Genomic DNA, 71,941 nt, shown 5'->3' on the forward strand with positions numbered 1-71,941 from the left:
AGAGGACAGAGATAGAGTGGATGTGGAGAGGATGTTTCCTGTAGTGGGGGAGTCTCGGACCAGAGGACACAGATAGAGTGGATGTGGAGAGGATGTTTCCTGTAGTGGGGGAGTCTCGGACCAGAGGACACAGATAGAGTGGATGTGGAGAGGATGTTTCCTGTAGTGGGGAAGTCTCGGACCAGAGGACAGAGATAGAGTGGATGTAGAGAGGATGTTTCCTGTAGTGGGGGAGTCTCGGACCAGAGGACACAGATAGAGTGGATGTGGAGAGGATGTTTCCTGTAGTGGGGGAGTCTAGGACCAGAGGACAGAGATAGAGTGGATGTGGAGAGGATGTTTCCTGTAATGGGGGAGTCTAGGACCAGAGGACACAGATAGAGTGGATGAGGAGAGGATGTTTCCTGTAGTGGGGGAGTCTAGGACCAGAGGACACAGCCTCAGAATAGAGTGGGATCGGTTTGGAACGGAGAAGAGCAGGAATGCCTTTAAAGGAGATAAATCACTTGGAGCTGAGCCTCTGTCCTTGGAACCAGAAGAGTTGACGCTTTGGGATAGATTATTCCTGGAGCCCGATCGCTCCCTCACCGACCGCCCCCTGACTCCCCCCGTCAGGGGACCTCCTGCCCGAACCCTAAGCCCCTGTGTCTGTCGCAGCCCCCCTGCCCCTGCCCGGGCATCCTCTGTCGAGGAAGTTGGCCCCCTTGCTGAGAACTGCACCCGGAGTTGCCAAACTCTTGGAGTGCATTGAGCGGAGGGGTGCCTGTGGACCCCACGTTGGGAACCCCTGTGGTGTGAGACTGGTGTAGAGAGATACCGGCCGTCCGCCTCATGTAAACCTCGATCCACTCTTCCCTCAGCCCTCGCCCCTCCAAATTAAACAACCCAGCTTCATCCAGCCTCTTCTTTTAAAGTTTACACCCTCTAATCCTGGTGTAATCGTTTTGAACCCCCTTTGCAACCTCTCCTGAGCCCTTAAACTACTGTTCTCTGCTAGTGGTTGTCCCTTCTGCCCTTCCATCCGGGCCTAGCCCCCTTCCTCGGGGGCGTCATTTCCGTCGGGTGAGGGCCAGGGCCAGGGCCAGGTGAGGTCGTTTTTGCTCGTCACATCCGCCCCTCTCCCAGCGGCTCCTTTCGTCACATCCGCCCCGCTGCCGACCTCCCCGGATGTCACCCAACCGCGCCCCGAGTCTCCCCGCCTCCCTCACCCTCGCAACCGGCGCGGAGAAGGTCCCCCCCCCACAGTGTGTCCAGACGTCACTTCCCGTTGTTTCCCGTCGGCTTTTACGTCGGCGCTGCCGCGCTCAGCCCTCCCGTCTCCTCGGTGACAGGGCGGGCGGGGGTTTGGTTCGCTGTCGCCGAGATGGCGTGTGGGTAGGAGAAGGTCACATCGCGGCAGCGACCTGTCCCCACATCCGGCCGCGGCAGGGCGGAAGGGGAAGGGGGCGGGGCCGGCTGCTGGGGACCGGAAGCGGAAGTGGCCCCGCCAGCCGTTTGCGCTCCCTCCCTCCCGCGCGCACCGACTCGGGGCGATTTTGTTTTTTTTCCCTCTCTGTGTCCTCGCGCGGATCCGGCGGCGGCGAAGACGAGGCGGCGGGGAGGCAAGAGCGGCGTCGGAGGACCGGGTGGGGGGGACCAGGGGCTGGGAGGACCAGGCCGGGAGGACCGGAGGGAGGGGGGGCCTGGAGGACCTGGTGTGGGATCGGAGAGGGGGAGGGGCGATGGTAATCTATCGCCGAGGGGGAGGGGCGATGGTAATCGATTAATGAGGGGGAGGGGCGATGGTAATCGATCAATGAGGGGGAGGGGTGATGGTAATCGATCAGAGGGGGGGAGGGATGATCGTTATCGATCAGAGAGGGATATGGGCGATGGTAATCGATCAGAGAGGGGGAGGGGCGATGACAATCGATCAGACGGGGGGAGGGATGATATCGATCAGAGAGGGGGAGGGGCGATGGTAATCGATCAGAGAGGGGGAGGGGCGATGACAATCGATCAGAGGGGGGGAGGGATGATCGTTATTGATCAGAGAGGGGGAGGGGCGATGGTAATCGATCAGAGAGGGGGAGGGGCGATGACAATCGATCAGGGAGGGGGAGGGATGATCGTTATCGGTCAGAGAGGGGGAGGGGCGATGCTAATCGATCAGAGAGGGGGAGGGGCGATGGCAATCGATCAGAGGGGGGGAGGGATGACCGTTATCGATCAGAGAGGGGGAGGGGCGATGGTAATCGATCAGAGACGGGGAGAGGTGATGGTAATCGATCAATGAGGTGGAGGGCCGATGTTAATCGATCAGAGAGGGGGAGGTGCAGTGGAGATCGATCACAGAGGAGGGAGGGGTCATTGTAATTGATCACTGAGGGGGAGGGGGATGTGATTGATCATTTAGTGGGGGAGGGGTCATTGTAATCGATCAGAGTTGGGGAGCGGTGATGATAGTTGATCAGCAGAGGTGTCTATAATCAATCAGTATTGCAGGGGAGGCGGCTGGCTGAGTATTATCTGGTCACTGAGGGGGTGTTGCTGTGTCTGATTACCGCGAGAGGGGCACTGGAGTTCGGTCAGAATCAAAATCAGAATCTCTGAAACATAGGATGGTAGACACAGTCCAGGCCCCTGGGCCCGCGGTGTCATTCTAGCCCTTAAAACCGCTCCCAGATCCGTACAACCCTTCCGTCGCACATAACCCTCCATTTTCCATCGTCCACGTCTCTACCTCTCGGAGTTTCTCAAACGTCCCGAGTGTGTCTGCCTCTGACACCAGCCCTGGCAGGGCGTCCCACGCACCCACCGCTCTCTGTGTTAAAAAATACCTCTGACATTCCCACCCCCACCCCCCCCCCACCGAATGTTCCTCCAATGACCGAGAAATTATGCCCCTTACCGCTGGCCAGCCCCATCCTGGGTAAAAGTCTCTTGCCGTAGCTCGATCTGTGCCTCTGATCATCTTGTACACCTCTGTCAAGTCTCCTCTCGTCTTCCTGCCCTCTGAAGAGAAAAGCTCGCTCTGCCTCTCCTCATAAAGCACCCTCTATAATCCAGGCAGCATCCTGGCGAATCTCCTCTGCCTGGATTAGAGAGGGTGCAGAGGAGATTCACCAGGACGCTGCCCGGATTAGAGAGGGTGCAGAGGAGATTCACCAGGATGCTGCCTGGATTAGAGAGGGTGCAGAGGAGATTACCCAGGATGCTGCCTGGATTAGAGAGGGGGCAGAGGAGATTCACCAGGACGCTGCCCGGATTAGAGAGGGTGCAGAGGAGATTCATCAGGATGCTGCCTGGATTAGAGAGGGTGCAGAGGAGATTCACCAGGATGCTGCCTGGATTAGAGAGGGTGCAGAGGAGATTCACCAGGATGCTGCCTGGATTAGAGAGCATGCGGAGGAGATTCACCAGGATGCTGCCTGGATTAGAGAGGGTGCAGAGGAGATTCACCAGGACGCTGCCCGGATTAGAGAGGGTGCAGAGGAGATTCACCGGGATGCTGCCTGGATTAGAGAGGGTGCAGAGGAGATTCACCGGGACGCTGCCTGGATTAGAGAGGGGGCAGAGGAGATTCACCAGGACGCTGCCCGGATTAGAGAGGGTGCAGAGGAGATTCACCAGGATACTGCCTGGATTAGAGAGGGTGCAGAGGAGATTCACCAGGATGCTGCCTGGATTAGACAGGGTGCAGAGGAGATTCACCAGGATGCTGCCTGGATTAGAGAGGGTGCAGAGGAGATTCACCAGCATGCTGCCTGGATTAGAGAGGGTGCAGAGGAGATTCACCAGGATGCAGCCTGGATTAGAGAGGGTGCAGAGGAGATTCACCAGGATGCTGCCTGGATTAGAGAGGGTGCAGAGGAGATTCACCGGGCTGCTGCCTGGATTAGAGAGGGTGCAGAGGAGATTCACCAGGATGCAGCCTGGATTAGAGAGGGTGCAGAGGAGATTCACCAGGATGCTGCCTGGATTAGAGAGGGTGCAGAGGAGATTCACCAAGATGCTGCCTGGATTAGAGAGGGTGCAGAGGAGATTCACCAGGATGCTGCCTGGATTAGAGAGGGTGCAGAGGAGATTCACAGGGCTGCTGCCTGGATTAGAGAGGGTGCAGAGGAGATTCACCAGGATGCTGTCTGGATTAGAGGGGGTGCAGAGGAGATTCACCAGGATGCTGCCTGGATTAGAGAGGGTGCAGAGGAGATTCACCAGGATGCTGCCTGGATTAGAGAGGGTGCAGAGGAGATTCGCCAGGATGCTGCCTGGATTAGAGAGGGTGCAGAGGAGATTCACCAGGATGCTGTCTGGATTAGAGGGGGTGCAGAGGAGATTCACCAGGATGCTGCCTGGATTAGAGAGGGTGCAGAGGAGATTCGCCAGGATGCTGCCTGGATTAGAGAGGGTGCAGAGGAGATTCACCAGGATGATGCCTGGATTAGAGAGGGTGCAGAGGAGATTCACCGGGCTGCTGCCTGGATAAGAGAGGGTGCAGACGAGATTCACCAGGAAGCTGCCTGGATTAGAGGGGGTGCAGAGGAGATTCACCAGGATGGTGCCTGGATTAGAGAGGGTGCAGAGGAGATTCATCGGGATGCTGCCCGGATTAGAGAGGGTGCAGAGGAGATTCATCGGGATGCTGCCCGGATTAGAGAGGGTGCAGAGGAGATTCACCGGGACGCTGCCTGGATTAGAGAGGGTGCAGAGGAGATTCACCGGGATGCTGCCCGGATTAGAGAGGGTGCAGAGGAGATTCACCGGGATGCTGCCCGGATTAGAGAGGGTGCAGAGGAGATTCATCGGGATGCTGCCTGGATTAGAGAGGGTGCAGAGGAGATTCACCAAGATGCTGCCTGGATTAGAGAGGGTGCAGAGGAGATTCACCAGGACGCTGCCTGGATTAGAGAGGGTGCAGACGAGATTCACCAGGATGCTGCCTGGATTAGAGAGGGTGCAGAGGAGATTCACCAGGACGCTGCCTGGATTAGAGAGGGTGCAGAGGAGATTCACCAGGATGCTGCCTGGATTAGAGAGGGTGCAGAGGAGATTCACCAGGATGCTGCCTGGATTAGAGAGGGTGCAGAAGAGATTCACCAGGATGCTGCCTGGATTAGAGAGGGTGCAGAGGAGATTCACCAGGATGCTGCCTGGATTAGAGAGGGTGCAGAGGAGATTCACCAGGATGCTGCCCGGATTAGAGAGGGTGCAGAGGAGATTCACCAGGATGCTGCCTGGATTAGAGAGGGTGCAGAGGAGATTCACCAGGATGCTGCCTGGATTAGAGAGGGTGCAGAGGAGATTCACCAGGATGCTGCCTGGATTAGACAGGGTGCAGAGGAGATTCGCCAGGATGCTGCCTGGATTAGAGAGGGTGCAGAGGAGATTCACCGGGATGCTGCCCGGATTAGAGAGGGTGCAGAGGAGATTCACCGGGATGCTGCCTGGATTAGAGAGGGTGCAGAGGAGATTCACCGGGATGCTGCCCGGATTAGAGAGGGTGCAGAGGAGATTCACCAGGATGCTGCCCGGATTAGAGAGCGTGTTTGATGAGGAAAGGTTGAGAGAGTTTGGGCTTTTCTCTTTGCAAGACGACAAGAGGCACAGATCGAGCAGACAGCCAGAGACTCTTCCCCAGAACAGCAACCTCTAACATGAAGGGGCATAATTTTTCAGTGATCGCAGGAACGTTCTGTGGGGGTGGGAGATGCTTTTTGCGGTGGGTGCGTGGGACGCCCTGTCAGGGCTGGTGTCAGAGGCAGACACACTCTGAGAAACTCCGAGACAGACACGTGGACGATGGAAACTGGAGAGTTAGGTGGGAGGGAAGGGGTGGAACCGATGTCGGAGCAGGTGAAAGGGCTAGCACGACATCGTGGGCCGAAGGGCCTGCACTGTTCTGTGATTGTTGATGGTTAAAACTGGGTTTTGAAGGGAGAGTGTCGGATGGTTATGGGGGGGGTGACAGATTGGAAATTATTATTTGCAGGAGGAAACGATTCCCTTCAAACCCACCGGGACCCCGTCTCCCGCACCCATCAGACCCACCGGGACCCCGTCACCCGCTCCCTTCAGACCCACCGGGACCCCGTCTCCCGCTCCCTCAAACCCACCGGGACCCCGTCTCCCACTCCCCTCAGACCCACCGGGACCCCGTCTCCCGCTCCCGTCAGACCCACCGGGACCCCGTCTCCCGCTCCCTCAGACCCACCGGGACCCCGTCTCCCACTCCCCTCAGACCCACCGGGACCCCGTCTCCCGCTCCCGTCAGACCCACCGGGACCCCGTCTCCCGCTCCCTTCAGACCCACCGGGACCCCGTCTCCCGCACCCATCAGACCCACCGGGACCCCGTCTCCCGCTCCCTTCAGACCCACCGGGACCCCGTCTCCCGCTCCGTTCAAACCCACCGGGACCCCGTCTCCCGCTCCCTTCAGACCCACCGGGACCCCGTCTCCCTCTCCTGTGAAACCCACCGGGACCCCGTCTCCCGCTCCTGTGAAACCCACCGGGACCCCGTCTCCCGCTCCCTTCAAACCCACCGGGACCCCGTCTCCCGCTCCCGTCAGACCCACCGGGACCCCGTTTCCCGCTCCCGTCAGACCCACAGGGACCCCGTCTCCCGCTCCCGTCAAACCCACCGGGACCCCGTCTCCCGCTCCCGTCAGACCCACCGGGACCCCGTCTCCCGCTCCTGTCAAACCCACCGGGACCCCGTCCGCCGCTCCCTTCAAACCCACCGGGACCCCGTCTCCCGCTCCCGTCAGACCCACCGGGACCCTGTCTCCCGCTCCTGTCAAACCCACCGGGACCGTCTCCCGCTCCCTTCAAACCCACCGGGACCCCGTCTCCCGCACCCATCAGACCCACCGAGACCCCGTCTCCCTCTCCCGTCAGACCCACCGGCACCCCGTCTCCCGCTCCCGTCAGACCCACCGGGACCCCGCCTCCCGCTCCCGTCAGACCCACCGAGACCCCGTCTCCCTCTCCCGTCAGACCCACCGGCACCCCGTCTCCCGCTCCCGTCAGACCCACCGGGACCCCGCCTCCCGCTCCCGTCAGACCCACCGGGACCCCGTCTCCCGCTCCGGTCATACCCACCGGGACCCCGCCTCCCGCTCCCGTTAAACCCACCGGGACCCCATCTCCCGCTCCCGTCAGACCCACCGGGACCCCGTCTCCCTCTCCTGTCAGACGCACCGGGACCCCGTCTCCCGCTCCGGTCAAACCCACCGGGACCCCGCCTCCCGCTCCCGTCAGACCCACCGGGACCCCGTCTCCCGCTCCCGTCAGACCCACCGGGACCCCGTCTCCCGCTCCCTTCAGACCCACCGGGACCCCGTCTCCCGCTCCCGTCAGACCCACCGGGACCCCCTCTCCCGCTCCCTTCAGACCCACCGGGACCCCGTCTCCCGCTCCCTCAAACCCACCGGGGCCCCGTCTCCCGCTCCCGTCAGACCCACCGGGACCCCGTCTCCCGCTCCCGTCAGACCCACCGGGACCCCGTCTCCCGCACCCATCAGACCCACCGGGACCCCGTCTCCCGCTCCCTTCAGACCCACCGGCACCCCGTCTCCCGCTCCCTCAAACCCACCGGGGCCCCGTCTCCCGCACCCGTCAGACCCACCGAGACCCCGTCTCCCTCTCCCGTCAGACCCACCGGCACCCCGTCTCCCGCTCCCGTCAGACCCACCGGGACCCCGCCTCCCGCTCCCGTCAGACCCACCGGGACCCCGTCTCCCGCTCCGGTCAAACCCACCGGGACCCCGCCTCCCGCTCCCGTTAAACCCACCGGGACCCCATCTCCCGCTCCCGTCAGACCCACCGGGACCCCGTCTCCCTCTCCTGTCAGACGCACCGGGACCCCGTCTCCCGCTCCGGTCAAACCCACCGGGACCCCGCCTCCCGCTCCCGTCAGACCCACCGGGACCCCGTCTCCCGCTCCCGTCAGACCCACCGGGACCCCGTCTCCCGCTCCCTTCAGACCCACCGGGACCCCGTCTCCCGCTCCCGTCAGACCCACCGGGACCCCGTCTCCCGCTCCCTTCAGACCCACCGGGACCCCGTCTCCCGCTCCCTCAAACCCACCGGGGCCCCGTCTCCCGCTCCCGTCAGACCCACCGGGACCCCGTCTCCCGCTCCCGTCAGACCCACCGGGACCCCGTCTCCCGCACCCATCAGACCCACCGGGACCCCGTCTCCCGCTCCCTTCAGACCCACCGGCACCCCGTCTCCCGCTCCCTCAAACCCACCGGGGCCCCGTCTCCCGCACCCGTCAGACCCACCGGGACCCCGTCTCCCGCTCCCGTCAGACCCACCGGGACCCCGTCTCCCGCACCCATCAGACCCACCGGGACCCCGTCTCCCGCTCCCTTCAGACCCACCGGGACCCCGTCTCCCGCTCCCTCAAACCCACCGGGGCCCCGTCTCCCGCTCCTGTCAGACCCACCGGGACCCCGTCTCCCGCTCCCTCAAACCCACCGGGACCCCGTCTCCCGCTCCCGTCAGACCCACCGGGACCCCGTCTCCCGTTCCCGTCAGACCCACCGGGACCCCGTCTCCCGCTCCCGTCAGACCCACCGGGACGCCGTCTCCCGCTCCCGTCAGACCCACCGGGACCCCGTCTCCCGCTCCCGTCAGACCCACCGGGACCCCGTCCCCCCGTCCCCCGTTCCTGTTCGCCTCAGCAATGTCTGTGAGAAGTTGTGGAGAGTTCTGCCTTTGATAAGAGAGTACTTTTGGTAATCGGGATAATGTGCTGACTAGTCTGCCGTGCGTGGGGTTGAACGCGCTGACTTCTCGCTGAGATGTGTGTGGGACGGTGGTGTGGGAGGGGTGGGTTGCTGGTGAGAGGGGATCTCTCCTCTCGATGGCTGTCACTCACACTGCCTGTCGAATCTTTCCTGCTCTCGTTCCTGTCTCCCTCCCTCCCTCTCTCTGCTCCCCCAGTTCCGTCGTCTCCCCCCCACTCCTTCCGTCTATCGCATTCTGTCCGTTTGTCTGTCTGTCTCTCTCTCTCTCTCTCTGTCACACACACACTCACTCTCTCATCTCTCTCTCTTTCTCGGACAGGGAGTGATGGAAGACTCACACTACAACAACAGCTACTTCTGGACCCCGATACCAGCCGTAGCAGGACAGGTACGGAAAGTTCCCTGATCTGTGCACTCTCCCTCTCCTCCCCTTTCTCCGCTGTGTATCTCTCTCTCTCTCTCTCTCTTTATTTCTTTCTTTCTCTCCCGCTTTCTCTGTCTCTCTAACTTTGTCTCTTTAACTCTCTCATTCTCTCATCCCCTCCGCCTCTTTGTCTTTCTCTCTTTCTCTCTCTCTCCCTCCCTCCCTCTCCATTTACCTGTCTTTCTGCTCTTTTCCCCACCTCTCTTCCTCCTCGCCCCTGGAAATTGCAGGCCAGCGAGCGTGACTTCAATGGTGGGCAGGTTTCTGGAGGAAACCCTGAGAGGCAGGGCTTATGAGCAATCTGGAGAGACATAATCTGATTCGGGACGGTCAGCATGGTTTTTTATCAAGGGCAGGTCGTGCCTTACGAGCCTGATTGAATTTCTCGAGGATGTGACTAAACACGTTGATGAAGGTAGAGCAGTAGATGTAGTGTATATGGCTTTCAGCAAGGCATTTGATAAGGTACCCCGTGCCAGGCTTATTGAGAAAGTAAGGGGGCATGGGATCCAAAGGGACATTGCTTTGTGGATCCAGAACTGGCTTGCCCACAGAAGACAAAGAGTGGTTGTAGACAGGTCATATTCTGCGTGGAGATCGTTGACCAGTGGTGTGCCTCAGGGATCTGTTCTGGGACCCCGACTCTTCGGGATTTTTATAAATGACATGGATGAGGAAGTGGAGGGATGGGTTAGTAAATTTGCCGATGACACAAAGGTTGGGGGTGTTGTGGATAGTGTGGAGGGCTGTCAGAGGTTACAGCGGGACATTGATAGGATGCAAAACTGGGCTGAGAAGTGGCAGATGGAGTTCAACCCAGATAAGTGTGAAGTGGTTCATTTTGGTGGGTCAAATATGATGGCAGAATATAGTATTAATGGTAAGACTCTTGGCAGTGTGGAGGATCAGAGGGATCTGGGGGTCCGAGTCCATAGGACGCTCAAAGCAGCTGCGCAGGTTGACTCTGTGGTTAAGAAGGCATACGGTGCGTTGGCCTTCATCAATCGTGGAATTGAGTTTAGGAGCCGAGAGGTAATGTTGCAGCTATATAGGACCCTGGTCAGACCCCACTTGGAGTACTGTGCTCAGTTCTGGTCGCCTCACTACAGGAAGGACGTGGAAACCATAGAAAGGGTGCAGAGGAGATTTACAAGGATGTTGCCTGGATTGGGGAGCATGCCTTATGAGAATAGGTTGAGTGAACTCGGCCTTTTCTCCTTGGAGCGACGGAGGATGAGAGGTGACCTGATAGAGGTGTATAAGATGATGAGAGGCATTGATCGTGTGGATAGTCAGAGGCTGTTTCCCAGGGCTGAAACGGCTAACACAAGAGGGCACAGGTTTAAGGTGCTGGGAAGCAGATAGAGAGGAGATGTCAGGGGTAAGTTTTTCACACAGAGAGTGGTGAGTGTGTGGAATGGGCTGCCGGCCACGGTGGTGGAGGCGGATACGACAGGGTCTTTTAAAAGACTCCTGGACAGGTACAAGGAGCTCAGAAAAGTAGAGGGCTATGGGTAACCCTGGGTAATTTCTAAGGTAAGGACATGGAGCTCAGAAAGATAGAGGGCTGTGTACCAGGGGAAATTCTAGACAGTCCCTAGAGTAGCTGACAGGGTCAGCACAACATTGTGGGCCGAAGGGCCTGTAATGTGCTGTAGATTTCCACGTTCTGTCTTTTTTCCCCTCTTATCTCTCTCTCCCCGCCTTGCTCCCTCTCTCGCTGGCTGTCTGCTTATCCCCCTCTCCCTCCCCATCTATCAATATCTCACATCTCTCTACAGCTCTCTCCCCCTTCTGCCTCTTTTTTCCATCTCTCTCTCTCTCTCTCTCTCTCTCTCTCTCCCCCTCCCTCTCTCTCTCTCTGTCTCTCTGTCTCTCTCTGTCTCTCTCTCTCTCTCTCTCTCCTCTTCCCTCCCTCCCTGCCTCCTGGGTGATTCTCTATGGTTGGGGGTGCTGGGGGCTGTTTGCCTCATTGTTTGTGATAACCGCGATTCTCAATCTCTCTCTCTCCCATCTGCCATTCCTCCATCTCCCCCTTTCCCTCTGCTCTTTTCCCCACGCCCCCCCTCCCCATCTCCCCCTTCTGCATCCCTCCCCCCTCCGTCTCCCCGCGTGACCCTCCTTTCTTCCCCCCCCCACTCCCTCTCGTCTCCCTTCCCTTTGTCGGTCTGCTCTCCCCTCCCTCCTTCCCCGGCTCCCTTCCTCCTCGTGTCCCCCTCTGTCTCTGTCTCCTCTCCCCCCTCTCTTTCCCTCTTCCTCCTTCCACCTTCTGTCTCTCACCCTTTCCACCCTCCTCCACCCCTCCCTTCTTCCCACCTGTCCCTCTATCCCCCCTCCCCACCTCCCCTCTCTCCCCGTCTCCCCCTCTCTCTCCCACCTTCTCTCCCCCTCCGCCCTCTCCCCACCTCTCTCCCCTCCCCCTCCCCCCTCTCCCCCTCTGCCCTCTCCCCCCTCTCCCCTCCCCCTCTGCCCTCTCCCCCTCCCCCTCTCTCTCCCCCTCTGCCCTCTCTCCCCCTCTCCCCCTCTCCCCTCTCCCCTCTCCCCTCTCTCCCCCTCTCCCCTCTCCCCTCTCCCCTCTCCCCCTCTCTCCCCCTCTCCCCTCTCCCCTCTCCCCTCTCTCCCCCTCTACCCTCTCCCCCTTCCCTCTCCCCTCTCCCCTCTCCCCTCTCCCCCTCTCCCCTCTTCCCTCTCCCCTCTCCCCTCTCCCCTCTCTCCCCCTCTCCCCTCTCCCCTCTCCCCCTCTCCCCCTCTCCCCTCTCCCCTCTCTCCCTCTCTCCCCTCTCCCCTCTCCCCCTCTCCCCTCTCTCCCCTCTCCCCTCTCCCCCTCTCCCCTCCCCCTCTCTCCCCCTCTCCCCTCCCCCTCTCTCCCCTCTCCCCTCTCCCCCCTCTCTCCCTCTCCCCCTCTCCCCTCTCCCCTCTCCCCTCTCCCCTCTCTCCCCTCTCCCCTCTCCCCCTCTCCCCTCTCCCCCTCTCCCCTCTCCCCCCTCTCTCCCTCTCCCCCTCTCCCCTCTCCCCTCTCTCCCCTCTCCCCCCCCCCCCTCCCCTCTCCCCTCTCCCCTCTCCCCTCTCCCCCCTCTCCCCTCTCCCCCTCTCCCCTCTCCCCTCTCTCCCCCCTCTCTCCCCTCTCTCCCCTCTCCCCTCTCCCCTCTCCCCTCCCCTCTCCCCCTCCCCCCCTCTCCCCTCTCCCCTCTCCCCTCTCTCCCCTCTCCCCCTCTCCCCCTCTCCCCCCCTCCCCTCTCCCCTCTCCCCTCTCCCCCCTCCCCCCTCTCCCCTCTCCCCTCTCTCCCCCTCTCCCCTCTCCCCCTCTCCCCCTCTCCCCTCTCCCCTCTCTCCCCCTCTCCCCTCTCCCCTCTCTCCCCTCTCCCCTCTCTCCCCTCTCCCCTCTCCCCTCTCCCCTCTCCCCTCTCTCCCCCTCTCCCCTCTCCCTTCTCCCCCTCTCTCCCCTCTCCCCCTCTCCCCTCTCCCTCTCCCCCTCTCTCCCCTCTCCCCTCTCCCCTCTCTCCCCCTCTCCCCCTCTCCCCTCTCCCCTCTCCCCCTCTCTCCCCCTCTCCCCTCTCCCCCTCCCTCCCCTCTCCCCTCTCCCCCTCTCCCCTCTCCCCCTCCTCTCCCCCCTCTCCCCCTCTCCCTCCTCTCCCCCCTCTCCCCCTCTCCCCTCTCCCCTCTCCCCTCTCTCCCCCTCTCCCCTCTCGCCCTCCCCCCTCTCCCCCTCCTCTCCCTCCTCTCCCCTCTCTCCCCCTCTCCCCTCTCCCCTCTCCCCCTCTCCCCTCTCCCCTCTCTCCCCCTCCCCTCTCTCCCCTCTCTCCCCTCTCCCCCTCCCCTCTCTCCCCTCTCCCCTCCCCTCTCTCCCCTCTCTCCCCTCTCCCCCCTCCCCCTCTCCCCTCTCCCCCCTCCCCTCTCTCCCCTCTCCCCCCTCCCCCCTCTCTCCCTCTCCCCTCTCCCCTCTCCCCCTTTCTCCCCCTCTCCCCCTCCTCTCCCCCCCTCTCCCCTCTCCCCCTCCTCTCCCCCTCTCCCCTCTCCCCTCTCTCCCCCTCTCCCCCTCTCCCCTCTCCCCCTCTCCCCTCTCCCCTCTCTCCCCTCTCCCCTCTCCCCTCTCCCCCTCCTCTCCCCCCCTCTCCCCTCTCCCCTCTCCCCCTCCTCTCCCCCTCTCCCCTCTCCCCTCTCTCCCCCTCTCCCCTCTCCCCCTCTCCCCCTCCCCTCTCTCCCCTCTCCCCTCTCCCCTCTCCCCTCTCCCCTCTCCCCCCTCTCTCCCCTCTCCCCCCTCTCCTCTCTCCCCCACTCCCCCCTCTCCCCTCTCCCCCTCTCTCCCCTCTCCCCCCTCTCCTCTCTCCCCCACTCCCCCCTCTCCCCTCTCCCCCTCTCCCCTCTCCCCTCTCCCCTCTCTCCCCCTCTACCCTCTCCCCTCTCCCCCTCTCTCCCCCTCTCCCCTCTCCCCTCTCCCCTCTCCCCCTCTCTCCCCCTCTCCCCTCTCCCCTCTCCCCTCTCCCCCTCTCTCCCCCTCTCCCCTCTCCCCTCTCCCCTCTCCCCCTCTCCCCTCTCCCCTCTCCCCTCTCCCCTCTCTCCCCCTCTCCCCTCTCCCCTCTCCCCTCTCCCCCTCTCCCCCTCTCCCCTCTCCCCTCTCTCCCCTCTCCCCTCTCCCCTCTCCCCTCTCCCCCTCTCTCCCCCTATCCCCTCTCCCCCTCTCCCCTCTCCCCTCTCCCCTCTCCCCCTCTCCCCTCTCTCCCCCTCTCCCCTCCCTCTCCCCTCTCCCCTCTCCCCCTCTCCCCTCTCCCCCTCTCCCCTCTCCCCCCCCTCTCCCCTCTCCCCCTCTCCCCTCTCCCCTCCCCTCTCTCCCCTCTCCCCCTCTCCCCCTCTCCCTCCCCTCCCCTCTCCCCTCTCCCCCTCTCCCCTCTCCCCTCTCCCCCTCTCCCCTCCCCCTCTCCCCTCTCCCCCTCTCCCCTCTCCCCTCTCCCCTCTCCCCTCTCCCCTCTCCCCTCTCCCCTCTCCCTCTCCCCTCTCCCCCTCTCCCCCTCTCCCCCCTCTCCCCTCTCCCCTCTCCCCTCTCCCCCTCTCCCCTCTCCCCTCTCCCCTCTCCCCTCTCCCCCTCTCCCCTCTCCCCCTCCCCTCTCTCCCCCTCTCCCCTCTCCCCCTCTCCCCTCTCCCCTCTCTCTCCCCCTCTCCCCTCTCCCCTCTCCCCTCTCCCTCTCTCCCCCCTCTCTCCCCTCTCCCCTCTCCCCTCTCCCCTCTCTCCCCTCTCCCCTCTCCCCCTCTCCCCCTCTCCCCCTCTCCCCTCTCCCCTCTCTCTCCCCCTCTCCCCCTCTCCCCTCTCCCCTCTCTCCCCCTCTCCCCTCTCCCCTCTCTCCCCTCTCCCCTCTCGCCCTCTCTCCCCTCTCCTCTCCCCCTCTCCCCCTCCCCCTCCCCTCCCCCTCTCTCCCCCTCTCCCCTCTCCCCTCTCCCCTCTCTCCCCCTCTCTCCCCTCTCCCCTCTCCCCTCTCCCCTCTCCCCTCTCCCCTCTCTCCCCTCTCCCCTCTCCCCTCTCCCCTCTCCCCCTCTCCCCTCTCCCCTCTCCCCTCTCCCCCTCTCCCCTCTCCCCCCTCTCCCCTCTCCCCCCCCTCTCCCCCTCTCCCCTCTCCCCCTCTCCCCTCTCTCCCCCTCTCTCCCCTCTCCCCTCTCGCCCTCTCTCCCCCTCTCCCCTCTCCCCTCTCCCCTCTCCCCTCTCCCCTCTCTCCCCTCTCTCCCCTCCCCCTCCCCTCTCCCCTCTCCCCCTCCCCCTCTCCCCCTCTCCCCTCTCCCCTCTCCCCTCTCTCCCCTCTCCCCCTCTCTCCCCCTCTCCCCTCTCTCCCCTCTCCCCCTCTCCCCCTCTCCCCTCTCCCCCTCTCCCCTCTCCCCTCTCTCCCCTCTCTCCCCTCTCCCCCTCTCCCCCTCCCCCCTCTCCCCCTCTCCCCTCTCCCCTCTCCCCTCCCTCTCCCCCTCTCCCCCTCTCCCCCTCTCTCCCTCTCCCCTCTCTCCCCTCTCTCCCCTCTCTCCCCTCTCCCCCCTCCCCCTCTCTCCCCCTCTCCCCCTCTCCCCCCTCCCCTCTCTCCCCCTCTCCCCTCTCCCTCTCCCCCTCCCCTCTCTCCCCTCTCCCCCTCCCCCTCTCCCCTCTCCCCTCTCCCCTCTCCCCTCTCCCCTCTCCCCCCCTCTCCCCTCTCCCCTCTCTCCCCTCTCCCCTCTCCCCTCTCTCCCCCTCTCCCCTCTCCCCTCTCCCCTCTCCCCCTCTCCCCTCTCCCCTCTCCCCTCTCCCCCTCCTCTCCCCCTCTCCCCTCTCCCCTCCTCTCCCCCTCTCCCCTCTCCCCTCTCCCCTCTCCCCTCTCCCCTCTCCCCTCTCCCCCTCTCCCCTCTCCCTCTCCCCTCTCCCCTCTCCCCTCTCCCCCCTCTCTCCCCTCTCCCCCTCTCCCCTCTCCCCCTCTCCCCCTCTCCCCTCTCCCCTCTCCCCTCTCCCCTCTCCCCCTCTCTCCCCTCTCCCCCTCTCCCCCTCTCCCCCTCTCCCCCCCCCTCCCCTCTCCCCTCTCCCCTCTCCCCTCTCCCCCCCTCCCCTCTCCCCCTCTCCCCCTCTCCCCCTCTCCCTCCCCTCTCCCCTCTCCCCTCTCCCCTCTCCCCCTCTCCCCCCTCTCTCCCCTCTCCCCCTCTCCCCCTCTCCCCCTCTCCCCCCCCTCCCCTCTCCCCTCTCCCCTCTCCCCCCTCTCCCCTCTCCTCTCTCCCCTCTCCCTCTCTCCGTGCCCCGCAGTTTGAGAATGTGATGTTCATCAACAAGATCAAGGAGCAGTTGATGGAGGTGAAGGCCGGCTCGCAGTCGGGGGGCCAGGCCTTCTCCGGCGGTCCGGCCCCGGCCCCCGGGCAGCCCACCGCCCCTGGGGCCGACAGCAAGCAGAGCGCCCAGGCGCAGACGCCCGTCTCCGACAACCTCACCCTGCTGCCCCTGCCCTCCACCACCCTGATGACAGGTCAGCTGGGGCCGAGGGGAGGGGAGGAGGGACGAGGGGGAGGTGGTGATGGTGGGGGGGGCGGGGGGGTCGTGTCGTTCAGCGATGGAGACGGGGAGAGTGCGGGGCGAAGTGAAGAGACGGGGGACGTTGGGGGAGTGGGGAGAGAAGGGAGGGCAGCAGTGAAAACGGGAGGGAGGGATGGGGAAAGGGGGGCGGGTGTCTGTTTATACTGACATCTCTCTCCCATTTCCTCTCTCTTACTCCACCCTCGCCCAATCTCTCTCCCCCTCTTCCCTCTCCCCTCTCCCCCCTCTTCCCCTCTCTCTCCCTCTTTCCCTCCTCTCTCCCTCCCTCCTCTCATCCCCTCTTCCCCCCCTTCTCCCCCTCTCCCCTTCTCTCCCCTCTCCCCCTCTCCCCCTTCTCAACCCCCACTCCCTCCTCTCTCCCCCTCTCTCCCCCCTCTTTCCCTCCTCTCATCCCCTCTTCCCCCCTTCTCTCCCCTCTCCCCCTCTCCCCCTTCTCAACCCCCACTCCCTCCTCTCTCCCCCTCTCTCCCCCCTCTTTCCCTCCTCTCATCCCCTCTTCCCCCCTTCTCCCCTCTCTCTCCCTTCTCCCCCCTCCCCCTCTCTCTCCCCTCTCCCCCTCTCCCCCTTCTCAACCCCCACTCCCTCCTCTCTCCCCCCTCTTTCCCTCCTCTCATCCCCTCTTCCCCCCTTCTCCCCCTCTCTCTCCCTTCTCCCCCCTCCCCCTCTCTCTCCCTTCTCCCCCCTCCCCCTCTCTCTCCCTTCTCTCCCCCTCCCCCTCTCTCTCACCCCTCTCTCCCCTCCCCTACCCCCTCTCCCCCTCCCCTCTCTCTCCTCTCCCCCTCCCCTCTCTCTCACCCCTCTCTCCCCTCCCCTCCCCCCTCCCCTCTCTCTCACCCCTCTCTCCCCTCCCCTACCCCCTCTCCCCTCTCCCCCTCCCCTCTCTCCCCTCCGTCCTCTCTCCCCACTCTCTCCCCCTCTCACCCTGCCCCCCTCCCCTCTCTCTCCTCCTCTCTGCTCCCTCTCTCCCCCCCTCTCTCCTCTCTCTCCCCACCCAGGTCTGGTCATCGCCCCCTGCTCGAGTGCCCTCACCCCCTCCTCCTCCTCGTCCTCCGTGCCCGCTGCCACCACCTCGTCGCCCTCCCTGGCCCCCCTCGCCCAGAACCCCACCCTCTCCCTCGCGGCGGGCCCCGCCATGATCGTCTCGGGTCTGGCCTCCGTCTCGGGCCTGGAGCCGAAGCCCGGGCCCCCCCCGCAGACGCCGGCCCCCGAGGAGGAGGAGGACGGGGGGCTCGCGAAGGCCGGCGGCCCCCGCAAGCGGCGGGGCCGGCTGGGCGAGGGGGTCCTCGGGGAGGCGAGAGACCCGTACGCCGTCCCCAACGACGAGGAGGCCTCCAAGGACGGGAAGTCCTACAGGTTAGGGATGGAGCGGGACTGGGAGAGCTGGGGTGGGGGAGAAGGAGGGAAGGGAGGGAGCGGGGAGATGGGGGACACGTACACCGTCAGCGACTGTGGGGGCATCTCCAAGGGGGAAATCCGGCTGGTTGTGGGGAGAGAGAGATGGAGACGGAGTGGGAGAGAGAGAAAGAGAGACAGAAAGAATGAGACCGAGAGAGACAGAGAGAGAGTGAGAGATGGAGAGAGAGAGAGAGGGAGGGAGATGGAATGGGAGAGAGAGAAAGACAGACAAAGAAAGAGGGAGAGAGAGAAAGACGGACAGAAAGAAAGAGAGAGAGAGGAGAGGGAGATGGAGTGGGAGAGAGAGAAAGACGGACAGAAAGAAAGAGGGAGAGAGAGAGAGAGGGAGGGAGGGAGATGGAGTGGGAGAGAGAGAAAGACAGACAGAAAGAAAGAGGCTGAGAGAGAGAGGGAGGGAGGGAGACAGAGTGGGAGAGAGAGAAAGATGGACAGAAAGAGGGAGGGGGAGAGAGAGAGAGGGAGGGAGACAGAGTGGGAGACGGAGTGGGAGAGAGAAAGACAGACAGAAAGAGGGAGGGAGAGAGAGAGAGAGGGAGGGAGACAGAGTGGGAGACGGAGTGGGAGAGAGAGAAAGACAGACAGAAAGAAAGAGGGAGGGAGAGAGAGAGAGAGAGATTAAGCGAGTTAGAAAGTGACAGAGAGAGATAGAGGGAGACAGAGAGAGGAGGAGAGGGAGAGAATGAGAGAGAGAAAGACTGGAAGAGAGACGGTGAGAGGGAGAGAGAGATAAAGAGATAAGGATAGACAGACAGAGGGAGATAAAGAGACGGAAAGAGAGAGAGAGACGAAGAGGGACAGAGAGGGAGAAGAAGGTAGGGGGAGAAAGACAAAGACGCACAAAGAGTGAGAACAATGACGAAGGGACATAGAGAGGCAGCGAGACGGTGACAGAGGGAGAGAGAGAGATGGAGTGGGAGGAACGTAAAGACAGACGGAAAGAGAGAGAGATGGAGACGGGGTGGAGAGAGAGAGAGGGATAAAGAGAGACGGGGGATAGAGACAGAGTGAGGGAGAGACCGGGAGAAAGAGAGAGGGCGAGGGGGAAGGAAGCGGGAGAGAAGTGGATGTCTGGACGAGAGGGTGAGGGGGACGGGGCGAGGTGCGCTACCCGGAGGAGGGTGCGGGAGTCTTTCCGGAGGGGTTCAGTACGGAGGGACGGTCTCTGACCCTGCCGCACACCCCCCCCCTTCCCTCTCGCAGATGTCGGATCTGCCCCCTGACGTTCGTCTCGAAGTCGGACATGCAGCTGCACGCCAAGTCGCACACGGAGGCCAAGCCCCACCACTGCCCGCACTGCTCGAAGAGCTTCGCCAACTCCTCGTACCTGGCCCAGCACGTCCGCATCCACTCGGGCGCCAAGCCCTACACCTGCTCGTTCTGCCAGAAGACCTTCCGGCAGCTCTCACACCTGCAGCAGCACACGCGGTGAGGGCCGGGGAGGGGCGGGGAGGGCCGCGGCCGGGCGGGGAGGGGCGGGGAGGGCCGCGGCCGGGCGGGGAGGGGTGGCCGGTCTCGGGGCCTCGAAGGGGTCGGCGGGAATTTGGACCCGGGGCGGGGAGGGGGTGTTACCATGCTCTTACCTTTTGTCCCTCTCTGCCGCAGAATTCACACGGGGGACCGGCCCTACAAGTGCGCCCAGCCCGGCTGCGAGAAATCCTTCACCCAGCTCTCCAACCTACAGGTGATCTCCCCCGCGCTCTCGCCCGTCTCCATCGCCGTCTCGCTCCCCGTCTATCTAACCGCCCCCTTCAACCCTCACTCTCTCTGACTCCCTCTCTCAATCACCCCCTCCCAACACCCCTCGCACAACCCCCTCTCAAACCAGCCTCTCAAACCCCTTCTCTCTTAACCCCCCTCTCTCACCCCTCTCCCCAAACCCCTCGACCAACCCCTCTCTCTCAAACCCCCCCTCAACACCCCCAATCTCAGCCCCATCTCAAAACCCCCAATTTCAACCCGTCAATCTCAACCCCATCTCAAAACCCCTTCAACCCCCCCAATCTCAACTCTGCTCTGTCAAACCCCATCTCTCCACCCTCTTTCTCAACCCGCAATCACAACACCCCCAATTTCAACCCGTCAATCTCAACCCCCCAATCTCAACCCCCAATCTCAACCCCCCAATCTCAGTCCCCCAATCTCAACACTCCAGTCTCAAACCCCATCTCAAAACCCCTTCAACCCCCCCAATCTCAACTCTGCTCTCTCAAACCCCGTCTCTCTACCCCCTTTCTTAACCCGCAATCACAACACCCCCAATTTCAACCCCACCAATCTCAACCCCACCAATCTCAACCCCCCAATCTCAACACCACAATCTCAGACCCCCATTCTCAGCCCCCCACTCTCAACCCCCAATCTCATTCCCCCAATCTCAACACTCCAATCTCAAACCCCAATCTCAAAACCCCTTCAACCCCCCCAATCTCAACCCGGCTCTCTCAAACCCCATCTCTCCACCCCCTTTCTCAACCCCCATCACAACACCCCCAATTTCAACCCGTCAGTCTCAACCCCCCAATCTCAACACCTCAATCTCAACCCGTCAATCTCAACCCCCAATCTCAACCCCACCAATCTCAACCCCCCAATCTCAACCCCCCAATCTCAACCCACCAATCTCATTCCCCCAATCTGAACCCCACAATCTCAACCCCCAATCTCATTCCCCCAATCTCAACACTCCAATCTCAAACCCCAATCTCAAAATCCCTTCAACCCCCCCAATCTCAACTCTGCTCTGTCAAACCCCATCTCTCCACCCTCTTTCTCAACCCCCATCACAACCCCCCAATCTCAACCCCCAATCTCAACCCTCCAATCTCAACCCCTCAATCTCAAACCCCCAATCTCAACCCCCCAATCTCAGCCCCCAATCTCAACCCCCAATCTCAGTCCCCCAATCTCAACACTCCAATCTCAAACCCCATCTCAAAACCCCTTCAACCCCCCAATCTCAACCCCGCTCTCTCAAACCCCATCTCTCCACCCCCTTACTCAACCCCCATCACAACACTCCCAATTTCAACCCGCCAGTCTCAACCCCCCAATCTCAACACCTCAATCTCAACCCCACAATCTCAAACACCAATCTCAACCCCTCAATCTCAACCCCACAATCTCAACACCCCCCAATCTCAACACTCCTATCTCAACCCCACAATCTCAACCCCCAATCTCAATCCCCCAATCTCAACACTCCAATTTCAACTCCCAATCTCAACCCCACAATCTCAACCCCCCAATCTCAACCCCCAATCTCAACCCACCAATCTCAACCCCACAATCTCAACACCCCCCAATCTCAACACCCCTATCTCAACCCCACAATCTCAACCCTCAATCTCAACACTCCAATCTCAAACCCCATCTCAAAACCCCTTCAACCCCCCCAATCTCAACCCCGCTCTCTCAAACCCCATCTCTCAACCCCCTCGCACAACCCCCCTCTTGCAACCCCTCTCAAACCAGCCTCTCTCAAACCCCTTCTCTCTTAAACCCCTTCTCTCACCCCTCTCCCCCAAACTCCTCTACCAACCCCTCTCTCAACCCCCCAATCTCAATCCCCCAATCTCAACTGCCCTGACAAATCTCACTTTCCCAACTCGTTTCTCAACCCCACTCTCAAGCCCCCTCTCTCAAACCCCATCTCTCTACCCCCACTCTCAACCCCCCAATCTCAACACCCGCCATCTCAACACTCCAATCTCAACCCCCAATCTCAAACCCCCAATCTCAGCCCCCCTCCCAAACCGCCAATCTCAACCCCCCTCCCAAACCGCCAATTTCAACCCCCAATCTCAACCCCCCAATCTCAACCCCCCAATCTCAGCACTCCAATCTCAACACTCCAATCTCAACTCCCAATCTCAACCCCACAATCTCAACCCCCCAATCTCAACCCCCAATCTCAACCCACCAATCTCAACCCACCAATCTCAGCACCCCCAATCTCAACACCCCTATCTCAACCCCACAATCTCAACCCCCAATCTCAACACTCCAATCTCAAACCCCATCTCAAAACCACTTCAACCCCCCCAATCTCAACCCCCAATCTCAACCCCCAATCTCAACCCCCCAATCTCAGCACTCCAATCTCAGCACTCCAATCTCAACACTCCAATCTCAACCCCACAATCTCAACCCCCCAATCTCAACCCCCCAATCTCAACCCCCAATCTCAACCCACCAATCTCAACCCACCAATCTCAGCACCCCCAATCTCAACACCCCTATCTCAACCCCACAATCTCAACCCCCAATCTCAAACCCCATCTCAAAACCCCTTCAACCCCCCAATCTCAACCCCGCTCTCTCAAACCCCATCTCTCAACCCCCCTCTTGCAACCCCTCTCAAACCAGCCTCTCTCAAACCCCTTCTCTCTTAAACCCCCTCTCTCACCCCTCTCCCCCAAACTCCTCTACCAACCCCTCTCTCAACCCCCCAATCTCAATCCCCCAATCTCAACTGCCCTGACAAATCTCACTTTCGCAACTCGTTTCTCAACCCCACTCTGAAGCCCCCTCTCTCAAACCCCATCTCTCTACCCCCACTCTCAACCCCCCAATCTCAACACCCGCCATCTCAACACTCCAATCTCAACCCCCAATCTCAGCCCCCCCTCCCAAACCGCCAATCTCAACCCCCCTCCCAAACCGCCAATTTCAACCCCCAATCTCAACCCCCCAATCTCAGCACCCCCAATCTCAACACTCCAATCTCAACTCCCAATCTCAACCCCACAATCTCAACCCCCCAATCTCAGCCCCCCTCCCAAAACCCCAATCTCAGCCCCCAATCTCAGCACCCCCAATCTCAACCCACTTCTCAACCCCACCAATCTCAATCCCCCAATCTCAGCCCCCCTCCCAAACCCCCAATCTCAGCCCCCAATCTCAACCCACCTCTCAACCCCACCAATCTCATTCCCCCAATCTCAGCCCCCTCCCAAACCCCCAATCTCAACCCCCCAATCTCAACACCCCCAATCTCAACCCACCTCTCAACCCCCCAATCTCAACCCCCCAATCTCAGCACTCCAATCTCAACACTCCAATCTCAACTCCCAATCTCAACCCCACAATCTCAACCCCCCAATCTCAACCCCCAATCTCAACCCACCAATCTCAACCCACCAATCTCAGCACCCCCAATCTCAACACCCCTATCTCAACCCCACAATCTCAACCCCCAATCTCAACACTCCAATCTCAAACCCCATCTCAAAACCACTTCAACCCCCCCAATCTCAACCCCCAATCTCAACCCCCCAATCTCAACCCCCAATCTCAACCCCCCAATCTCAGCACTCCAATCTCAGCACTCCAATCTCAACACTCCAATCTCAACCCCACAATCTCAACCCCCCAATCTCAACCCCCCAATCTCAACCCCCAATCTCAACCCACCAATCTCAACCCACCAATCTCAGCACCCCCAATCTCAACACCCCTATCTCAACCCCACAATCTCAACCCCCAATCTCAAACCCCATCTCAAAACCCCTTCAACCCCCCAATCTCAACCCCGCTCTCTCAAACCCCATCTCTCAACCCCCCTCTTGCAACCCCTCTCAAACCAGCCTCTCTCAAACCCCTTCTCTCTTAAACCCCCTCTCTCACCCCTCTCCCCCAAACTCCTCTACCAACCCCTCTCTCAACCCCCCAATCTCAATCCCCCAATCTCAACTGCCCTGACAAATCTCACTTTCCCAACTCGTTTCTCAACCCCACTCTGAAGCCCCCTCTCTCAAACCCCATCTCTCTACCCCCACTCTCAACCCCCCAATCTCAACACCCGCCATCTCAACACTCCAATCTCAACCCCCAATCTCAGCCCCCCCTCCCAAACCGCCAATCTCAACCCCCCTCCCAAACCGCCAATTTCAACCCCCAATCTCAACCCCCCAATCTCAGCACCCCCAATCTCAACACTCCAATCTCAACTCCCAATCTCAACCCCACAATCTCAACCCCCCAATCTCAGCCCCCCTCCCAAACCCCCAATCTCAGCCCCCAATCTCAGCACCCCCAATCTCAACCCACTTCTCAACCCCACCAATCTCAATCCCCCAATCTCAGCCCCCCTCCCAAACCCCCAATCTCAGCCCCCAATCTCAACCCACCTCTCAACCCCACCAATCTCATTCCCCCAATCTCAGCCCCCTCCCAAACCCCCAATCTCAACCCCCCAATCTCAACACCCCCAATCTCAACCCACCTCTCAACCCCCCAATCTCAACCCCCCAATCTCAGCACTCCAATCTCAACACTCCAATCTCAACTCCCAATCTCAACCCCACAATCTCAACCCCCCAATCTCAACCCCCAATCTCAACCCACCAATCTCAACCCACCAATCTCAGCACCCCCAATCTCAACACCCCTATCTCAACCCCACAATCTCAACCCCCAATCTCAACACTCCAATCTCAAACCCCATCTCAAAACCACTTCAACCCCCCCAATCTCAACCCCCAATCTCAACCCCCCCAATCTCAACCCCCAATCTCAACCCCCCAATCTCAGCACTCCAATCTCAGCACTCCAATCTCAACACTCCAATCTCAACCCCACAATCTCAACCCCCCAATCTCAACCCCCCAATCTCAACCCCCAATCTCAACCCACCAATCTCAACCCACCAATCTCAGCACCCCCAATCTCAACACCCCTATCTCAACCCCACAATCTCAACCCCCAATCTCAAACCCCATCTCAAAACCCCTTCAACCCCCCAATCTCAACCCCGCTCTCTCAAACCCCATCTCTCAACCCCCCTCTTGCAACCCCTCTCAAACCAGCCTCTCTCAAACCCCTTCTCTCTTAAACCCCCTCTCTCACCCCTCTCCCCCAAACTCCTCTACCAACCCCTCTCTCAACCCCCCAATCTCAATCCCCCAATCTCAACTGCCCTGACAAATCTCACTTTCGCAACTCGTTTCTCAACCCCACTCTGAAGCCCCCTCTCTCAAACCCCATCTCTCTACCCCCCACTCTCAACCCCCCAATCTCAACACCCGCCATCTCAACACTCCAATCTCAACCCCCAATCTCAGCCCCCCCTCCCAAACCGCCAATCTCAATCCCCCTCCCAAACCGCCAATTTCAACCCCCAATCTCAACCCCCCAATCTCAGCACCCCCAATCTCAACACTCCAATCTCAACTCCCAATCTCAACCCCACAATCTCAACCCCCCAATCTCAGCCCCCCTCCCAAACCCCCAATCTCAGCCCCCAATCTCAGCACCCCCAATCTCAACCCACTTCTCAACCCCACCAATCTCAATCCCCCAATCTCAGCCCCCCTCCCAAACCCCCAATCTCAGCCCCCAATCTCAACCCACCTCTCAACCCCACCAATCTCATTCCCCCAATCTCAGCCCCCTCCCAAACCCCCAATCTCAACCCCCCAATCTCAACACCCCCAATCTCAACCCACCTCTCAACCCCCCCAATCTCAATCCCCCAATCTCAACCCCCCGTCTCAACCCCCCAATCTCAACCCCCAATCTCATTCCCCCAATCTCAACACTCCAATCTCAAACCCCAATCTCAAAACCCCTTCAACCCCCAATCTCAACTCTGCTCTGTCAAACCCCATCTCTCCACCCTCTTTCTCAACCTCCATCACAACCCCCCAATCTCAACCCCCAATCTCAACCCTCCAATCTCAACCCCTCAATCTCAAACCCCCAATCTCAACCCCCCAATCTCAGCCCCCCAATCTCAACCCCCAATCTCAGTCCCCCAATCTCAACACTCCAATCTCAAATCCCATCTCAAAACCCCTTCAATCCCCCCAATCTCAACCCCGCTCTCTCAAACCCCATCTCTCCACCCCCTTACTCAACCCCCATCACAACACCCCCAATTTCAACCCGCCAGTCTCAACCTCCCAATCTCAACACCTCAACCTCAACCCCACAATCTCAAACACCAATCTCAACCCCACAATCTCAACCCCCAATCTCAATCCCCCAATCTCAACACTCCAATCTCAACTCCCAATCTCAACCCCACAATCTCAACACCTTAATCTCAACCCCTCAATCTCAACCCCACAATCTCAACACCCCCCAATCTCAACACTCCTATCTCAACCCCACAATCTCAACCCCCAATCTCAATTCCCCAATCTCAACACTCCAATCTCAACTCCCAATCTCAACCCCCCAATCTCAACCCCCCAATCTCAACCCCCAATCTCAACCCACCAATCTCAACCCACCAATCTCAACCCCACAATCTCAACACCCCTATCTCAACCCCACAATCTCAACCCCCAATCTCAACACTCCAATCTCAAACCCCATCTCAAAACCCCTTCAAACCCCCCAATCTCAACCCCGCTCTCTCAAACCCCATCTCTCAACCCCCTCGCACAACCCCCCTCTTGCAACCCCTCTCAAACCAGCCTCTCTCAAACCCCTTCTCTCTTAAACCCCCTCTCTCACCCCTCTCCCCCAAACTCCTCTACCAACCCCTCTCTCAACCCCCCAATCTCAATCCCCCAATCTCAACTGCCCTGACAAATCTCACTTTCCCAACTCGTTTCTCAACCCCACTCTCAAGCCCCCTCTCTCAAACCCCATCTCTCTACCCCCACTCTCAACCCCCAATCTCAACACCCGCCATCTCAAAACTCCAATCTCAACCCCCAATCTCAAACCCCCAATCAGCCCCCCCTCCCAAACCGCCAATCTCAACCCCCCTCCTAAACCACCAATTTCAACCCCCAATCTCAACCCCCCAATCTCAACCCACCTCTCAACCTCACCAATCTCAATCCCCCAATCTCAGCCCCCCTCCCAAACCCCCAATCTCAACCCCCCAATCTCAACACCCCCAATCTCAACCCACCTCTCAACCCCCCCAATCTCAATCCCCCAATCTCAACCCCCCGTCTCAACCCCCCAATCTCAACCCCCAATCTCATTCCCCCAATCTCAACACTCCAATCTCAAACCCCAATCTCAAAACCCCTTCAACCCCCCAATCTCAACTCTGCTCTGTCAAACCCCATCTCTCCACCCTCTTTCTCAACCTCCATCACAACCCCCCAATCTCAACCCCCAATCTCAACCCTCCAATCTCAACCCCTCAATCTCAAACCCCCAATCTCAACCCCCCAATCTCAGTCCCCCAATCTCAACCCCCAATCTCAGTCCCCCAATCTCAACACTCCAATCTCAAATCCCATCTCAAAACCCCTTCAATCCCCCCAATCTCAACCCCGCTCTCTCAAACCCCATCTCTCCACCCCCTTACTCAACCCCCATCACAACACCCCCAATTTCAACCCGCCAGTCTCAACCTCCCAATCTCAACACCTCAACCTCAACCCCACAATCTCAAACACCAATCTCAACCCCACAATCTCAACCCCCAATCTCAATCCCCCAATCTCAACACTCCAATCTCAACTCCCAATCTCAACCCCACAATCTCAACACCTTAATCTCAACCCCTCAATCTCAACACCACAATCTCAACACCCCCCAATCTCAACACTCCTATCTCAACCCCACAATCTCAACCCCCAATCTCAATTCCCCAATCTCAACACTCCAATCTCAACTCCCAATCTCAACCCCACAATCTCAACCCCCCAATCTCAACCCCCAATCTCAACCCACCAATCTCAACCCACCAATCTCAACCCCACAATCTCAACACCCCTATCTCAACCCCACAATCTCAACCCCCAATCTCAACACTCCAATCTCAAACCCCATCTCAAAACCCCTTCAAACCCCCCAATCTCACCCCCGCTCTCTCAAACCCCATCTCTCAACCCCCTCGCACAACCCCCCTCTTGCAACCCCTCTCAAACCAGCCTCTCTCAAACCCCTTCTCTCTTAAACCCCCTCTCTCACCCCTCTCCCCAAACTCCTCTACCAACCCCTCTCTCAACCCCCCAATCTCAATCCCCCAATCTCAACTGCCCTGACAAATCTCACTTTCCCAACTCGTTTCTCAACCCCACTCTCAAGCCCCCTCTCTCAAACCCCATCTCTCTACCCCCACTCTCAACCCCCAATCTCAACACCCGCCATCTCAAAACTCCAATCTCAACCCCCAATCTCAAACCCCCAATCAGCCCCCCCTCCCAAACCGCCAATCTCAACCCCCCTCCCAAACCACCAATTTCAACCCCCAATCTTAACCCCCCAATCTCAACCCACCTCTCAACCTCACCAATCTCAATCCCCCAATCTCAGCCCCCCTCCCAAACCCCCAATCTCAACCCCCCAATCTCAACACCCCCAATCTCAACCCACCTCTCAACCCCTCCAATCTCAATCCCCCAAGCTCAACCCCCCGTCTCAACCCCCCAATCTCAACACCCAATCTCAACATCCCAGTCCCAACACTTCAACCTCAACCCTAAATCTCAGCACCCCAAACTCAACCCCCCAATCTCAACAACCCAATCTCAACCCCCCAACCTCAACCCCCATCTCAACCACCCAATCTCAACTGCCCTAAATCCCACTCTCCCAACCCCACTCTCAACCCCCTCTCTGAAACTCCCCTCTCTCAAACCCCATCTCTTTAACCCCTCTCTCAACCCCTATTTCAACACCCCAATCTCAACACCCCCAATCTCAACAACCCCAATCTCAAGACCCCCAATCTCAACAACCCGTCTCAACCCCCCAATCCCAACACACCCAATCTCAGCCCCCCCAATCTCAACACCTCAATCTCACCCTAAATCTCAGCACCCACATCTCAAACCCCCAGTCTCAACCCCCAATCGCAACCACCTGATCTCAACACCCCAATCTCAACACCCCCAATCTCAACACCCCCAATCTCAACAGCCCAATCTCACCCCCCTCAACCCCTCCTCTCAAAACCCCCAATCTCAACCCCCCCAACCTCAAGACTCCAATCTCAACCCCCCCAATCTCAACACCCCCAATCTCAGTCCACCAATCTCAACCGCACTCTCAACCCCCCCAATCTCAACACCCCAATCGCAACCACCCGATCTCAACACCCAAATCTCAAGCCCCCATCTCACCCCCCAAACTCAAGACCCCCAATCTCAACCCCCCAATCTCAACCCCCCAATCTCAAGACTCCAACCTCAACAACCCCAATTTCAACCTCCCCAATCTCAACACCTCAAACTCAACCCTAAATCTCAACACCCCCATCTCAAATCCCCAGTCTCAACCCCCAATCGCAACCACCCAATCTCAACACCCCAATCTCAAACCGCTATCTCACTCTCACCCCCCAAACTCAACCCTCTCTCTCACTCCCGAAACTCAACCCCCAATCTCAACAATGCAATCTCAACCCCCTTTGAATGCTCCAACCACAGCCCCCAATCTCAACCCCCCAATCTCAACACCCCAATCTCAACCCTAAATCTTAGCACCCCAATCTTAGCCCTCCATATCAACCCCCCAATCTAAACCCCAATCTCAACACCCCAACTCATAACTGCATTTCAACAACCGCAATCTCAACCTTCATCTCAAACCCCCATCTCAACCCCCCATCTCAAGACCCCCATCACAACCCCCCATCTCAACCCCCAATCTCAACCCCATATCTCAACCCCCAATCTCAACCCCATATCTCAACCCCCAATATCAACATCTAAAACTCAAGCCCCCCATCTCAACCCCCAATCTCAACACCCCCAATCTCAAGACCCCAAACGCAACACCCCATCTCAACCGCCCTCGCAAATCCCACTCTCCCACCCCCTCTCTCTCAACCCCACTCTCATCAACCATCTCTGAAACCTCCCTCTCTCAGCCCCCATCTCTCAAACCCCCATCTCAACACCCCTAATCTCAACCCCCAAATCTCAACCCCCCATCTCAACACTCCCAATCTCAACTGCCCTCGCAAATCCCACTCTCCCAGCCCCTCTCTCTCAACCCCACTCTCAACCACCCTCTCTGAAACCCCCATCTCTCTAATTCCTCTCTCAACCCCCATCTCAACACCCCCAATCTCAGCCCCCCTTGCGAACCCCCAATCTAAACCCCCCAATCTCAACACTCCCAATCACAACATCTCAATCTCAACCCTAACTCTCAGCACCCCAATCTTAGTCCTCCATATCAACCCCCCAATCTCAACCCCAATCTCAACACCCCAACTCATTCTGCATTTCAACAACCCCAATCTCAAAACCTCAATCTCAGCCTCCCATATTAACCCCCAATCTCAACTCCCCAATCTCAACACCCCCAATCTCAAGACCCCAATTTCAACTGCCCAATTGCAACACCCCCAATCTCAACACTCCCAATCTCAACCGCCCTCGCAAATTCCACTCTCCCACCCCCTCTCTCTCAACCCCACTCTCAACAACCCTCTCTGAAAACCTCCTCTCTCAGCCCCCCATCTCTCAACCCCCCCATCTCAACACCCCCAATCTCAACTCCCAATCTCAACCCACAAATCTCAAACCCCATCTCAACACTCCCAATCTCAACTGCCCTCGAAAATCCCACTCTCCCAGCCCCTCTCTCTCAAACCCACTCTCAACCACCCTATCTGAAACCCCCATCTCTCTAATCCCTCTCTCAACCCTCATCTCAACACCCCCAATCTCAGCCCCCCTCGCAAACCCCCAATCTCAATACTCCCAATCTCAACCCCCCAATATCAACACTCCCAATCACAACATCCCAATCTCAACCCTAACTCTCAGCACCCCAATCTTAGCCCTACATATCAACCCCCCAATCTCAACACCCCAACTCATTCTGCATTTCAACAACCCCAATCTCAACATCCATCTCAAACCCCATCACAAGCTCCCCATCGCAACCCCACATCTCAACCTCCATCTCAACCCCCAATCTCAAACCCCAATCTCAACTCCCAATGTCAACATCTCAATCTCAAGCCCCCATCTCAACCCCCAATCTCAACACCCGCAATCTTAGCAACCCAATCTCAACCGTCAATCTCAGCCCCCCATATCAACCCCCAATCTCAACACCCCCAATCTAAACCGCCCTCGCAAATCCCACTCTCCCATCCCCTCTCTCTCGACCCCACTCTCTACAACTCTCTCAGCCCCCCATCTCTCAACCCCCCATCTCAACACCCCCAATCTCAACTCCCCATTCTCAGCTCCCCAATCTCAACACCTCAATCTCAAGCCCCCATCTCAACTCCCCATCTCAACCCCCAATCTCACACCCCAATCTCAACACCCCCAATCTCAGCAAGCCAATCTCAACACCCAAACTCAGCCCCCCATATCAACCCCCCAATCTCAATCTCATTCCGCATCTCAACAACCCCAATCTCAACCCCCAACTCAAACCCCAAACCCAAACCCCATCTCAAGCTCCCCATCTCAAGTTCCCCATCTCAAGCTCCCCATCTCAAGCACCCCATCTCAAGCTCCCCATCTCAAGCTCCCCATCTCAAGCACCCCATCTCAAGTACCCCATCTCAAGCCCCCATGGCAACCCCCCATGGCAACCCCACCATCGCAACCCCCCCATCGCAACCCCCATCGCAACCCCCATCGCAACCCCCCATCGCAACCCCCCAGCTCAACCCCACAATCTCAGCCCCCAATCTCAAAACCTCAATCTCAGCCACCCATATCAACCCCCAATCTCAACTCCCCAATCTCAACACCCCCAGTCTCAACCCCCAATCTCAACACCCCCAATCTCAAGACCCCAATCTCAACTGCCCAATTGCAACACCCCCAATCTCAACACTCCCAATCTCAACCGCCCTCTCAAATCCCACTCTCCCATCCTCTCTCTCTCAACCCCACTCTCAACAACCCTCTCTGAAAACCTCCTCTCTCAGCCCCCCATCTCTCAACCCCCCATCTCAACACCCCCAATCTCAACCCCCAAATCTCAACCCCCATCTCAACACCCTCAATCTCAACTCTCCAATCTCAACCCCCCCATCTCAACCCCCATCTCAAAACCTCAACCCCCAATCTCAACTCCCCAATCCCAACACCCCCAATCTCAAGACCCCAATCTCAACACTCCCAATCTCAACCGCCCTGGCAAATCCCACTCTCCCACCCCCCCAACCCCACTCTCAACAACCCTCTCTGAAAACCTCCCTCAGCCCCCATCTCTCAACCCCCCATCTCTCAACCCCCCATCTCAACACCCCCAATCTCAACCTCCAATCTCAACCCCCAAACATCAACCCCCATCTCAACATCCCCGATCTCAAATCCCAAATCTCAACCCCCCCAATCTCAACTGCCCTTGCAAATCCCACTCTCCCAGCCCCTCTCTCTCAACCCCACTCTCAACCACCCTGTCTGAAACACCCATCTCTCTAATCCCTCTCTCAACCCCCATCTCAACACCCCCAATCTCACAGCCCTCACAAACTCCCAATCTAAACCCCGCCAATCTCAACTCCCCAATCTCAACCCCCAATCTCACACCCCAATCTCAACACTCCCAATCTCAGCAACCCAATCTCACACCCCAATCTCACACCCCAATCTCAACACTCCCAATCTCAGCTCCCCAATCTCAACCCCCGAACTCAGCCCCCCATATCAACCCCCCAATCTCAACCCCAATCTCAATCTCATTCAGCATCTCAACAACCCCAATCTCAACCCCCAACTCGAGCCCCAACCTCAACACCCATCTCCAGCTCCCCTTCTCAAGCCCCCCATCTCAACCCCCCCATTGCAACCCCCCATCTCAACCCCACAATCTCAGCCCCAATCTCAAAACCTCAATCTCAGTCTCCCATATCAATCCCCAATCTCAACTCCCCAATCTCAACACCCCCAGTCTCAACACCCCCAATCTCAACACCCCCAATCTCAAGCGCCCTGGCAAATCCCACTCTCCTATCCCCTCTCTCTCAACCCCACTCTCAACAACCCTCTCTGAAAACCTCCTCTCTCAACCCCCCATCTCAACCCCCCCATCTCAACTCTCCAATCTCAACCCCCATCTCAACACTCCCAATCTCAACTCGCAAAACCCACTCTCCCAGCCCCTCACTCTCAACCCCACTCTAAACCACCCTCTCTGAAACCCCCCTCTCTCAACCCTATCTCTCAACCCCCATCTCAACACCCCCAATCTCAGCCCCCCTCGCAAACCCCCAATCTCAACCCCCAAATCTCAGTACTCCCAATCACAACACCCCAATCTCAACCCTAACTTTCAGCACCCCAATCTTAGCCCTCCATATCAACCCCCCAATCTCAACACCCCAACTCATTCTGCATTTCAACAACCCCAATCTCAACCTTCATCTCAAACCCCAACCTCAACCCCCATCTCAAGACCCCCATCACAACCCCCCCATCTCAACACCCCATCTCACCCCCCCATCTCAACCCCCAATATCCACACCTCAATCTCAAGCCCCCCATCTGAACCCCCAATCTCAACACCCCCAATCTCAGCCCCCCTCGCAAACCCCCAATCTAAACCCCCCCAATCTCAACTCCCAAATCTCAACCCTCCATCTCAACACCCCCAATCTCAACTCTCCAATCTCAACCCCCATCACAACACTCCCAATCTCAACTGCCCTCGCAAATCCCACTCTCCCAGTTCCTCTCTCTCAACCCCACTCTCAACAACCCTCTCTGAAAACCCCATCTCTCTAATCCCTCTCTCAACCCCCATCTCAACACCCCCAATCTCAGCCCCCCTCGCAAACCCCCAATCTAAACCCCCCAATCTCAAGCCCCCAATCTCAACACTCCCAATCACAACATCCCAATCTCAACCCTAACTCTCAGCACCCCAATCTTAGCCCTCCATATCAACCCCCCAATCTCAACCCCAATCTCAACACCCAACTCATTCTGCATTTCAACAACCCCAATCTCAACCTTCATCTCAAACCCCAACCTCAACCCCCCATCTCGACCCCCATCGCAACCCCAATCTCATCCCCCAATCTTAACCCTCAAACTCAGCCCCCCATATCAACCCCCCAATCTCAACCCCAATCTCAACACTCCATCTCATTCCGCATCTCAACAACCCCAATCTCAAACCCCATCTCAAGCTCCCAATCTCAAGCCCCCATCGTAACCCTCCCATCGCAACCCCCATCTCAACCCTATAATCTCAGCCCCCAATCTCAAAACCTCAATCTCAGCCTCTCATATCAACCCCCAATCTCAACTCCCCAATCTCAACACCCCCAATCTCAAGACCCCAATCTCAACTGCCCAATTGCAACACCCCCAATCTCAACACCAACAATCACAACACTCCCAATCTCAACCGCCCTCGCAAATCCCACTCTCCCACACCCCCAACCCCACTCTCAACAACCCTCTCTGAAAACCTCCTCCCTCAGCCCCCCATCTCTCAACACCCCATCTCAACACCCCCATCTCAACCCCTAAATGTCAACCCCCATCTCAACATCCCTGATCTCAACTCCCAAATCTCAATCTCCCCGCTCAACTGCCCTCGCAAATCCCACTCTCCCAGCCCCTCTCTCTCAACCCCGCTCTCAATCCCTCTCTCTGAAACCTCCATCTCTCTAATCCCTGTCTCAACCCCCATCTCAACACCCCCAATCTCAGCCCCCCTCGCAAACTTTCAATCTAAACCCCCCCAATCTCAACCACCAATCTCAACCCCCAATCTCAACACCCCCAGTCTCAACTGCCCAATTGCAACACCCCCAATCTCAACACCCAATCTCAACCGCCCTCGCAAATCCCACTCTCCCACCCCCCCAACCCCACTCTCAACAACCCTCTCTGAAAACCTCCTCCCTCGGCCCCCATCTCTCAACACCCCATCTCAACACCCCCAATCACAGCCCCCCTCGCAAACCCCCAAATATCAACCCCCATCTCAACATCCCCGATCTCAAATCCCAAATCTCAACCCCCCCAATCTCAACACCACCAATCTCAACACTCCCAATCTCAACCGCCCTCGCAAATCCTACTCTCCTATCACCTCTCTCTCAACCCCACTCTCTACAACCCTCTCTGAAAACCTCCTCTCTCAGACCCCATCTCTCAACCCCTATCTCAACACCCCCAATCTCAACCCCCAAATCTCAGCCGCCCATCTCAACACTCCCGATCACAACTGCCATGGCAAATCCCACTCTCCCAGCCCCTCTCTCTCAACCCCACTCTCAACCACCCTCTCTGAAACCCCCATTTCTCTAATCCCTCTCTCAACCCCCATCTCAACACCTCCAATCTCAGGCCCCCAATCTCAACACCCTAACTCATTCTGCATTTCAACAACCCCCATCTCAACCCCCCATCTCACACCCCCATCTCACACCGCAATTTCACACCCCAATCTCAACACCCCCAAACTCAGCCCCCCATATCAACCCCCCAATCTCAACCCCCAATCTCAATCTCATTCCGCATCTCAACAACCCCAATCTCAACCCCCAACTCAAACCCCAAACCCAAACCCCATCTCAAGCCCCCATCGCAACCCCCCCTTCGGAACCCCCCATCGCAACCCCCATCGCAACCCCCCATCTCAGCCTCCCATATCAACTCCCCAATCTCAACTCCCCTAATCTCAACTGCCCAATTGCAACACCCCCAATCTCAACACCACCAATCACAACACTCCCAATCTCAACCGCCCTCGCAAATCCCACTCTCCCAACGCTCCCTCTTTCAACCCCACTCTCAACAACCCTCTATGAAAAGCTCCTCTCTCAGCCCCCATCTCTCAACCCCCATCTCAACACCCTCAATCTCAACTCCCAAATCTCAACCCCCCATCTCAACACCCCCAATCTCAACTCTCCAATCTCAACCCCCATCACAACACTCCCAAGCTCAACTGCCCTCGCAAATCCCACTCTCCCAGTTCCTTTCTTTCAACCCCACTCTCAACAACCCTCTCTGAAAACCTCATCTCTCTAATCCCTCTCTCAACCCCCATCTCAACACCCCCAATCTCAGCCCCCCTCACAAACCCCCAATCTAAACCCCCAATCTCAAGCCCCCAATCTCAACACTCCCAATCACAACATCCCAATCTCAACCCTAACTGTCAGCACCCCAATCTTAGCCCTCCATATCAACCCCCCAATCTCAACACCCAACTCATTCTGCATTTCAACAACCCCAATCTCAACCTTCATCTCAAACCCTAACCTCAACCCCCCTTCTCAAGACCACCATCGCAACCCCAATCTCATCCCCCAATCTTAACCCACAATCTCAGCCACCAATCTCAAAACCTCAATCTCAGCCTCCCATATCAACCCCCCATCTCAACTCCCCAATCTCAACTCCCCAATCTCAACACCCTCAATCTCAACCGCCCTCGCAAATCCCACTGTCCCATCCCCTCTCTCTCAACTCCCCAATCTCAACCCCCAATCTCAACCCCCAATCTCAACTCACCAATCTCAACACCCCAATCTCAACACCTCAATCTCAATCCTAAATCTCAGCACCCCCAATCTCAACACCCCAATCTCAACCCCCATCTCAACATCCCCAATCTCAACTCCCCAATCTCAACCCCCATCTCAACTCCCCAATCTCAACTCCCCAATCTCAACACCCTCAATCTCAACCGCCCTCGCAAATCCCACTGTCCCATCCCCTCTCTCTCAACTCCCCAATCTCAACCCCCAATCTCAACCCCCAATCTCAACTCACCAATCTCAACACCCCAATCTCAACACCTCAATCTCAATCCTAAATCTCAGCACCCCCAATCTCAACACCCCAATCTCAACCCCCATCTCAACATCCCCAATCTCAACTCCCCAATCTCAACCCCCATCTCAACTCCCCAATCTCAACACCCTCAATCTCAACCGCCCTCGCAAATCCCACTGTCCCATCCCCTCTCTCTCAACTCCCCAATCTCAACCCCCAATCTCAACCCCCAATCTCAACTCACCAATCTCAACACCCCAATCTCAACACCTCAATCTCAATCCTAAATCTCAGCACCCCCAATCTCAACACCCCAATCTCAACCCCCATCTCAACATCCCCAATCTCAACTCCCCAATCTCAACCCCCATCTCAACTCCCCAATCTCAACTCCCCAATCTCAACACCCTCAATCTCAACCGCCCTCGCAAATCCCACTGTCCCATCCCCTCTCTCTCAACTCCCCAATCTCAACCCCCAATCTCAACCCCCAATCTCAACTCCCCAATCTCAACACCCCAATCTCAACACCTCAATCTCAATCCTAAATCTCAGCACCCCCAATCTCAACTCCCCAATCTCAACCCCCATCTCAACATCCCCCATCTCAACATCCCCAATCTCAACCGCCCTCGCAAATCCCACTGTCCCATCCCCTCTCTCAACTCCCCAATCTCAACCCCCAATCTCAACCCCCAATCTCAACCCCCAATCTCAACTCCCCAATCTCAACACCCCAATCTCAACACCTCAATCTCAATCCTAAATCTCAGCACCCCCAATCTCAACTCCCCAATCTCAACTCCCCAATCTCAACACCTCAATCTCAACCCCCCATCTCAACCCCCCATCTCAACCCCCAATCTCACACCCTAATCTCACACCCCAATCTCAACGCCCCCAAACTCAGCCCCCCATATCAACCCCCCAATCTCAACCCCAATCTCAACACTCCATCTCATTCCGCATCTCAACAACCCCAATCTCAAACCCCATCTCAAGCTCCCCATCTCAAGCCCCCATCGAAACCCTCCCATCGCAACCCCCCATCTCAACCCCATAATCTCAGCCCCCAATCTCAAAACCTCAATCTCAGCCTCCCATATCAACCCCCAATCTCAACTCCCCAATCTCAACATCCCCAGTCTCAACACCCCCAATCTCAACTGCCCAATTGCAACAACCCCAATCTCAACACCAACAATCACAACACTCCCAATCTCAACCGCCCTCACAAATCCCACTCTCCCACCCCCCCAACCCCACTCTCAACAACCCTCTCTGAAAACCTCCTCCCTCAGCCCCCCATCTCTCAACCCCCCATCTCAACACCCCCAATCTCAACCCCTAAATATCAACCCCCATCTCAACATCCCTGATCTCAACTCCCAAATCTCAACCTCCCCGCTCAACTGCCCTCACAAATCCCACTCTCCCAGCCCCTCTCTCTCAACCCCGCTCTCAATCCCTCTCTCTGAAATCTCCATCTCTCTAATCCCTCTCTCAACCCCCATCTCAACACCCCCAATCTCAGCCTCCCTCGCAAACTCCCAATCTAAGCCCCCCCAATCTCAACCACCAATCTCAACCCCCAATCTCACACCCCAATCTCAACACCCTCAATCTCAGCAGCCCAATCTCAACCCCAAACTCAGCCCCCCAACCCCCCAATCTCAACACTCCATCTCATTCCGCATCTGAACAACCCCAATCTCAATACCCAACTCGAACCCCAACCTCAACCCCCATCTGAAGCTCCCCATCTCAAGCCCCCCATTGCAGCCCCCCATCGCAACCCCCCATCGCAACCCCCCATCTCAACCCCACAATCTCAGCCACCAATCTCAAAACCTCAATCTCAGCCTCCCATATCAACCCCCAATCTCAACACCACCAATCTCAACAGTCCCAATCTCAACCGCCCTCGCAAATCCCACTCTCCCACCCTCAACCCCACTCTCAACAACCGTCTCTGAAAACCTCCTCCCTCAGCCCCCCATCTCTCAACCACCCCCATCTCAACACCCCCATCTCTCAACCCCCCATCACAACACCCCCAATCTCAACCCCTAAATGTCAACCCCCATCTCAACATCCCTGATCTCAACTCCCAAATCTCAACCTCCCCGCTCAACTGCCCTCGCAAATCCCACTCTCCCAGCCCTCTCTCTCAACCCCGCTCTCAATCCCTCTCTCTGAAACCTCCATCTCTCTAATCCCTCTCTCAACCCCCATCTCAACACCCCCAATCTCAGCCCCCCTCGCAAACTCCCATATCTCAACCCCCAATCTCACACCCCAATCTCAACACCCTCAATCTCAGCAGCCCAATCTCAACCCCAAACTCAGCCCCCCAACGCCCCAATCTCAACCCCAATCTCAAAACTCCATCTCATTCCGCATCTCAACAACCCCAATCTCAACACCCAACTCGAACCCCAACCTCAACCCTATCTGAAGCTCCCCATCTGAAACTCCCCATCTCAAGCCCCCCATCGCAGCCCCCCATCGCAACCCCGCATCGCAACCCCCCATCGCAACCCCCCATCTCAACCCCACAATCTCAGCCCCCAATCTCAAAACCTCAATCTCAGCCTCCCATATCAACCTCCAATCTCAACTCCCCAATCTCAACACCCCCAATCTCAAAACCCCAATCTCAACACCACCAATCTCAACACTCCCAATCTCAACCGCCCTCGCAAATCCCACTCTCCTATCCCCTCTCTCAACCCCACTCTCAACAACCCTCTCTGAAAACCTTCTCTCTTAGACCCCATCTCTCAACCCCCATCTCAACACCCCCAAATCTCAACCCCCATCTCAACACCCCCAATCTCAACCCCCAAATATCAACCCCCATCTCAACATCCCCGATCTCAACCCCCAAATCTCAACCCCCATCTCAACACCCCCAATCTCAACCCCCAAATATCAACCCCATCTCAACATCCCCGATCTCAACTCCCAAGTCTCAACCCCCCAATCTCAACTGCCCTCGCAAATCCCACTCTCCCAGCCCCTCTCTCTCAACCCCACTCTCAACCCCTCTCTCTGAAACTCCCATCTCTCTAATCCCTCTCTCAACCCCCAATCTCAGCCCCCAATCTCAATGCCCTAATCTCAGCACCCCCATTCTCAACCTCCCAATCACAACACCCAATCTCAACCCCAATCTCAACTCCTCAATCTGAAGCCCCCCTTAAAAATCCCACTCCCCCAACTTGCCTCTCATCCACCCTCCAAATCCCACTCTCCCAACTCCTCTCGCAACCCCACTCTGAAACCCCACTCCCTCAAACCCCATCTCCTAACCCCCAATCTCAACACCCCAGTCTCAACACTCCTAATTTCAACACCCCAATCTCAACCCCCCTCTCAAACCCCCCACAACCCCCATCTCAAGCCCCCATCGCAACCCCCAATCTCAACCCCCAATCTCAATGCCCCAATCTCAACTCCCCAATCTCAAGCCCCCATCTCAACCCCCAATCTCAACACCCCAGTCTCAACACTCCCAATTTCAACACCCCAATCTCAACTCCCCCTCTCAAACCCCCAATCTCAACCCCCCAATCTCAACCCCCAATCTCAAACCCCAATCTCAACACCCCCAATCTCAGCAACGCAATCTCAACCCCCAATCTTAACCCCCAAACTCAGCTCCCCCATATCAACCCCCCAACCTTAACCCCAGTCTCAACACCCCAGTCTCATTCCGCGTCTTAACAACCCCAAACTCAACCCCCAACCTCAACGCCCCATCTCAAGCACCCCATCCCAACCCCCCATCTCAACCCCCCAGTCACAACTGCACAATCTCAACCCCAATCTCAAAACCTCAATATCAAACCCCCCATCTCAACCCCCAGTCTCAAACCCCATTCTCAATACCCTGAATCTCAGTAATCCAATCTCAACCCTCAATCTCAGCCCCCCATATTAACCCCCAATCTCAACACCCCAATCTCATCTCCCTATCTCAACACCCCAATCTCATCCCCCCATCTCAACAACCCCAATCTCAACCCCCATCTCAAACCCCCAATCTCAACCACCAATCTCAACACCTCCAATCTCAAGACCCCCATCTCAACACCCCCAATCTCAGCCCCCCTCGCAAACTCCCAATCTAAGCCCCCCCAATCTCAACCACCAATCTCAACCCCCAATCTCACACCCCAATCTCAACACCCTCAATCTCAGCAGCCCAATCTCAACCCCAAACTCAGCCCCCCAACCCCCAATCTCAACACTCCATCTCATTCCGCATCTGAACAACCCCAATCTCAATACCCAACTCGAACCCCAACCTCAACCCCCATCTGAAGCTCCCCATCTCAAGCCCCCCATTGCAGCCCCCCATCGCAACCCCCCATCGCAACCCCCCATCTCAACCCCACAATCTCAGCCACCAATCTCAAAACCTCAATCTCAGCCTCCCATATCAACCCCCAATCTCAACACCACCAATCTCAACAGTCCCAATCTCAACCGCCCTCGCAAATCCCACTCTCCCACCCCCAACCCCACTCTCAACAACCCTCTCTGAAAACCTCCTCCCTCAGCCCCCCATCTCTCAACCCCCCCATCTCAACACCCCCATCTCTCAACCCCCCATCACAACACCCCCAATCTCAACCCCTAAATGTCAACCCCCATCTCAACATCCCTGATCTCAACTCCCAAATCTCAACCTCCCCGCTCAACTGCCCTCGCAAATCCCACTCTCCCAGCCCCTCTCTCTCAACCCCGCTCTCAATCCCTCTCTCTGAAACCTCCATCTCTCTAATCCCTCTCTCAACCCCCATCTCAACACCCCCAATCTCAGCCCCCCTCGCAAACTCCCATATCTCAACCCCCAATCTCACACCCCAATCTCAACACCCTCAATCTCAGCAGCCCAATCTCAACCCCAAACTCAGCCCCCCAACCCCCCAATCTCAACCCCAATCTCAAAACTCCATCTCATTCCGCATCTCAACAACCCCAATCTCAACACCCAACTCGAACCCCAACCTCAACCCTATCTGAAGCTCCCCATCTGAAACTCCCCATCTCAAGCCCCCCATCGCAACCCCCCATCGCAACCCCCCATCTCAACCCCACAATCTCAGCCCCCAATCTCAAAACCTCAATCTCAGCCTCCCATATAAACCTCCAATCTCAACTCCCCAATCTCAACACCCCCAATCTCAAAACCCCAATCTCAACACCACCAATCTCAACACTCCCAATCTCAACCGCCCTCGCAAATCCCACTCTCCTATCCCCTCTCTCAACCCCACTCTCAACAACCCTCTCTGAAAACCTTCTCTCTTAGACCCCATCTCTCAACCCCCATCTCAACACCCCCAAATCTCAACCCCCATCTCAACACCCCCAATCTCAACCCCCAAATATCAACCCCCATCTCAACATCCCCGATCTCAACCCCCAAAATCTCAACCCCCATCTCAACACCCCCAATCTCAACCCCCAAATATCAACCCCATCTCAACATCCCCGATCTCAACTCCCAAGTCTCAACCCCCCAATCTCAACTGCCCTCGCAAATCCCACTCTCCCAGCCCCTCTCTCTCAACCCCACTCTCAACCCCTCTCTCTGAAAGTCCCATCTCTCTAATCCCTCTCTCAACCCCCAATCTCAGCCCCCAATCTCAGCCCCCAATCTCAACACCCCAGTCTCAACACTCCCAATTTCAACACCCCAATCTCAACTCCCCCTCTCAAACCCCCAATCTCAACCCCCCAATCTCAACCCCCAATCTCAACACCTCAGTCTCAAGCCCCCCATCTCAACCCCCAATCTCAAACCCCAATCTCAACACCCCCAATCTCAGCAACGCAATCTCAACCCCCAATCTTAACCCCCAAACTCAGCTCCCCCATATCAACCCCCCAACCTTAACCCCAGTCTCAACACCCCAGTCTCATTCCGCGTCTTAACAACCCCAAACTCAACCCCCAACCTCAACGCCCCATCTCAAGCACCCCATCCCAAACCCCCATCTCAACCCCCCAGTCACAACTGCACAATCTCAACCCCAATCTCAAAACCTCAACATCAAACCCCCCATCTCAACCCCCAGTCTCAAACCCCATTCTCAATACCCTGAATCTCAGTAATCCAATCTCAACCCTCAATCTCAGCCCCCCATATTAACCCCCAATCTCAACACCCCAATCTCATCTCCCTATCTCAACACCCCAATCTCATCCCCCCATCTCAACAACCCCAATCTCAACCCCCATCTCAAACCCCCAATCTCAACCACCAATCTCAACACCTCCAATCTCAAGACCCCAATCTCAAGACCCCCAATCTCAACCGCCCTCGCAAATCACACTCTCCCATCCCCTCTCTCAACCCCACTTTCAACAACCCTCTCTGAAACCCCCATCTCTCTAATTCCTCTCTCAACCCCCATCTCAACACCCCCAATCTCAACAACCCCGGTCTCAACACCCCCAATCTCAACACCTCCAATCTCAACACCTCCAATCTCAAGACCCCAATCTCAACGCCCCCAATCTCAACCGCCCTCGCAAATCACACTCTCCCATCCCCTCTCTCAACCCCACTCTCAACCCCCCTCTCTGAAGCCCCCCCTCAAATCCCATCTCTCTAACCCCTCTCTCAAATCCCCCAATCTCAACCCCTCCAATCTCAACACCCCAATCTCAAACCCCAAGTCTCAACCCCGAATTGCAACCACCCGATCTCACCCCCCTCAACACCCCCAACCTCAGCCCCCAATCTCATGCCCTAATCTCAGCACCCAATTTCAACCCCCATCTCAACACCGCAATCTCAACCCCAATCTCAACACCGCAATCTCAAGCCCCCCCATAAAAATCCCGGTCCCCCAACCTGCCTCTCACCCCCCCTCCAGATCCCACTCTCCCAAATTCTCTCTCAACCCCACTCTGTAACCCCCCTCTCTGAAACCCCACTCCCTCAAAACTCCTCTCTTAACCTCCATCTTAAAACCCCCAATCTCAACCCCCAATCTCAACACCCCAATCTCAACCGCCCCTCTCAAACCCCCCACAACCCATCTCAACCCCCAAATCTCAACACCCCCAATCACAACTCAATCTCAAACCCCCGATGTCAACCCCCCATCTCAATCCCCCAATCTCAACCATCGCAAATCCCTCTCTCTCAACTCCTCATCTCAACACCCCAATTTCATCCCCCAATCTCATCCCCCAGTCTCATCCCCAATCTCATCCCTAGTCTCATCCCCAATCTCAAACCCCCAATCTCAACACCCGCAATCTCAACAACCCAATCTCAACCCCCAATCTCTGCCCCCATCTCAACACCCCAATCTCAACCCCCCCAATCTCAACACCCCATTCTCAACACTCCAATCTCATTCCCCCATCTCAACACCCCAATCTCAACCGCCCTCGCTAATCCCACTTTAGCAACCCCTCTCTCAACCGCACTCTCAACCCCCTTCTCTGAAACCTCCCTCTCTACCCACCTCTCTGAAACCCCCCCATCCCCATCTCTCTAACCCCTTTCTCAATCCCAATCTCAAACCCCCAATCTCAACACCCCAATCTCAACACCCCCAATCTCAATCCCCAGTCTCAACACCCGAATCTCAACACCTCAATCTCAACCCTAAATCTCAACACTCCCATCTCAAACCCCCAGTCTCAACCCCCAATCTCAATCCCCAGATTTTAGCCAGCATCTCAACCCCACAATCTCAACTGCCCTCGCAAATCGCACTCTCCCAACCCCACTCTTAAGTCCCCTCCCTGAAAAACACCTCTCTAAAACCCTAATTCTCTACCCACTCTCTCAACCACCATCTCAACACCCCGAATCTCATTGCCCCAATCTCAACACCCCCAGTATGATCCCCCCAATCTGAACCCCCATCTCAACCCCACAATCTCAACCCAAAATCACAACACCCTAATCTCACCCCCCCATCTCAACCCCCAACCTCAGGCCAGATCTCAACCTCACAATCTCAACCCCAAATCTCAAGACCCCATCTCTACCCCCAATCTCAACCCCCCGTCTCAAACCCCCAACCTCAAGCCCCCAATCTCAACCCCCCGATCTCAACTGCCCTCGCAAATCACACTCTCCCAACCCCATTCTTAACCCCCTTCTCTGAAAACCACCTCTCTAACACCCCATTTTTCTACCCCTCTCTCAACCACCATCTCAACACCCCCAATCTCAACCCCCCATCTCAAACCCCCAATCTCAACCCCAGAATCTCAACCCCCAATCTCAACACCTCAATCTCAGCCCCCATCACAAACCCCCAACCTCAAGCCCCCAATCTCAAACCCCCAATCTCAATTCCCCCAATCTCAACCCCCAATCTCAACACCCCAATCTCAAGCCCCCGAATTCAACACCCCCAATCTCAGCAAACCAATCTCAACCCCCAATCTCAACACCCCAATCTAAGCCCCCAATTTCAACTGCCCTTGCAAATCACACTCTCCCAACCCCACCTTTAATCCCCCCTCTGAAAGCCACCTCTAACACCCCATCTCTCTACCCCCTCTCTCAACCACCATCTCAACACCCCCAGTCTCAACCTCCCATCTCAACCCCCAATCTTAAGCCCCCCAGCTCAACCCCCAATCTCAACCCCCGATTTCAACACCCCCAATCTCAGCAAACCAATCTCAACCCCCAGTCTCAGCCCATCTCAACACCCCAATCTCAGCCCCCATCTCAACCCCCAGTCTCAACCGCCCTCGCAATTCCCCCTCTCCCAAACCCCCACTCAACCCCCCTCCGAAACTCCCCTCTCTCAAACCCCATCTCTACCCCCTCTCTCAACCACCATCTCAACACCCCCAATCTCAACTCCCATCTCAACACCCAATCTCAAGACCCTAATCTCAATCCCCTAATCTCAACCCTTAATCTCAACCCCCCAATCGCAACCGCTCTCCCAACCCACTCTCTCAACCCACTTTTCTGAAACCCCCTTATTCAAACCCCATCTCTTTGCACCCTCTTTCAACCCCCAGCTCAATACCCCCAATCTCAACCCCAAAGTCAACACCCCCAATCTCAACAACCCCAATCTCAAAATCCGAATCTCAACACTTCAATCTCAACCCTAAACCTCAACACCTCAATCTCAACACCAAATCTCAACAGCCCCAATCTCAACACCCCCATCTCAAACCCCCATCTCAACAGCCAATCTCAGCCCATATCTCAACCCCACAATCTCAACCCCCAATCTCAAGACCCCATCTCTACCCCAATCTCACCTCCCATCTCAACCCCACAATCTCAATCCCCAATCTCAGCCCCCCATCTCAAAACCCCACAATCTCAACTCCCAATCTCAAGACCCCATCTCTACCCCCAGTCTCAACCCCCATCTCAAACCCCCAATCTGAACACCCCAATCTCAAGCCCCCCTCAAACCCGAAACACAACCCCTAAACTCAACTCCGCAATCTCAAACGCCCTCGCAAATCCCACTCTCCTAACCCCTCTCTCAACCCCACTTTCAACCCCCCGTCTCAAACCCCATCTCTCTACCCCCAATCTCAACCGCCATCTCAAACACCCCAAACTCAACCCTAAATCTCAACACCCTCAATCTCAGTCCCCAATCTCAACACCCCCAGTCTCAAACCCCCAATCTCAACTTCCCATCTCAACCTCCCATCTCAACACCCAATCTCAACCACTCCAATCTCAGCCCCCAATCTCAACAACCCCATTTTAACTCCCCAATCTGAACCCCTAATCTCAATCCCTTAATCTCAACTAATCTCAATTTCCTAATCTCAACTCCCTAATCTCAACCCCCAATTGCAACCGCCCTCGCCAATCGCACTCTCCCAAACCCACTCTCTCAACCCACCTTTCTGAAACCCCCCTTATTCAAACCCCATCTCTCTGCACCCTCTTTCAAACCCCAGCTCAACACCCCCAATCTCAACCCCCCAATTTCAACCCGTCTCAACACGCTAATCTCACCCCCACAATCTCAACAACCCCAATCTCAACCCGTCTCAACACCTCAATCTCAATCCTAAATCTCAACACCAAATCTCAACAGCACCAATCTCAATACCCCCAATCTCAGACCCCCAATCTCAACTCCTGTCTCAACACTCTAATCTCAACCCCACAATCTCAGCACCCCCAATCGCAACCCCCAAATCTGAACACCCAAATCTCAACACCTCAATCTCAACCCTAAATCTCAACACCTAATCTCAACACCCCCATCTCAAACCCCATGTCAAACCCCCATCTCAAACCCCCAGTCTCAACTCCCCAATCTCAGCCCCCATCTCAACCCCACAATCTCAACCCCCAATCTCAAGACCCCATCTCTACCCCCAATCTCACCCCCATCTCAAACCCCCAACCTCAACACTCCCAGTCTGAACCCATCTCAACCCCACATTCTCAACCCCCAATCTCAACTGCCCTCGCAAATCGCATTCTCCCAACCCCACTCTTAACCCCCCTCTCTTAAAGCCACCTCTCTAAAACCTCATTTCTCTACCCCATCTCTCAACCACCATCTCAATACCCCCAATCTCAAGCCCCCAATCTCAACACCCCCATCTCAACAGAACCAGTCTGAACCCCCAATCTCAACCAACCAACTCAACCCCCAATCTCAACACCCCAATCTCAAGCCCCCCATCTGAACCCCCAATCTCAACACCCCCAATCTCAGCAAACCAATCTCAACCCCATCTCACCCCCACAATCTCAACCCCCAATCTCAGCCCACCATCTCAACACTCCAATCTCAACCCCCAATCTCAACACCCCAATCTCAGCCCCCATCTCAACCCAGTCTCAACTGCCCTTGCAAATCCCACTCTCCCAACCCCTCTCTCAACCCCACTCTCAAACCCCCCTCTGAAACTCCCCTCTCTCAAACCCCCTCTCTACCCCCTCTCAACCGCCATCTCAACCCCCCCAATCTCAACCCTAAATCTCAACACCCTCAATCTCAGTCCCCAATCTCAACACCCCCAGTCTCAAACCCCCAATCTCAACTCCTCATCTCAGCCTCCCATCTCAACACCCCCAATCCCAACCCTAAATCTCAACACTCTCAATCTCAGTCCCCAATCTCAACAACCCCAATCTCAATCACTCCAATCTCAGCCCCCATCTCAACACCCCCAATCTCAACCCCCCAATCTGAACCCCCAATCTCAAGCCCCCAGTCTCAAGACCCCATCTCTACCCCCAATCTCACCCCCATCTCAAACCCCCAACCTCAACACTCCCAGTCTGAACCCATCTCAACCCCACATTCTCAACCCCCAATCTCAACTGCCCTCGCAAATCGCATTCTCCCAACCCCACTCTTAACCCCCCTCTCTTAAAGCCACCTCTCTAAAACCTCATTTCTCTACCCCATCTCTCAACCACCATCTCAATACCCCCAATCTCAATCCCCAATCTCAAACCCCAATCTCAAGCCCCCAATCTCAACACCCCCATCTCAACAGAACCAGTCTGAACCCCCAATCTCAACCAACCAACTCAACCCCCAATCTCAACACCCCAATCTCAAGCCCCCCATCTGAACCCCCAATCTCAACACCCCCAATCTCAGCAAACCAATCTCAACCCCCATCTCACCCCCACAATCTCAACCCCCAATCTCAGCCCACCATCTCAACACTCCAATCTCAACCCCCAATCTCAACACCCCAATCTCAGCCCCCATCTCAACCCACAGTCTCAACTGCCCTTGCAAATCCCACTCTCCCAACCCCTCTCTCAACCCCACTCTCAAACCCCCCTCTGAAACTCCCCTCTCTCAAACCCCCTCTCTACCCCCTCTCAACCGCCATCTCAACCCCCCCAATCTCAACCCTAAATCTCAACACCCTCAATCTCAGTCCCCAATCTCAACACCCCCAGTCTCAAACCCCCAATCTCAACTCCTCATCTCAGCCTCCCATTTCAACACCCCCAATCTCAACCCTAAATCTCAACACTCTCAATCTCAGTCCCCAATCTCAACACCCCCAGTCTCAAACCCCGAATCTCAACTCCCCATCTCAACCTACCACCTCAACACCCAATCTCAAAACCCCAATCTCAACAACCCCAATCTCAATCACTCCAATCTCAGCCCCCATCTCAACACCCCCAATCTCAACCCCCCAATCTGAACCCCCAATCTCAAGCCCCCAGTCTCAATCCCCTAATCTCAATCCCTAATCTCAATTTGCTAATTTCAACTCCCTAATCTGAACCCCCCAATCGCAACCGCCCTCGCAAATCGCACTCTCTTAACCCCACTCTCTCAACCCATCTTTCTGAAACCCCCCTTATTCAAACCCCATCTCTCTACACCCTCTTTCAACCCCCAGCTCAACACCCCCAATCTCAACAACCCCAATCTCAGCCCCCCAATCTCAACCCGTCTCAACACGCTAATCTCATCAACCCCAATCTCAAGCCCCCGAATCTCAACACCTCAATCTCAACCCTAAATCTCAACACCAAATCTCAACAGCCCCAATCTCAGCCCCCCAATCTCAACTCCTGTCTCAACACTCTAATCTCAACTCCACAATCGCAACCCCCCAAATCTGAACACCCAAATCTCAACACCTCAATCTCAATCCTAAATCTCAACACCAAATCTCAACACACCCAATCTCAACACCCCCATCTCAAACCCCCATCTCAACCCCTAATCTCAATCCCCTAATCTCAACCCCTTAATCTCACCCCGTCTCAAACCCCCATCTCAACAACCACAATCTCAACTCCCCAATCTCAACACCCCCAATCTCAACACCCCCAATCTCAACCCGCCAATCGCAACACTCTCAATCTCAAACCCCCCCAATCTCAGCCCCCCATCTCAACCGCAAATCTCAAGCCGTCCATCTCAACACACCCATCTCAACACCCCCAATCTCAACACCCCAATCTGAACCCCCTCTCAACACCCCTATCACAGTCCCCAAACTCAACACCTCCAGTCTCAAACCCCCAATCACAACTCCCCATCTCAACCTCCCATTTCAACACCCCCAATCTCAACCCTAAATCTCAACAGCAAATCTTAACACCCCCAATCTCAACACCCTCAATCTCAGTCCCCAATCTCAACTCCCCATCTCAACCTCCCATTTCAACACCCCCAATCTCAACCCTAAATCTCAACACTCTCAATCTCAGTCCCCAAACTCAACATCCCCAGTCTCAAACCCCGAATCTCAACTCCTCATCTCAATCTCCCACCTCAACACCCAATCTCAAGGCACCAATCTCAACAACCCCAATCTCAACCACTCAAATCTCAGCCCCCCATCTCAACACCCCCAATCTCAACAGCCCCCATCTCAACCTCCCCAATCTCAACCCCCCAGTCTCAACACCCCCATCTGAACACCCCCAATCTCAACCCCAATCTCAACCCCACATTCTCAACCCCCAATCTCAACACCCAAATCTCAACCCCCTAATCTCAACACCCTTAATCTCACCCCGTCTCAAACCCCCAACTTCAAAAACCTGTCTCAACAACTACAATCTCAACTCCCCAATCTCAACACCCCCAATCTCAACCCTCCAATCGCAACACCCCAATCTCAGCCCCCCAATCTCAACCCCCTCTCAACACCACCAATCTCAGCCCCCGAATCTCAACACTACAATCTCAACCCTAAATCTCAGCCCCCTCAATCTCAACACCCCCATCTCAAACACCCAGTCCCAAACCCCCAGTCTCAATCTCCAATCTCAAGCCCCCATCTTAACCTCCAATCTCAACCCCCAATCTCACCACTCCCAATCTCAACAACCCAATCTGAACTGCCCCTCTCAACCCCTTTTCAGCCCCCCCAACCTCAACCCCCATCTCAAACCCCCCACTCTCAACACCCGCAATCTCAACAACCCATTCTCAACCCCCAATTTCAGCCCCCCAATCTCAACACCCTCATCTCAAACCCCCAGTCTCAACCACTCAATCTCAATCCCCTAATTTCAACTCTAATCTCAGTCTCCTAATCTCAACTCCCTAATCTCAACCCCCAAACTCAACCCAGGATCGCAACCACTCGATCTCAACACCCCAATCTCAAGCCACCATCTCAACCCCCGATCTCAACCCCCCAATCTCAACACCCCCAATCTCACACCCCAATCTGAACGGTAAATCTCAACAACCCTAATCTCAGCCCCCTAATCTCAAACCTCAATCTCAAACCCCCAATCTCAAATCCCCAATCTCAACCCCTCAATCTCAACCCACCAATCTCATCTCCCAATCTCAACCCCCAATCTCAAAGCCCCAATCTCAATCCCCTAATCTCAACCCCTAATTTCAATTTCCTAATCTCAACCTCTTCATCTCAACTTCCTACTCTCAATCCCCGCAATCTCAACCCCACTCGCAAATCCCACTCTCCAAACCCCTCTCTCTCAACCCCACTCTGAACAACCCTCTCTGAAACCCGTCTCTCAAACCCAATTTCTCTACCCGCTCTCAACCCCGCTATCTCAACAACCCCAATCTCAACCCCCCAAATCTCAGCCCCACAATCTCAACCCTAATGCAACACCCCCAATCTCAACACCCTGAATCTCAACATCCCCAATCTCAACACCCCCAATCTCAACCCCGAATCTCAACCACCCTTGCAAATCGCACTTTCCCAATCCCACTCTCTCAACCCCACTCTTAACCCCCCTCTCTCATCCCAAATCTCAACACCCCAATCTTAAACCCCAATCTCAGTCCCCCGATCTCAACACACCCAATCTCAACACCTCCAAATGAACAAACCCAATCTCAACCCCCTCATCTCAACCCCAATCTCAAACCCCCAACCTCAACCCCCAATCTCGGCAAACCAATCTCAACCCCCAATCTCAGCCCACATCTCAACCCCCACAATCTCAACCCCCAATCTCAAGATCCCATCTCTACCCCCAATCTCAACCCACAACCTCTTAACTGCCCTTGCAAATCGCACTCTCCTAACCTCACTCTTAACCCCCGTCTGAAAACCACCTCTCTAAAACCCCATCTCTCTACCCCCTCTCAACCACCATCTCAACACCCCCAATCTCAACCCCCCAATCTCAACACCCCAATCTCAAACCCCTGAACTCAATACCCCCAATCTCAGCAAGCCAATCTTAACCCCCAATCTCAGCACCCCATCTCAACACCCTAATCTCGACACCCCAGTCTCAGCCCCCATCGCAATCCCCCAATCTCAACACCCTAATCTCAAACCCCCATCTCAAACCACCAATCTCAGCCCCATCTCAATCCCCGCAATCTCAACCCACTCGCAAATCCCACTCTCCCAACCCCTCTCTCTCAACCCCACTCTGAACAACCCTCTCTGAAACCCGTCTCTCAAACCCAATTTCTCTATCCGCTCTCAACCCCGCTATCTCAACAACCCCAATCTCAACCCCCCAAATCTCAGCCCCACAATCTCAACCTAATGCAACACTCCCAATCTCAACACCCTGAATCTCAACACTCCCCAATCTCAACACCCCCAATCTCAACTCCCAATCGCAACACCCCCAATCTTAACACCTCCAAATGAACAACCCCAATCTCAATCCCCCAATCTCAACACCCCCAATCTCAACTCCTCAGTCTCATCACCCCAATCTCAACCCCCAATCTTGACACACCAATCTCATGCCCCCAATCTGAACCCCCAGTCTCAACACCACAATCTCAACACCCAAATCTCAACCCCCAATCTTGACACCCCAATCTGAACCCCCTAATCTCAACCCCCTTTACAAACACCCAACCTCAACCCTCCATCTCAAGCTCCCCATCTCAATGTAAACCCCCAATCTCAACCCCCCCAATCTCAATCCCTGAATCTCAACCCCCCAATCGCAACACCCCGAATCTCGGCCCCCCAATCGCAACACCCCCAATCTCAACACCCCCCATATCAACCCCTCAATTGCAACACCCCCAATCATCCCCCATCTCAACACCCCCAGTCGCAACCCCTCCAATCTCAGACCCCATCTCAACCCCACAATCTTAACCCCCAATCTCAAGTCCCCCATCTCAACCACCCTCGCAAATTGCACTCTTCCCGCCCCACTCTCTCAACCCCACTCCTAAAGCCCTCGATCAAACCTCATCTCTCTAATTTCTCTCTCAACCCCCAATCTCAGCAACCCCCATCTCAACCCCAATCTCAGCAACCCCATCCCAACCCTCCCAATCTGAACCCCCAATCTCAATCCCCTAATCTCATCCCCCCAATCTCAACCTGTGATCTCATCCCCCCAATCTCAACCGCCCTTGTAAATCACTCTCCCAACCCCACTCTCTGAGCCCCAATCTTAACCCCCTCTTTGAAACCCCCACTTATTCAGACCTCAGTTGTCTACTCCCTCTCTCAACCCCTATCTCAACACTCCCATTTCAACCCCCAATCTCAACACCTCTATCTCAAACTCCCAGTCTCAACCCCCAATCTCAACACCCCAATCTCAACCCCCCATCTCAACCCCACAATCTCAACACCCAATCTCAGCCCCCCAATCTTAACACTCCCAATCTCAACACACCCATTCTCAACCCCAGAATCTCAACACCCATTCTCAACAGCCCAATCTCAAGCACCCCCTCAACCCCCCAATCTCAACCCCCAGTCTCAAACCCCAATCTCAGCAACCCCAATCTCAACCCCCTCATCTCAACCCCAATCTCAAACCCCCAACCTCAACCCCCATCTCAAGCCCCCAATCTCAACAACCCCAATCTCAACTTTCCAATTTCAACACCCCCACTCTCAACCCCCCAATCTCAGCAACCCCAATCTCAAAACCCTAATCTCAATCCCCCAATCTCAAAACCCTAATCTCAACCCCCCCATCTCAAACCCCCATCTCAAACCACCAACCTCAGCCCCCATCTCAATCCCCACAATCCCAACCCCCCTCACAAGTCCCACTCTCCCAACCCTTCTCTCTCAATCCCACTCTGAACAACCCTCTCTCTGAAACCCCAGTCTCTCAAACCCAATCTCTCTACCCCCTCTCAACTGCCCCATCTCAACACCCCCAATCTCAACCCCCTAATCTCAATCCCCCAGTCTCAACCCCCAATCTCAATGCCCTCAATCTCAACACCTCCAATATCAACACCCCCAATCTCAACCCCCCAATCTCAACACTCCCCAATCTCAACACTCACCAATCTCAACACCCCCAATCTCAACCCCCAATCTCAACACTCCCCAATCTCAACACCCCCATTATCAACAACCCCAATCTCAATCTCCCAATCGCAACACCCCCAGTCTCAACCCCCATTCTCAGCCCCCCATCTCAGCCCCACAATCTCAACCTTCATCTCAAGCACCCTCACAAACCGAACTCTCCCAACCCCACTCTCTCAACCCCCCTCTTAACACCGCTCTCTGAAACCCCATCTATCTAACCCCTCTCTCAACCCCCATCTCAATACCCCCAATCCCAACACCTGCAATTTCAACACCCCCAATCTCAACTGCCCAATCTCAACACCCCCAATCTCACCCCAGTCTCAACACCCCAAATCTCGATTCCCCCAATCTCAACTGCCCCCTCAACACCCCAATCTCAACCCCCCTCACTCCCCCCTCTCTTTCTCCCCACTTTCAGGCCTCTTTCACCCCCATCTCTCCCCTTTCTCCCTCCTCCCTCACCTCTCTCTGCCTCTTTTCCCCAATCTCTCTTCCCTCTCACCAACCTCACCCCTTTCTCCCCCCTCTCCTCGCTCTCTCCACCTCTCTCACCCTCTCTCCACCCTCCCTCTCTCTCGCCCCTCCCCCTCACTCCCCCACACTCTCGCTCACTCTGTCCCCCACTCTTTTACCTGCTACCCGCTCTTCCTCCCTCCCCCTTCCAGCCCATCTCTCCCACCATCTCTCCTTGCTCTCTCCCTCCCTCCCTCTCTCCCTACCCCTCTCTACCTCCCTCCCCTCTACCCCTTCCCTCCTTCCTCCCACCCCATCCCCCCTCTCCCCTGTCTCCCCTCCCCCTCTCTTCCCCCCCTCTTACCCCCTCTCTTCTCCCCTCTCTCCCCATCTCTCTCTGCCTCTCCCTCCCTCAATATCTTTTCTTTCTCTCTTCCCCCTCTCCCCCTTGGCCCTCTCTGCCTCCTCTGCCCAATCTCTCTTCCCTCTCACCACTCTCACCCCTCTCTCCACCCTCCCACTCTCTCTCTCCCTCTCTCGCCCCCTCCACTCTCCCCGTCCTCCTCACTCCCCACTCTCTCCGCCAGTCTCCCCCACTCTGTCCCCCTCCTCTGTCCTCCCCTCCACCCTCTCTCCTCCTCCCCTCTCCCCCTCCCTCCCTACCCCTCTCCTCGTCCCCCGAACTCCCCCTCTCCCCGCTACCCGCTCTCCCACCATCTCTCCTTGCACTCTCCCCCTCCCACTCTCTCTCGCCCCTCCCCCTCTCCGCATCCCCTCACTCCCCCTCCCCCCCTGCCCCCTCTCTTCCCCTCCCATCACGCTCTCTCCACTCTCCCTTCCCCACCTCCCTCTCCCCTCTCTCCCTCCCTCCCTCCCCCTCTACCCTGTCTCTCCCTGCCTCCATCCCTCCTTTCCCTCTCTCTCCCCCTTCCCCCCACTTCTCCTCTCCCCCTCACCCCTCTCTCCACCCTCTCTGTCCCTCTGTACCCCTCTCTAGCCCTCCCACCCTCTCCTCTCCCCCTCGCTCTCCCCTCCCATCCCCTTCTCTCCCACTCTCACCCCCTCCCTCCCTCCTCCCACCTCTCTGTCTCCCCCTTCCCCCATTCTCTCCCTCGCTCCACTCTCACTCCCACCCATCCTCCCTTCCCCAGTCTCTCCCCTCTCTCCCCACCCCCCATTCTCCCTGCCTGTCACCTCTCTCTCTCCGCAACCACCTCACACCGCCCCCCACCCGCCTCCCTTCCTCTTTCCTGGGCGTCCCCAGCTCTCTCTCGCACCCCCCCCGCCCCACTTTCCCGCGTCCGACCGCTCTCCCGCTCCTGCCCCAGCCTGTCTGCGTCCGCCCTCGGACTCTGCCCCCCCCCGGCTCACTCTCTGTCGCCCTCTCTCAGTCCCACAGAAGGCAGCACAACAAGGACAAGCCGTTCAAATGCCCGCACTGTCACCGGGCGTACACGGACTCCCCCTCCCTCCAGGTCCACCTGGCCACCCACACCGTCAAACACATCAAGGCCTACGCGTGCAACTCCTGTCGCAAGTCCTACACATCGGTGAGACTGCCCGCAGCGAGCACGCGCGTACGTGGGGAGGGAGGTGCTGGGGTCGGGTCGGGGCGGGGCGCGTATCTCCCCGGGAGTACTCATGCTCAACTCGGAGGACCAAGCAGGGGCTCCTTAATCGATGTAATATATCGAGGGAACTGTGTCCTGTCCCTGGGGATGGCTCGAGTTTCACACTGAGGCTCGAGAAGGGATGTCCCATCGATGTAATATTCCAATTCCTGTCCCTGGGGATGGCTTGAGTTTCACACCGAGGATACAGAAGGGGTGCCCCATCGATGTAATATACCGATTCCTGTCCCCTGGGATGGCTCGAGTTTCACACCGAGGATCGAGTGGGGGTGCCCCATCGATGTAATATACCGATTCCTGTCCCCTGGGATGGCTCGAGTTTCACACCGAGAATCGAGTGGGGGTGCCCCATCGATGTAATATACCGATTCCTGTCCCCTGGGATGGCTCGAGTTTCACATCGAGGATGGAGAAGGGGTATCCCATCGATGTAATATACTGATTCCTGTTCCCCTGGGATGGCTCGAGTTTCACACCGAGGATCGAGTGGGGGTGCCCCATCGATGTAATATACCGATTCCTGTCCCCTGGGATGGCTCGAGTTTCACATCGAGGATAGAGAAGGGATGTCCCATCGATGTAATAATCCGATTCCTGTCCCCCGGGTATAACTGGTGGTTCATAATGAGTATCGATTGGGGGTGTCCCATCGATGTAATATACTGATTCCTGTCCCTGGGGATGGCGCGAGGTTCACACCGAGGATCGAGTAGGGGTACCCCATGGATGTAATATACCAACTCCTGTCCCCGGGGATGGCTCGAGTTTCACATCGAGGATCGAGTAGGGGTGCCCCATCGATGTAATATTCCGATTCCTGTCCCTGGGGATGGCTTGAGTTTCACACCGAGGATCGAGCTGCAGAGCCCCGCCAATGCTACGGGCGCCCGCCCTGAGGAGCTGGCGGGACTGCCCGGTCAGTGGGATATACACAGATCCCTGTGCTGCCAGTGCCAGGGAGCTCACCCCGAGGGTTGAGTAGGGGTACCCCATCGATCTAATATACCGATTCCTGTCCCTGGGGATGGGTCAAGGTTCATATCGAGGATAGAGAAGGGATGCCACATCGATGTAATATTCCGATTCCTGTACCCCCGGGATGGCTCGAGCTTCACACCGAGGATAGAGAAGGGATGTCCTATCGATGTAATATTCCGATTCCTGTTCCCGGGGATGGCTCGAGTTTCACATCGAGGATGGAGAAGGGATGTCCCATCGATGTAATATACCGATTCCTGTCCCTGGGGATGGCTCGAGGTTCATACCGGGAATGGCTCGCGGTTCACACCGAGGATCGTGTGGGGGTGCCCCATTGATGTAATATTCCGATTCCTGTTCCCCCGGGATGGCTCGAGGGTCACACCGAGGATAGAGAACGGGTGCCCCATCGATGTAATATTCCGATTCCTGTTCCCCTGGGATGGCTCGAGTTTCACATCGAGGATAGAGAAGGGATCTCCCATCGATGTAATATTCCGATTCCTGTCCCCCGGGTATAACTGGTGGTTCATAATGAGTATCGATTGGGGGTGTCCCATCGATGTAATATTCTGATTCCTGTCCCTGGGGATGGCTCGAGTTTCACATCGAGGATAGAGTAGGGGTGCCCTATCGATGTAATATTCCAATTCCTGTTCCCGGGGATGGCTCGAGTTTCACACCGAGGATCGAGTAGGGGTGCCCCATCGATGTAATATTCCGATTTCTGTCCCCGGGGATGGCTCGAGTTTCACACCGAGGATCGAGTAGGGGTGCCCCATCGATGTAATATACCAATTCCTGTCCCCGGGGATGGCTCGAGGTTCACACCGAAGATCGAGTGGGGGTGCCCCATCGATGTAATATACTGATTCCTGTCCCCTGGGATGGCTCGAGTTTCATATCGAGGATGGAGAAGGGGTATCCCATCGATGTAATATACTGATTCCTGTTCCCCCGGGATGGCTCGAGGTTCATACCGGGAATGGCTCGAGTTTCACACCGAAGATCGAGTGGGGGTGCCCCATCGATGTAATATTCCGATTCCTGTCCCCGGGAATGGCTCGAGGTTCATACCGAGGATCGAGTGGGGGTGCCCCATCGATGTAATATACTGATTCCTGTCCCCGGTGATGGCTCGAGGTTCATATCGGGAATGGCTCGAGGTTCACACCGAGGATCGAGTAGGGGTGCCCCATCGATGTAATATTCCGATTTCTGTCCCCGGGGATGGCTCGAGTTTCACACCGAGGATCGAGTAGGGGTGCCCCATCGATGTAATATACCGATTCCTGTCCCCGGGGATGGCTCGAGGTTCACACCAAAGATCGAGTGGGGGTGCCCCATCGATGTAATATACTGATTCCTGTCCCCGGGGATGGCTCGAGGTTCACACCGAAGATCGAGTAGGGGTGCCCCATCGATGTAATATACTGATTCCTGTCCCCTGGGATGGCTCGAGTTTCACATCAAGGATGGAGAAGGGGTATCCCATCGATGTAATATACTGATTCCTGTTCCCCCGGGATGGCTCGAGGTTCATACCGGGAATGGCTTGAGTTTCACACCGAAGATCGAGTGGGGGTGCCCCATCGATGTAATATTCCGATTCCTGTCCCCGGGAATGGCTCGAGGTTCATACCAAGGATCGAGTGGGGGTGCCCCATCGATGTAATATACTGATTCCTGTCCCCGGGGATGGCTCGAGGTTCATACCGGGAATGGCTCGAGGTTCATACTGAGGATCGAGTGGGGGTGCCCCATCGATGTAATATTCCTATTCCTGTCCCCGGGAATGGCTCGAGGTTCATACCGAGGATCGAGTGGGGATGCCCCATCGATGTAATATACTGATTCCTGTCCCTGGGGATGGCGCGAGGTTCACACCGAGGATCGAGTAGGGGTACCCCATCGATGTAATATACCAATTCCTGTCCCCGGGGATGGCTCGACTCTCACACCGAGGATCGAGTAGGGGTACCCTATCGATGTAATATACCGATTCCTGTTCCCCCGGGATGGCTGGAGGTTCACACCGAGGATAGAGAAGGGATGTCCTATCGATGTAATATTCCGATTCCTGTCCCCGGGGATGGCTCGAGTTTCACATTGAGGATCGAGTAGGGGTGCCCCATCGATGTAATATTCCGATTCTTGTCCCTGGGATGGCTTGAGTTTCACACCGAGGATCGAGCTCCAGAGCCCTGCCAATGCTACGGGCGCCCGCCCTGAGGAGCTGGCGGGACTGCCTGGTCAGTGGAATATACACAGATCCCTGTGCCGGCAGCGCCAGGGAGCTCACCCCGAGGGTCGAGCAGGGGTGCCCGGTGGATGGGATATACTGAGGGAGCTCTCTCCGCGCCGACTCCTGACTCTGTGTGTGTGTGTGTGTGCGCCTCTCTCTCCCTCCCCACCTCCCCGCAGGAGACATACCTGATGAAGCACATGCGGAAACACAAGGCGCCCGAGCAGGCGACGGACCCCTTCGCCCCTCCGGCCCCCAACTCGGTGGCGGGGGCCGCCCCGGAGCCCGCCCCCTGCTCCTTCGACATCTTCAAGAGCGACGCACACAAGGAGCCCTGCCTGACCGTCAGTGCCGGGGCCCTGCAGGTCGACCCCATGGGCACCTCCTGAACGGCGGACATGGCGGACAGACACACCCCCCCCCCAGGGCCCGCTGCCCCACCCACCCAGACTTCTCAGTTTCTCCCCTCTTTCCCTCTCCTCCTTGCGCCCTCCCTCCCTCCCCCTTGCCCCTTCTCTCCCAAAGCCCCTCTCCCCCTCTTCCTCACTCTCTCCCCCCACCGCCCCCCCCCGGCTCCGTCCCTCCCACCAACGCCTGCCCAACCCGCCCCCCCCAGCGAGGAGGGGGTGGGGAACGAGGGGTGAGGCCCACGCACCCCGGAAAAAAATTCTCCACTTCAAACACGGCTTTGAACAACTTGAGGTTGGCTGGTGTCCATTGACGGCTTGTTTAACTTGAGTTTTTCCCTCTCTCCCTTTCTCTCTTTCTCTCTCTCTCTCTCTCTCTCTCTCTCTCTGTCGTTCTCTTTCTCTATCGGTCGCTCCCTCTCATCTCTCTCTCTCTCTCTTTTTTCTCTCTCCTCTCTCTCTCTCTATCTCTCTCTCTCTCTCCCTCTATCTCTCTCTCCCTCTATCTCTCTCTCTCTCTCTCCCCCCTCTCCCTCTCTCCCTCTCTCTCTCTCCCTCTCTCTCTCTCCCTCTATCTCTCTCTCTCTCTCCCCCCCTCCCTCTCTCCCTCTCTCCCTCTCTCCCTCTCTCACTCTCTCTCTCCCTCTCTCCCTCTCTCTCTCTCTCTTCCCTCTCTCCCTCTCTCCTCTCTCTCTCCCTGTCTCCCTCTCTCCCTCTCTCTCTCTCCCCCTCCCTCTCTCCCTCTCTCTCTCTCCCCCTCTCTCCCCCTCTCTCTCTCCTTCTCCTCTCTCTCTCTTCCTCTCTCCCTCTCTCTCTCCCTCTCTCTCCCACTCTCCCTCTCACTCACTCTCTCTGAAGACATAAAGACATTATATATATATATATGTGTATATATATAATTTTTTTTAAAGAAAGAGACGTCTCCCACTCTGTTTTAACCTTCTGCTAATATTTTTACCTCCTTGGGTACCAAAATGGGCACGGACTCTCTCACTGGCACCCACCTCACTCCCTGCCTGTCGCAGATTGGGACGGGGTAGAGGGGCGGGTGGGAGTCACAGCTCTCTGTCTTCGCGCCTCTCTCCCACCCTCCCCGCACCCCCACCAGGCTGGGCTGTGCAAACACGCGACCCTCTGAACCCCACCCTTTCCCGGTGCACGCAACCTGCCGCACAGAGGGCGGCGGACGGTGTGTGAGTGCGGGAAAGGGAGGGTTCCCCCTTCTCCGTCCCTGCCCCGCTGGGCCCCTGGGGTAGGGGAGGCAGGGAGGCATTTGGGGGGGGGGTGTGACTCGTTTCCGGGACTCCCAGCCTCAGTGTCCCTGACGGTAAAAAATTTATTTTTTTTCGTCTAACTCTCTGTTTTTCCCCCCCCCTCCCCGACCTCCCCCCTGTAAATAGACTGCAGAATAATAAAATTCGTTTTTTTTCTCGTTTAGTTGTCTGGCCTTCCCTGCGCGCAGTGGGGCGGTTCTGGTGGGCGCGGGATAGCGGAGCGCCCAGATGGAAGTCCCCCACCACCGCCACGCATCCCTCCCTCTCGACCCTCGTGCTCTCTCGCTCTCTCCCCCCTCCCTTGCGTTCTCTCTCTCTCTCTCACTCGCTGTCTCCACCTCACTCCCCCCCGTTCTCTCTCCTCCTTCACGCGCCCTGCTCTCTCCGACCCGCTCGCCAGCCCTCCCCCCTCTCGCTTCACCTGATCTCCGCGCATTTGCGTTCTCTCTTGCTCTCCCCCACCCTCAGTCACTCTCTCTCTCTCTCTCCCTTTATTGCGTTCCCTCTCTCTCAGGCACCCTCCCTCGTCATATCCCCACCCACTCTCACTCCGCTTGTTCACATCCACCTTCTGCGCGGTCTCTATTTCTCCCCTTCTCCTATTTTCTCTTTCTCTTCTCCCTTGCTGTCTATCCCTCCTTCACTTTCTCCACGCATTCACCTCCTCCCTCCTGCACTCTCTCTCTTCCCTCTCCTCTCTCTCTCCCCCCATGCTCCCCTGCGCTCTGCCCCTCTATCACTTTCTCCCACACATTCACGTTCTCTCTCGTTCACTCTCCTCTCCCCTTCTTCTGTCTCTCCTCCTCTCCTTCTCCCTTTCTCATTCTCTCTGTCCCTCTCTGTTCCTCTTCCCTACCCCCCCTTCCCTTTGCTCTCTCTCCGTCCTACCCTCGCTCCCTCCCTACCCCCTCGGCTGCACCCCGGGATAGGGGTTTCACCGAACCAGCACGCACAAAAACGGCCGGGTGGAACTCGGCGGGCCGGGCGGCGTCCGGGGGAAAGAGCGAACGGTGGGCATTTCGGGCCGGGACCCTCTTGAAGTCTCTGTGCTATGACGATGATCAGCATGGGGTGGTGGGGAACGGGGGAAGCAAGTTGCGAGCTCCTCTACGGACTTTTCCGAGCGGGCGGTGAAGCTGACTGAAGAGGGGGGCGCTCTCGATGTCATCTACATAGATTTCCCTCAGAGGTACCTCTCTCTCTCTCGGGGTGGAATGTCGAACACCCGAAAGCAGACGTCTGAGGTGAGGGGTGGTCGGTGCAAAAGGGACGTGGGGGCGACAGTGGGTGGGTGGCTGCCTAGAATGTGCTTCCTGGGGGCAGATACGATAAGAAGCCTCTGAGAGGCCCTAGGGCAGAGAGGCGGACGTGAGGGAGAAGGGAGAGCTGGGGTTCTTAGGTCTAGCATAACCTCGTGACCCAAAGTACCCGTTGCTGCGGTCTCCTCCGCTCCGAAAAAGCTAATCGGGTTTCTACCAGGACAGGTCACTCCGGAACTTAAAAGGACTTCTGTGATCAGAAGTCGGGGGACCCAGGTGTCCCTGAAAGTGGAGTCACGGGGAGACGAGGACCCCAGGGAGTGTTGTAGAACAGAGGGGTACAGGGACACGGTTCCCTGAAAGTGGAGTCACGGGTAGACAGAGACCCTGGGGAGTGTTGTAGAACAGAGGGACCCAGGGGTACAGGGACAGGGTTCCCTGAAAGTGGAGTCACGGGTAGACAGGGACCCCGGGGAGTGTTGTGGAACAGAGGGACCCAGGGGTACAGGGACACGGTTCCCTGAAAGTGGGGTCACGGGTAGACAGGGACCCTGGGGAGTGTTGTAGAACAGAGGGACCCAGGGGTACGGGGACAGGGTTCCCTGAAAGTGGGGTCACGGGTCGATGGGGACCCAGGGGATGGGGAACAGAGGGACTCAGGGGTACAGGGACACGGTTCCCTGAAAGTGGGGTCACGGGTAGACGGGGACCCCGGGGAGTAGAGGGACTCAGGGGTACAGGGACACGGTTCCCTGAAAGTGGGGTCACGGGTAGATGGGGACCCCGGGGAGTGTTGTGGAACAGAGGGACCCAGGGGTACAGGGACACAGTTCCCTGAAAGTGGAGTCACGGGTAGACGGGGACCCCGGGGAGTGTTGTGGAACAGAGGGTCCCAGGGGTACGGGGACACGGTTCCCTGAAAGTGGGGTCACAGGTAGACGGGGACCCCGGGGAGTGTTGTAGAACAGAGGGACCCAGGGGTACGGGGACACGGTTCCCTGAAAGTGGAGTCACGGGTAGACGGGGACCCCGGGGAGTGTTGTGGAACAGAGGGTCCCAGGGGTACGGGGACACGGTTCCCTGAAAGTGGGGTCACAGGTAGACAGGGACCCCGGGGAGTGTTGTAGAACAGAGGGACCCAGGGGTACGGGGACACGGTTCCCTGAAAGTGGAGTCACAGGTAGACGGGGACCGTGGGGAGTGTTGTGGAACAGAGGGACCCAGGGGTACAGGGACACGGTTCCCTGAAAGTGGAGTCACGGGTAGACGGGGACCCCGGGGAGTGTTGTAGAACAGAGGGACCCAGGGGTACGGGGACACGGTTCCCTGAAAGTGGGGTCACGGGTAGACAGGGACCCCGGGGAGTGTTGTGGAACAGAGGGACTCAGGGGTACAGGGACACAGTTCCCTGAAAGTGGGGTCACGGGTAGACGGGGACCCCGGGGAGTGTTGTGGAACAGAGGGACCCAGGGGTACAGGGAGACAGTTCCCTGAAAGTGGGGTCACGGGTCGATGGGGACCCTGGGGAACAGAGGGACTCAGGGGTACAGGGACACAGTTCCCTGAAAGTGGGGTCACGGGTAGACGGGGACCCCGGGGAGTGTTGTGGAACAGAGGGACCCAGGGGTACAGGGACACAGTTCCCTGAAAGTGGAGTCACGGGTAGACGGGGACCCCGGGGAGTGTTGTGGAACAGAGGGACCCAGGGGTACAGGGACAGGTTCCCTGAAAGTGGAGTCACGGGTAGACGGGGACCCCGGGGAGTGTTGTGGAACAGAAGGACCCAGGGGTACAGGGACACTGTTCCCTGAAAGTGGGGTCACGGGTAGACGGGGACCCCGGGGAGTGTTGTGGAACAGAGGGACCCAGGGGTACAGGGACACAGTTCCCTGAAAGTGGGGTCACGGGTCGATGGGGACCCTGGGGAGTGTTGTAGAACAGAGGAACCCAGGGGTACAGGGACACGGTTTCCTGAAAGTGGGGTCACAGGTAGACGGGGACCCCGGGGAGTGTTGTGGAACAGAGGGACCCAGGGGTACAGGGACACGGTTCACTGAAAGTGGGGTCACGGGTAGACGGGGACCCTGGGGAGTGTTGTAGAACAGAGGGACCCAGGGGTACAGGGACACGGTTCACTGAAAGTGGGGTCACGGGTAGACGGGGACCCTGGGGAGTGTTGTAGAACAGAGGGACCCAGGGGTACAGGGACACGGTTCCCTGAAAGTGGGGTCACGGGTAGACGGGGACCCTGGGGAGTGTTGTAGAACAGAGGGACCCAGGGGTACAGGGACACGGTTCACTGAAAGTGGGGTCACGGGTAGACGGGGACCCTGGGGAGTGTTGTAGAACAGAGGGACCCAGGGGCACAGGGACACAGTTCCCTGAAAGTGGAGTCACCGGTAGACGGGACGGTGAAGAAGGCGTTCGACACGCTGGCCTTCATCAGTCAGGACACTGAGTACGGGAGTCGGGAGGTCACGTCCCAGTTGTACGAGACGTCGGTGAGGCCGCGCTGGGAGTACGGTGTTCGTTTTCGGTCGCCCCCGCTGTGGGAAAGATGCCGCTGAGCTAGAAAGAGTACGGTGGGAGATTTACGAGGATGTTACCGGGACTCGAGGGTCGCCCTTCGTTTCGAGAGGACTAGAATATAAAAAGCAAGGAGGTAATGTTGAGGCTTTATAAAGTACTAGTGAGGCCACACTTGGAGTTTTGTGAGCAGTTTGGGGCCCCTTAGCCAAGAAAAGATGGACTGGCATCGGAGAGGGTCCAGAGGAGGTTTGCGAGAATTATCCCGGGAATAAAAGGGTTAATGTATGAGGCTCTGGGCCTGTTCTCGCTGGAGTTTAGAACAATGAGTTGGATGGGGTGTCATCTCATTGAAACCTATTGAATAGCAGAGAGCACAGATAGAGTGGATGTGGAGAGGATGTTTCCTGTAGTGGGGGAGTCTAGGACCAGAGGACACAGATAGAGTGGATGTGGAGAGGATGTTTCCTGTAGTGGGGGAGTCTAGGACCAGAGGACACAGATAGAGTGGATGTGGAGAGGATGTTTCCTGAAGAAGGCGTTCGACACGCTGGCCTTCATCAGTCAGGACACTGAGTACGGGAGTCGGGAGGTCACGTCCCAGTTGTACGAGACGTCGGTGAGGCCGCGCTGGGAGTACGGTGTTCGTTTTCGGTCGCCCCCGCTGTGGGAAAGATGCCGCTGAGCTAGAAAGAGTACGGTGGGAGATTTACGAGGATGTTACCGGGACTCGAGGGTCGCCCTTCGTTTCGAGAGGACTAGAATATAAAAAGCAAGGAGGTAATGTTGAGGCTTTATAAAGTACTAGTGAGGCCACACTTGGAGTTTTGTGAGCAGTTTGGGGAGTCTAGGACCAGAGGACACAGATAGAGTGGATGTGGAGAGGATGTTTCCTGTAGTGGGGGAGTCTAGGACCAGAGGACACAGATAGAGTGGATGTGGAAAGGATGTTTCCTGTAGTTGGGGAGTCTAGGACCAGAGGACACAGATAGAGTGGATGTGGAAAGGATGTTTCCTGTAGTTGGGGAGTCTAGGACCAGAGGACACAGATAGAGTGGATGTGGAGAGGATGTTTCCTGTAGTGGGGGAGTCTAGGACCAGAGGACACAGATAGAGTGGATGTGGAGAGGATGTTTCCTGTAGTGGGGGAGTCTAGGACCAGAGGACACAGATAGAGTGGATGTGGAGAGGATGTTTCCTGTAGTGGGGGAGTCTAGGACCAGAGGACACAGATAGAGTGGATGTGGAAAGGATGTTTCCTGTAGTCGAGGAGTCCAGGACCAGAGGACACAGATAGAGTGGATGTGGAGAGGATGTTTCCTGTAGTGGGGGAGTCTAGGACCAGAGGACACAGATAGAGTGGATGTGGAGAGGATGTTTCCTGTAGTGGGGGAGTCTAGGACCAGAGGACACAGATAGAGTGGATGTGGAGAGGATGTTTCCTGTAGCGGGGGAGTCTAGGACCAGAGGACACAGATAGAGTGGATGTGGAGAGGATGTTTCCTATAGTGGGGGGAGTCTAGGACCAGAGGACACAGATAGAGTGGATGTGGAGAGGATGTTTCCTGTAGTGGGGGAGTCTCGGACCAGAGGACACAGATAGAGTGGATGTGGAGAGGATGTTTCCTGTAGCGGGGGAGTCTAGGACCAGAGGACACAGATAGAGTGGATGTGGAGAGGATGTTTCCTATAGTGGGGGGAGTCTAGGACCAGAGGACACAGATAGAGTGGATGTGGAGAGGATGTTTCCTGTAGTGGGGGAGTCTAGGACCAGAGGACACAGATAGAGTGGATGTGGAGAGGATGTTTCCTATAGTGGGGGAGTCTAGGACCAGAGGTCACAGATAGAGTGGATGTGGAGAGGATGTTTACTATAGTGGGGGAGTCTAGGACTAGAGGACACAGATAGAGTGGATGTGGAGAGGATGTTTCCTGTAGTGGGGGAGTCTAGGACCAGAGGACACAGATAGAGTGGATGTGGAGAGGATGTTTCCTATAGCGGGGGTTATTTTACAGAGTGGGTATATTTTGTTTTGCAGAGAGCGGTGGGTCGATGTAATGTGTTGCCGGGGTAGTGTTTAGAGGCTGATATAACGGGGGCGTTTAAGCGGTGGATATGGAGCGAGACGGGCAGGTGTAATTGGGATTCATATTTCGCGCAGAGAGAGACACACACACACACACACAACACGCGTGAGTGTGCAGGGAGACAGACTAAGTCCAACGCCCTCCGAAGAACACAGGCGAGGAAATTGTGAAGTGTTGTGGAGACGGGGGAAGGGGGCAGATACGACTCCGCCACCCCGGAGGCATGGAAGAGTCAAGGCTGAATTCTGGCGGATTTGGAGCTCCTCGTCCCACCGGCCTTCTGGATGGAGGGAAGGGGGAGCGGGTTGCATTTGCTGGGGGTCCCGCTCCCAAATTCGCGTCACATCGACCCCTGGGTGAGGTGGGTGCGGGTGTGCTTGTTAAATGATTAACGGTCTCCCGATATATTACCTCTACGCTGCCCCAGTCTCCCGATTCAGGTTTGGGGGGCTGCGGGTTTGCTGGGAGCGGATCGTCCCGTCAGAGGTCGACGACTGAGCTGACATCCTCTGGATGAGGGACAAGGAGACCTCGGTGAACGAGGGTAAGGGACACACACCGTGAACGGTGGGGTGTGTCGAGGGACGGGGAACTCGGTGTACGAGGGTAGGGGAGACACACCGTGAACGGTGGGGAGTGTCGAGGGACAGAGGGATCTCGGTGTACGAGGGTAGGGGAGACACACCGTGAACGGTGGGGAGTGTCGAGGGACAGGGGGACCTCGGTGTACGAGGGTAGGGGACACACACCGTGAACGGTGGGGAGTGTCGAGGGACAGGGGGACCTCGGTGTACGAGGGTAGGACACACACACCGTGAACGGTGGGGTGTGTCGAGGGACGGGGAACTTGGTGTACGAGGGTAGGGGACACACACCGTGAACGGTGGGGTGTGTCGAGGGACGGGGAACTCGGTGTACGAGGGTAGGGGAGACACACCGTGAACGGTGGGTAGTGTCGAGGGACAGAGGGATCTCAGTGTACGAGGGTAGGGGAGACACACCGTGAAGGGTGGGGAGTGTCAAGGGGAACTCGGTGTACGAGGGTAGGGGACACACACCGTGAATGGTGGGGAGTGTCGAGGGACGGGGGGACCTCGGTGTACGAGGGTAGGACACACACTGTGAAGGGTGGGGAGTGTCGAGGACAGGGGGACCTCGGTGTACAAGGGTAGGACACACACACCGTGAACGGTGGGGAGTGTCGAGGGACAGGGGGACCTCGGTGTACGAGGGTAGGGGACACACACCGTGAATGGTGGGGAGTGTCGAGGGACGGGGGACCTCAGTGTACGAGGGTAGGGGACACACACCGTGAAGGGTGGGGAGTGTCGAGGGGACAGGGGGACCTCGGTGTACGAGGGTTGGACACACACCGTGAAGGGTGGGGAGTGTCGAGGGGACAGGGGGACCTCGGTGTACGAGGGTTGGACACACACCGTGAACGGTGGGGAGTGTCGAGGGACAGAGGGACCTCGGTGTATGAGGGTCGGACACACACCGTGAACGGTGGGGAGTGTCGAGGGACAGGGGGACCTCGGTGTACGAGGGTAGGACACACACTGTGAACGGTGGGGAGTGTCGAGGGACAGAGGGACCTCGGTGTACGAGGCTCGGACACACACCGTGAAGGGTGGGGAGTGTCGAGGGACAGGGGAACCTCAGTGTACGAGGGTAGGACACACACCGTGAAGGGAGGGGAGTGTCGAGGGACAGGGGGACCTCGGTGTACGAGGGTAGGATGCACTCTCTCAGGATATGAAAACTCCCACACCTTCTCCTCTCTACCCGCTTTCTCTGGATGTGTCTGTGTGTCCGCTTCCAATCTGTGACCCTTTCACCCCGGGGTCAGGGGTCAAGCGGGGCGACTGGCCAAATTTACCCTGCATTGACCTCGGTAGAGGTATGGATGAGCAACTCTGCAACCCTTCACCCGCTACGACATTTGTCCTTTATCCTGTGACTCCTGGCCTATCAGATGACGACCCCGGCCCGGATCTGCCGGCCGCGACCCTCGGCCCTTCCCCATCACCCTTCACCTCGAGCGTGACCTTCTGCCCTGACCTCTCAGTGACACTGAACCCGACCCATTCCCTCTGACCCCTGTGGTGACCATCAACCCTGAGGTGAAGGCAGCGACCTTTGGCCCTTGACTCCCGACCTGTCAACTCTCCCAGGGGCCCCCGGATTCATTCAAGTTGACCCCGCACACAATCCACGATCCGCTGTCAGCTCGTACCCCATCACCCTTCATCTTCAAGGCGACCCCCGAACCCTGATCCTGCAGTGACCTCCGAGATTCCAAAGCTAAACCCTGACCTCTCCGCTGACAGGTCGACCCTGGCGGCCTGACACCCTGACCGATGGCATTTGACCCCTGAACCCGATGACCCCGGAGCACCCACCGTCCTGTAGGGGTGGAGGTGGGGGTGGGGAGAGGGAGTCGGGGGTCTGTGACGCAAGTGACATCGAAAGGGGAGGGAACGAGGGCGGGACGGTGTGACATCACTGAGCGGCTGATTGGTCGAGGGCAGCGGTTGGGGCCAAAGAATCTGGTTTTCATTCAAATCCTGTTTCCATGGCTCACAGTCGTAAATCTCGATATCTGAGCATCTGGGGTGAGGAGTCTGATGGGACGGTGTGGAGGGAGATTCACTCTGTGTCTGACCCTGGGAGTGTGTGATGGGACGGTGTGGAGGGAGATTCACTCTGTGTCTGACCCCGGGAGTGTGTGATGGGACGGTGTGGAGGGAGATTCACTTTGTGTGTCTGACCCCGGGAGTGTGTGATGGGACGGTGTGGAGGGAGATTCACTCTGTGTGACTGACCCCGGGAGTGTGTGATGTGATGGTGTGGAGGGAGATTCACTCTGTGTCTGACCCCGGGAGTGTGTGATGGGACGGTGTGGAGGGAGATTCACTCTGTGTGTCTGACCCCGGGAGTGTGTGATGGGACGGTGTGGAGGGAGATTCACTCTGTGTCTGACCCCGGGAGTGTGTGATGGGACGGTGTGGAGGGAGATTCACTCTGTGTCTGACCCCGGGAGTGTGTGATGGGACGGTGTGGAGGGAGATTCACTCTGTGTCTGACCCCGAGAGTGTGTGATGGGACGGTGTGGAGGGAGATTCACTCTGTGTCTGACTCCGGTAATTTGTAATGGGACGGGTGAGGAGGGAGATTCACTCTGTGTGTCTGACCCCGGGAGTGTGTGATGGGACGGTGTGGAGGGAGATTCACTCTGTGTCTGACCCCGGGAGTGTGTGATGGGACGGTGTGGAGGGAGATTCACAGTGTGTCTGACCCCGGGAGTGTGTGATGGGACAGTGCGGAGGGAGATTCACTCTCTGTGTCTGACCGCGGGAGTGTGTGATGGGACGGTGTGGAGGGAGATTCACTCTGTGTCTGACCCCGGGAGTGTGTGATGGGACGGTGTGGAGGGAGATTCACTCTGTGTCTGACCCCGGGAGTGTGTGATGGGACGGTGTGGAGGGAGATTCACTCTGTGTGTCTGACCCCGGGAGTGTGTGATGGGACGGTGTGGAGGGAGATTCACTCTGTGTGTCTGACCCCGGGAGTGTGTGATGGGACGGTGTGGAGGGAGATTCACTCTGTGTGTCTGACCCCGGGAGTGTGTGATGGGACGGTGTGGAGGGAGATTCACTCTGTGTGTCTGACCCCGGGAGTGTGTGATGGGACGGTGTGGAGGGAGATTCACTCTGTGTGTCTGACCCCGGGAGTGTGTGATGGGACGGTGTGGAGGGAGATTCACTCTGTGTGTCTGACCCCGGGAGTGTGTGATGGGACGGTGTGGAGGGAGATTCACTCTGTGACTGACCCCGGGAGTGTGTGATGGGACAGTGTGGAGGGAGATTCACTCTGTCTGTCTGACCCCGGGAGTGTGTGATGGGACGGTGTGGAGGGAGATTCACTCTGTGTGTCTGACCCCGGGAGTGTGTGATGGGACAGTGTGGAGGGAGATTCACTCTGTGTCTGACCCCGGGTGTGTGTGATGGGACGGTGTGGAGGGAGATTCACTCTGTGTCTGACCCCGGGAGTGTGTGATGGGACGGGTGTGGAGGGAGATTCACTCTGTGTCTGACCCCGGGAGTGTGTGATGGGACGGAGTGGAGGGAGATTCACTCTGTGTCTGACCCCGGGAGTGTGTGATGGGACGGTGTGGAGGGAGATTCACTCTGTGTGTCTGACCCCGGGAGTGTGTGATGGGACGGTGTGGAGGGAGATTCACTCTGTGTGTCTGACCCCGGGAGTGTGTGATGGGACGGTGTGGAGGGAGATTCACTCTGTGTCTGACCCCGGGAGTGTGTGATGGGACGGTGTGGAGGGAGATTCACTCTGTGTGTCTGACCCCGGGAGTGTGTGATGGACGGTGTGGAGGGAGATTCACTCTGTGTGTCTGACCCCGGGAGTGTGTGATGGGACGGTGTGGAGGGAGATTCACTCTGTGTGTCTGACCCCGGGAGTGTGTGATGGGACGGTGTGGAGGGAGATTCACTCTCTGTCTGACCCCGGGAGTGTGTGATGGGACGGTGCGGAGGGAGATTCACTCTCTGTCTGACCCCGGGAGTGTGTGATGGGACGGTGCGGAGGGAGATTCACTCTGTGTCTGATCCCGGGAGTGTGTGATGGGACGGTGTGGAGGGAGATTCACTCTGTGTGTCTGACCCCGGGAGTGTGTGATGGGACGGTGTGGAGGGAGATTCACTCTGTGTGTCTGACCCCGGGAGTGTGTGATGGGACGGTGTGGAGGGAGATTCACTCTGTGTGTCTGACCCCGGGAGTGTGTGATGGGACGGTGTGGAGGGAGATTCACTCTGTGTGTCTGACCCCGGGAGTGTGTGATGGGACGGTGTGGAGGGAGATTCACTCTGTGTGTCTGACCCCGGGAGTGTGTGATGGGACGGTGTGGAGGGAGATTCACTCTGTGTGTCTGACCCCGGGAGTGTGTGATGGGACGGTGTGGAGGGAGATTCACTCTGTGACTGACCCCGGGAGTGTGTGATGGGACAGTGTGGAGGGAGATTCACTCTGTCTGTCTGACCCCGGGAGTGTGTGATGGGACGGTGTGGAGGGAGATTCACTCTGTGTGTCTGACCCCGGGAGTGTGTGATGGGACAGTGTGGAGGGAGATTCACTCTGTGTCTGACCCCGGGTGTGTGTGATGGGACGGTGTGGAGGGAGATTCACTCTGTGTCTGACCCCGGGAGTGTGTGATGGGACGGGTGTGGAGGGAGATTCACTCTGTGTCTGACCCCGGGAGTGTGTGATGGGACGGAGTGGAGGGAGATTCACTCTGTGTCTGACCCCGGGAGTGTGTGATGGGACGGTGTGGAGGGAGATTCACTCTGTGTGTCTGACCCCGGGAGTGTGTGATGGGACGGTGTGGAGGGAGATTCACTCTGTGTGTCTGACCCCGGGAGTGTGTGATGGGACGGTGTGGAGGGAGATTCACTCTGTGTCTGACCCCGGGAGTGTGTGATGGGACGGTGTGGAGGGAGATTCACTCTGTGTGTCTGACCCCGGGAGTGTGTGATGGACGGTGTGGAGGGAGATTCACTCTGTGTGTCTGACCCCGGGAGTGTGTGATG

General features: G+C 57.2%; 1 protein-coding gene and 1 pseudogene across 1 annotated transcript; both read left to right on the forward strand.

Moving 5' to 3' along the window:
• The first annotated feature begins 1,446 nt into the window (after window positions 1-1,446).
• znf384a (zinc finger protein 384 a) lies at window positions 1,447-59,229 on the forward strand. The gene is made up of 8 exons (XM_063040262.1): window positions 1,447-1,601; window positions 9,054-9,122; window positions 15,901-16,117; window positions 17,181-17,538; window positions 18,802-19,026; window positions 19,204-19,282; window positions 55,322-55,480; window positions 58,964-59,229. Exons 2-8 carry the CDS (start codon window positions 9,060-9,062, stop codon window positions 59,171-59,173), a joined length of 1,311 nt encoding a protein of 436 aa, XP_062896332.1. The 5' UTR covers window positions 1,447-1,601; window positions 9,054-9,059; the 3' UTR covers window positions 59,174-59,229.
• On the forward strand, window positions 31,059-50,276 carry LOC134342298 (uncharacterized; annotated as a pseudogene).
• Window positions 59,230-71,941: the final 12,712 nt, after the last annotated feature.

Source organism: Mobula hypostoma, unplaced genomic scaffold (assembly GCF_963921235.1).
Source record: "Mobula hypostoma unplaced genomic scaffold, sMobHyp1.1 scaffold_119, whole genome shotgun sequence".
NCBI lineage: Eukaryota > Metazoa > Chordata > Chondrichthyes > Myliobatiformes > Myliobatidae > Mobula > Mobula hypostoma.

Coding starts and splice junctions, on each gene's coding strand:
- znf384a (XM_063040262.1), top strand. CDS start 9,060: ATGGAAGACTCACACTACAACAACAGCTACTTCTGGACCCCGATACCA. Junction 16,118..17,180: donor CTCCACCACCCTGATGACAG/GTCAGCTGGGGC, acceptor CTCCCCACCCAG/GTCTGGTCATCGCCCCCTGC. Junction 19,027..19,203: donor CACCTGCAGCAGCACACGCG/GTGAGGGCCGGG, acceptor TCTCTGCCGCAG/AATTCACACGGGGGACCGGC.